Raw genomic sequence first — 72,089 nt, forward strand, 5'->3', positions numbered from 1 at the left:
ACTGCCCTGTGATCCTTGGACAAAGGCATGGTATAGAAATTTAATAAATAATAATACTTCTTCAGAAATGACTATATTGAATGGCAGCCAAGCATGACTCTCTCCAATATATCACCGTGGCCTTTAAAAAAAAAATGAAAGGTAAAACTCTCCCCCCCCCCCCGGGGATAATTATCCAACCAATATGCCAAATGCTTTAAAAAAATTTTTTTAAGGGAACTAAAATTCCATAGGAGGTAATTTGATTCTGGTAGCCATCTACATGCTAGTAACGTGTGAAAAGGATTGAAGGTAGCTATTTCTCCATTCTAAAAACACGTAGAAAAAGGTTACATCAAGGGAAGCCAACATTGTTGCCTCCAGATTGTTTGTTCATTCATAAAAATATGTATAGACCACCCTCTCATAAAATATCATGGCAGTGTACAACTATATAAAAACATGGCCATTAAAAGCAGTACAGATTTCTGGACTGCAAGTCCCATCAACCCTAGCCAGCATAACAAATAGTGAGGGATGATGGGAGTTGTAGTCCAACAAGGAGCACAATGTTGGCTACCCCTATGTTACATTTTTATTTTTATTTTATATTTTGCTATAGTGAACTGTTCGCAGCTTGGAACCAGAACTTGTGCATGCATGTGCATTCTGGCACCCATGCACACTCCCAGCTAGTATCCTTAACAAGAATCGGAGGGTGAAGGTGTGCAGCAAGGAAAAGGCTACCATTTTTGGTGCCTGCATGAGACTCTGAAGGCATCCACATGAGTTGCTCTATGAACATCTTTTCTACTGGCCTCTCTGAGACTGCCTGGTGTCAGTCAACATCACAGTTGCTGCACTGGGCAGAGATGATCGTCTCTATAATGATGCCATTAATGGCTAATTGTCCAGGATTGAAAATGAACTGTAGCTGCTGCGGCTTCAACCTCTGCCACATAGCAACGAGGGCAGAAAGTCAATTAATTACCTTATTTCTGGAATCCAGGGGCCCTTTCATCCTCCGCTCAGTCGAGTGTGTAATGGAAAAAGGGAGAGAAACAGACTGTACTTGGCCAATTGGGAATTGAATGACAAAGTGAAAGATGAGCATTGGGGAGAAAGAGGCGGGAGGAGCTGGGTGGGGGAACCTGGTTCTATGTCATGGGGGGAGGAATTGCTCCTGATAACATGATTCAAACTATTCTAGTGCCTGTTTGTAGCCATTCTCACTGTTTTCTATTGTTTGCTTTGAAATCCCAGATGATCCATCCTTGCAGGTTTTAATGATGGTACCATAGTGAAGATATTATCATGGTAGTCTTTACCCTGACCTTGAAGACCTTATGGTTTGAAGCTACTTGAACTTCCTGCTTACATCACCAGATTGTTGGACTTCTTCTGTGACTCTCAGTGAGCCCAATCTTCTGAAGAGTTGCTGTCACTTATCATCCAACACTTCTCTTTCGTCTTTAGGCCAATTTCTCCCCTTGCCCATATCGTTCCTTTTGCCATTTTATGAGACTTCTATGATGCAAAATCATGCACATAAATCATCTCATTGACTTTTGACTGGTCCCTGAAAGGCAAACAGAGGGAAATAAAGTATGTGTTCGGGATGCAATGTCCACTGCCTTGCAGGATATCTTCGGGAGAAGAAATGGCTAAGGAGTAAATCTGGAGTAGAGTCCCTAAGATGGTTGGATGGTGCCTTGTAAGCCTCCTTCCTGCAACTCATGCAGGCAGGCTGGTGCCAAACATGTTGCTCTGCTTTCCTTTGTACCACATCAGCCAGGCCAAGAGAGGGGTTGTGTTGTCTGGGCATCTCAGGGCCTGCATGCATCCAGCCAGTCCATGGCATTTATCTGTGAAGCCCTGTAGAACAATAGGTAGATAAACCCTGTGGAGAGATGTTCATGAAATGTAGAAATGTGCAGAAAAACAAAGTATTGAGAGTATGCTTCTTACATGTGACCTGGAGAAACCTTGCAAAACTATCTACCCTCCATGCATCCATTTCTACATTTCATGAATATTTGCCTATGGCTTACATCTCACCCTCATGAGTCACACCTGACATAGATGGTACTGTCATTTCTTCTTTCATCTTTGAGTGCAAGAACATATGCAACTCAAGGGGCAGAAGATGTTACAGAGAGCCCACTCCGGCAGATATAAAATGCAAGGTACAAATAGTAGTTTTACAAAATCATTTTAAGGGGCTCTTGTGATCAGTTATTGACAAGTGGCTTTGATGTAGATGAAAATCCCTGAAGCTCTAGGACAGGCTTCCTCAACCTCGCCCCTCCAGATGTTTCTGGCCTACAACTCCCATGATCCCTAGCTAGCAGGACCAGTGGTCAGGGATGCTGGGAATTGAAGTCTCAAAACATCTGGAGGGTCGAGGTTGAGGAAGCCTGCTCTTGGAGAAGCATCTCCCACATGGACAACTGACTTGCATGCAGGACTAATGATCCTGTGCAAACTAGCTTTTACACAGCAGAAAAAATGGGGGAAACATTACCTGCCTACTAAATCTGTCCAAACGTCTTACAGCTTCTAATGGCGACAGTGTGTGTGTGATTAGGAACTCTATTATTTCCCCCCAGGTAGAGGAATCATGAATAAAGTCAGCAATCGGTCTCAGAAAAACTTACCAGCTGCAAGCAGACTCCTGCTGCCTTAAGAAGATGATCAAAAGTGACTAAGAGCAAACACCCACGTCTATCTCCAGCCTCACAGCAAGTCTTGCCATTTTCTTAACCAAGCCACAGATATGAATACGTCTAAATCTTCAAAGCACTTTTCATTGACTGATTAATCCTAACTACATCCCTCAGTGATGGAAACTAGTATTACTGTCTCCATTTAGCTGATGGCTTAGATGGCTTTGCTTAAGACGGGATGGAGATAGAGATTTAGGGGGAAGAGGGGGGATTGAACTTGGCATTTTACAGAGTTCTTACTTTTCCTTAAATACAACTTTCAGAAGGTCCCAAATTGTAAGGATGTTTAACTCTCATTCCCCAAAATGCTCTTTAAATCAGGCTTCCTCAACCTTGGCCCTCCAGATGTTTTTGGCCTACAACTCCCATGATCCCTAGCTAGCAGGACCAGTGGTCAGGGATGATGGGAGCTGTAGTCTCAAAATATCTGGAGGGCCGAGTTTGAGGAAGCCTGCTTCAAATAATGAATGGCTATCTACTTTGCTTTTGTATGGAGACCCCCATATCCATAGCACCAAACTGGAAATTCCAAGATGTATCATAAAATGTAAAGTTCAGAAATACCAAAGCAAAATGCACACATTAATGTCACACTTTAATCATAAGCAACACATTAAAATGCCCATTGCAGACTCATCACAGCACCAGGGCAAATAAAACCACAAACAAAGCAGCCATCACTGACAGTTAACAAGTGTGGTTTAATGCCTGTGCAGATCACAGAATGGAGAGGCCTCAACATGGCACTTTAGGAAAGGCACTCCATACTTTCGGCACAGCAACTGAAAACTCCAACCTCTGTGTACACCAATCATATTTCCACTGGCAGCAGAACACCGAGTAGGGTCTCTGCAGTTTATCTTAACATACAGAAAGAACATAATTCAGGGCTGCAAAATCTTGGGGCTCCAGGCCAGTTCTGGCCTGCCAAGAGTTGTAATTTGGCCCTCCAATGCTATTATCCTGGGTAATGTCAGCAGACGGGTGGAGGGCAGAGCCCAGTCCTGCTTCCTGCAGGGGATGTGTTGATGAAACGCACACAGGTCAACTTTGACAGGTGGGTAGGACTAGCTACCTATCAATCACCTGACATCATTGTGATGTCAGATGGGTGACTGCCTCACCTGTCTAAGGTGGCCTATGGAGTGGGGGGAGATAAAGATCTGGCCTGATGGGTCAAAAAGGTTCTTCACCCCTGCCATAATGGAAAAGCTTGTTCATCAGATATCCAACTTTGAGATACATCCAGGGATTAACCCCGGAACTTTTAACTGAGCTCGGGAACAAATAGATACTATGTTTGTGTGGTCAACTTGTATATCACTTTATATTTCAAGAACTCTCTAGGTGGTTTACAAAACGCAGCCAAAAAATCAGTGTATATTATATAAAAATATAAATTCCACATTCAGAACTACTGCTACTACTAATGTGCACTATTTTAAGAAAAACAGTTAAAAATGAACATTGTACATAAAAAAACATAAATGAAAACAAAAGTGAATCATATACAAAAGAAAAAATAAGTCAGGACACAGCCACTTAATTACGATAGATAGATTAAAAACCTCACATTTTACAAGAGAGAGAGAATGAGAGAGAAAGAGAGAGAGACAGATTATTTAATACATAACATCATAAATTCAGAAATATGGGCAACATTGCTGGGAAAATGAGAGGCTTTTTTTGCCTTATGGTGAACGAGATGCTGAAAACAGTTGACATAAAAAGATGGAAGCCGTGTTTCCATTTCTCTCAATGCTGTAAGCTTTTTGTGGAAATTGCTGTACAATAACACTGTGGGACAGGCCCTGTGGGATGGTAATGAGTGGTTTGGCAAGTAGTGAGCATTTATTTACCTCTTGACCTAGGAGTTGCAACTACACACAAACTCCATCACTTTTGTAAATTGTTTCTGCCCTGCACAGAAATGATTTGCCTGAGGGAAGAGCTCAGTAGGACATTATTCTTGTTGAGGTTTCCCTCATACATTGCACATATAAGCACATTGCAGCTGTTCCACTGAATTCAGTCCCACTGAATTCTGAATAACCATACCTATAATTGGACTGAAATTGAACCTCAGAGTTTTATGACAAGACAGGACAAATGTAAAGAATATCAGTATGCATATAATGTTCTTTACCCTTGTTCTGAGGGAGGAACAGGGAGAAGGTTGCCCAAGAAATACCGGTATAGTGTTTTATATTGTGGATTCGCAAACTGTTATGCTCATTTTGCCTTCAGTAAATAATTACTGGATTAAACTGATTGTGTCTGGTCTATTATTATTATTTTTTGGAACCCTGCATCATGTTTACTCTGATAACTAACATTGAGGTTTGCTCTGGATCGTTATGGAGCAAAACAATGACATTTTATTTGTCTGTCTATCTGCTGAGGTATATTTAATTGGTTGTTTCATTTATCACTTGTTTTCCAAATAAAAAATTGCAGTATTTCCATTTATGGAAAAGAATAATTGAAAAAGTCTTTAAACATTTGAGGAACACCTGTTCTGCGGCTGGGAAGGAGGCAGATCTGACCTCCAAAAAGCATTCTGCAGCCGTCTCTGTCACTGTGGCAGCAGTGGGCAACACATTCCTTGGAGGCTGGATCTGCTGCCCCTCTGGCTTCTGCCACCTGAGGTTGCCGCCTCACCTTGCCTCGTGGGTGAGCTGGTCATGTACTGAGGTGAACCTATAACTTGTGTTGATTCATTCCAGTTTTTAAAATTGCTGTGAAACTTTTAATATGCTGTACAGCAGGAGTAGAGAACCGTTTTGGTCCAGTAGGCCAGATCATTACCTGTCCTCATCCCTAGGGCCAGCTGTAACAAGTGGGCAGAACAACCCACCTGCCAATCATCTGGTGCCAATATGACACCAAATGACTGACAGCTGACTTGTTCCGCCCACCTTGCACAGTGCTTTCCAATCAAGCGAGCCATTAAGAAACACAGTGCAAGAGGCTGTTGTAGACAAGGTTGTTGTAAGGATTATAACATGATAATGTATGTGAAGCAATTTAAACATTTTAAACTATTCTATAAATGCTTAGTGTTACTATAAGAAGGTATAAGAAACAGGAATAGATTGGTTAAAGAGAATGAAATCTGTCCCATCTTTGCATATGAATTCTAGGACAAGGTGCAATCAGAACAAATGAGGCATCAAAACAGCTTCAATATATACCCCTAAATCCTTTAATCTCACTCTGCTGGGATTCATTTAAATCACAAAGAAATCTTTTATCTTCCAAAATGCCCACTTTGAGTTTAGCAGGTGCAGAATGCAACTGTAAAGAAATAAGGTTTTCATGTGTGACATTAAAGTGATCCTGCTTTTATGTCTAATCCCATGAGATGTTGCATCTATGTTTTAAACCGCCAATGTGTCTGTGTAATCATGACACAATGCTCGTCATGTCACTGACCCAGCGCTATATGGGTAACTCTACTCCACTGCAAGCATCTGTTCATATCAGAAATGGTGGTGCTGTGATAATGGGGACTTCCAGGCAGCTGTCTATCATGGAATGAGTGCCCCCCATGAATGTCATTCTTGACACACACACCTCAAGCATCCACACAACTTAATTGGTATCAAAATACCAGCCCATGTTCCTTCTCTATATTATCCAAAGTTGTTGGACTTCCGGGTTGGCGCCATAGCCGAATGGCGGATTCCCTCCGACCTCCGGAGGGAATCTGCTCGACAGGGGTCGGGTCCTGCCGCGCCAGCGACGCGGGGACCCTCAAAAACCACGGGCGCGGAAGCCCGTGGACCTGGTGACTCGGCGGGCACCGTTTGCGCCCCCGACCTGCGAAGGAGCCTTTTTAAAGGCTGCAGAGCGGGGGACGGGGAGCGGCGTGGTGCTGTGAGTCTTCTGCTTCCCCTGCCGAGCGAAGCCGCATGCCATTCGACTGAGAGCGCTGACTTCTTCTTCTGAAAATTTGGACTAAAATCTAAACAACCCGTGAGTAATTTGGAAATTTGGATATTGAACTAAAAACTTTCTTGGATTTGGCACGAGCGGGGGAGGTGCAAAAAGGAAGTCCGTCTCCCCCCCATTGTATACAATTTAAAGCAAGGATTTGACAACTAAGGTCGAGAGAAGAGCCTTTTCTTTATTGGATAAAAGTTATTAATTGCACGGATTGATAGCATAAGTAATTGTGCTGGAGGATAAGAGCTAATTTTTTGAGTTAAAGTGCCACCCATCCCGGGACCGGGAGTGATCCGCGAGAGGAGCCTGCGGAGGAGACATAGAAGATTTTGACAGCTGTCAAATTAGCTGTCAAAGTCGGAAAAAACAAAGAACTTTGTTCCTGATGTTCTTGCCGGTTACATTAGATACAATATAGTTACAAGTGGTTGAAAATAAAGAAGAACTGAAACAAATTAACTTGACTTTTGTGTTGGAAGTGAAAGGAATATTGAACAACCAGAATCCCTTTAGAGGGGGTTCAGGGATATTACAAGAATGGAAATAGGTCGGAAAATACTAGCTGACCTGGACGAGGTTGCTTTTCTCTTGAGAAAGTTGTGTAAGTTGCAAGAGCAAGGTCATGTTTTGTCTACAAGTGCCATAACTTCGAAGCCAACAGCAAATGAATCTACTGAGTCGGAAAAGGACTTGTTGTACAAAACCCAGGCAGCTGAACAAGAAAAGAAATTTGAGAAAACTGAGGAAGTGGAGAAAGGGATATACGCTGAACAGGAGGAGCAGGAAGGAGGGGCTGCAATGCTGCAGAAGGCAAAGGAGAGCCGGAGGCCTGTCAAGATGGATATAAAAGAAAATAAGGACTGGACGAGGGAAATTTGGTTTGAACTTAAAAATGAGGAATGGAAAGATCTCCTTTTGTGGGGATCTGAAGATCTATGGACTATAAATTTGATCAAGGTGGGAGTTGGAGCCTTTGGGATACTTGGACTTAAAAGAAGTAAGAAACAAGATTTGAGCTCCACCTTCAACCATGGAGGTCTGGCTGGAAGGAACATGGACACTATAGGGATATTGCCTCTCCGAGACTTGGTGTTAAATATAAAGGCTTCCAAAGAAACCGGCAGAGAGAGACTGAGAGAGATTTAAGGGCCTCAGACGTGAGGTTGCCGGGCTGATAGCAGATGGACTAAATGGACAACGGCCTGGGGATCGAAACTGGGGAAGGGAGGGTGGGGGTTTGGAAATCCGAAGGGTGTCTGACTCTTTCTACTATTTTTTTTCTCTTTTCTATTCTTGTGTTGTCATTACTATAAAAATGGGGAATTCGTGGAAGGGAAACTGGGTCGACCTTAGAAAAAGTGTGTAAGCATATATGATTGATGTATATAAGTTAAAAGTTGATATATAAATTGAATTAAATATAACAACAAATTAAGGTTAAAAATTTAGGGATAAGAACTTGTTGAACAAATATTTGGACATGGAATACAAGAAGGGGAGGAGAGGGGAAGTTCTGGAAAAAAGTTATTGAAAATATGGACTGTAAAAGTTGAATTTTTTTTCTCTTTTTTCTTTTTTCTTTTTATTATTTTTTCTTTTTGTATTATTCGAAACTCTAATAAATATTAATAAGAATATATATATATATATTATCTAAAGTTGTCCTTGGAAAAGTTTTCAGCACTCTTAACAAACTACAGCTCCCATAATTCTTTGGGGAAAGCCAAATAATGTTTAAAGTGGCATCATAGCACTGTAGGGTGTGAGTGTGGCCTGAAACTATCTTATAGGCTCATTGTGACAATCGTGTTGAGATCACACATGTGGAGCATTTTGAATACCCTGAAATATTCTTGTTATTATTGCCGTTTTCATGCTGACACACAGTAACGTTGTGCGGTGCCATGTGGCTGCAGTTTTGAATGGCCTTTAGTGTTTGCTAGTTTGGATTGTTTGTGTGATGGCCTGGGATTCTGATTCAGAGGCTGAACCAGAGGAATCCCAGCCTGCACAGGAGTCCCCGCCTCCAGGGCCGGCTGAATTGGGGCAAGGCCTAGATTCTGAGGAGCCTGCACCTGTGTTAGATCCTCAAGAGCAGGCACCAGGTGAAACCCTTCTGGCCCCAGAGGTGCTTGAGGACTCAGTGGCTACAGGTGAGCCTCCTCCGGGGCCCAGTAACCCTTCGGCCTCTCCTGAACTACAGAGGCTTAGGGCAGAGAGGCGAAGGGAACTGGTTGCTCCCAGGAGGAGTGCTCGCCTTAAGGCCAGAGGAGGCGGGGCTCCTGGGGGCCGGGACCGCCCCTGGCCTTAGAAGAAGATAAAGGTCAGTCAGCCCCGTCCCAGGTTGCGGGAGCAACGTCGTTGTTGGCTTCAGACCTTCCAGTGTTCCTGTTCCCTGCTCGGCCTCCTGTTCCTGACCTTCCAGCGTTCCTGTTCCCTGCCCAGCCTCCTGCTTCTGATCTTCCAGCGCTCCTGTTCCCGCCCGGCTCCCAGCTTCTGACCTTCCAGCGTTCCTGTTCCCTGCCCAGCCTTCTGCTTCTGACCTCCCAGCGTTCCTGTTCCCCGCCCGGCTCCCTGTTTCGGACCTCGCCTCTCATCTCGTGAACTCTCACTACGATCACGGTACCTTTCCCCCGGGACCAGCACAGTTTGGCTTAAAAAGCAGACAGCCGCCCTCACACACACATGCAAATGAATTGAGAAAATAAACAGATGTCCTGGCATAGTAAAACAGCATGACCTAGAACCCCATAGATGCCTTCTCTCCACAGAACCATATGTGAAATATCTTTCAACATACATACATGACGCCACATAAATGTTTCTGCCATGTTGTGAACACCATACCACATGTGCACACACACCCCTCTCCACAAAAGTGCACTTTATTTCTTTTATATTCTCTTGAAATCCCCAGGTCCCTTCAGAGTTATTAACAAGGTCACAAGGCTGCTCCCAACCCAGCAGTTTACCTAATTGCCTTTTTATAGTGTTTCATGCAAGTCTTCATTATTCTGTCAGAATTCTGCTCCAAGGCTCAGTGAAAGGAGAAGGCGGGAGAGATTAGACGGAATGGATTCCCCACTAAGTACACACACATGCAGGATAAAGAAAAGGGATGGATGGGAGAAAGAGAGAAGCCTTAATCTGGGAATGTTCCCTTTCTTAACTACCAACAGGAGATGTCCTTTAGCTAATCAACCAGAGTAATCACCATCTACATTTTTTTTATTAAAAAAAGAAGAAGAGCTATATGTACTTGGAACACAAAGCTGTGGGTTGTAGATTTCTTTTTCTTCTTCTTTTTAGTTCAAAAGATTAAAGATATCTTTAATCCCTGGCTGTTGATCCTCCTAGGTGGGGCTGATGGGAGATGGAGCTCAAAATGGAGAGACACAGTGGTGCAGATATTAGAGTGTGGTACTAGGACCTGGAAGATCAGGGTTCAAATCCCAACTCAGCTCTGATGCTTACGGGGTGACCTTGGGCCACTCACAGTCTCTCAACCTAAGCCGCCTCGCAGGATTGTTGTGATGAAGGCAGCAGGGATAAACAATGGACACTGCTCTCAAGTCCTTGGGGAAAGAATAGGATAAAAGTGCAGGTGCTGGTAAGCCATGTGTACATTGCATGTACCCGTATTGCATCCCACAACTTATGAGAAGAATACATTCCAGTTTTTATTATGAATTAGTTCTCCTAACATGTACACAGAGTGAAAGTGGTATGTAATATTCATCTAAGACATTAAAGGGGATACTATGAATACTTATAGGGACATGGGCGGCGCTGTGGGTTAAACCACAGAGCCTAGGACTTGCCGATCAGAAGGTCGGCGGTTTGAACCCCCGCGACGGGGTGAGCTCCTGTTGCTTGATCCCTGCTCCTGCCAACCAAGCAGTTTGAAAGCACGTCAAAGTGCAAGTAGATAAATAGGTACCGCTCCAGCAGGAAGGTAAATGGCGTTTCTGTGTGCTGCTCTGGTTCGCCAGAAGCGGCTTAGTCATGCTCCCTTTAGCCAATAAAGCGAGATGAGCGCTGCAACCCCAGAGTCGGTCACGACTGGACCTAATGGTCAGGGGTCCCTTTACCTTTACCTTTATGAATACTTATACTAGATACACAATATACATTATAATTAATAATATATGTGATGATTTAGTTGTGAGGTGTCCTTGAACCTGAATCATCTATCTTGTTAGTTAGGTCAGCAACCCCAACAGTATGAGTGTAGCACAGTGGTTTTCAACCATTGTGCCATGGCACCCTTGGGTGCCTTGAATGATGTTCAGGAGTGCCATCGGCAACACTGGCCTCTGTCCATTTTTTCTTCCCTCCCTCCTTGGATGCCCTGTCACATCTCTGCCTCACAAAGGCTTGCACAGCTGTTTGTTGCAACCCTGGCTACAAGCTATGGTGCCTGGTGCTGGCCAGGGGGTGCTGGTTGCCAGAGCTGAGGTGGCATTGAAGCAAGCAAGCAAGCAAGCAAGCAAGCAAGCAAGCAAGCAAACAAACAAACAAACAAACAAATGGGTGGGGGAAGCCACCAGCCAGTCCACCAGCCCTTGCTGCTGGGAATGGACAGAGAAGTGGGAGGCCAGGAAGACAGGCAGGCATTGCACTGGCCTTTCTTGTGCTTGCTGAGTGTAATGCCTGCCTGGGTGCCCAGTGCTGAAGGGGAGCCTTTCCCCCATGCAGATCTGGCAGCACCCGCTGCTGTCACTGCTGCCTCCCAAGGTAAGGTGCTGGCCTTACATTCACCTTTGGCCAGTCTCTGTTTGGCCACTAAGACTGGGAGCATCCTCTTCCCAGGCCCCTGTGGGGCAGTGTGAGGAAGCACCTCTCTTTGGGGTAGGGGGCGTGGCTCAGAGACCAGACGCTGCCTGGAAGACTCCCAAGGAGAGGAGTTTGAGGGAACACTCCACAAGGGAGGAAGTTCAAAAAAGGGTGAGAGGCTGCCAGTTCTGCAGGCAAAGGGTGACATAACTGGGCTCCTGAGCCCCACAGGGGTGCCACAGAAAGAATGTAGTTGGTCAAGGGAGGACTCAAAAAGGTTGAAAACTTCTGGTCTAGCATTTGAGGAAAGGTAAACTCAGGTAAGGTCAGAAAGACAGTCTCGGAAGCTTGGAGGCTCCCCTATCCCTCGACTTTCTCCACGTGCAAACCCAACGTCTTCAGTGCAGCATCTCCCAACACTTTGAATGTGTGCAGATTTCCTACTTTTAATTCATAAGTATAATAAATGCACTGTCATGATGATGCCAAAGCTGAACCTTTGCTGCACCTTCCTAGGACAGCACTCACTGAACATTTGTTAGCAATCATGAGAACTAGAAACTTGCCTTAAAAAGGAAATCTGATACTCTTGCTCAGTTGTAAAAAAGGGAGTTGTCGTTTTAAAGGAAAGCCTAAGAGGAAGCAGTGGACGTTCGGAGCGGCCTCAGGGGAGTTATCAAAACTGTCCTGGTCGAGTGTTGAAAGTCCAATATTTTGAGCTCAGGCTACCTCCTTATTCCCATCGCCTCTATCCATCCTTTCTCCGTGAGAATCTGAGTGCTTGGTGGCTTTATTCTGCGGGGGCTGTTATTAATGCAGGTTGTGCAAAACGCTGCCTGTTCCGAGGAGATAAGGGCAAAGCCGTTTAACCCTTTGGACGGCAGCTTATCGCCCTGCCCTTTGCAACACGACGGCTCTCTGGCGGGGCTCGGAGTGGGATTTACTGTTTCAAGAAGAAATCTCTGAGTCAGGGTGTTCCTCTCCGAACCCCTTGCAGGAATAAATACGCGAGCTCTGGATTTGTGAAAAACGTGACGTCCTCTTAAAGAGGGGGCGGGGGCGGGTGGGAAACGAAGGGAAACGGCACATCTTTTTCCTTGACCTGGTTTAGGCTCCACAAAAAAGCCTCCAGCTATCTTGTGTCTAGGTACTCACAGCCCCCACCGCCCTGCTCTCTGACATACGCGGGGGCGCGCGCGCCTCGCTGCTTGGGAAAGCGAAAGGGTTTGCCAGCGGGTCTTCGCCTGCCTCTCTCTCTCTCTAGCTCCAGTCTGAAATTATTTGGCCATCAGAAGCACACGCTCCAGACCTGCTAACCTTTGGACAAGATTCTCATCCATCACCCTCCGTGGGAATAATTATTACCGCGCGTCAGTGACGCGGTGATCCGTCCATCCGTCCATTCACTCGCTCGCTCGCTCCCTCGCCTCCCTCTCTCCGCTGTTTCAACCCCTCATTCCTTGTCCTCTTGCATATGGAACGATGGATCTGCAGGCAAAGATGAATCCTAGGTAACCGGCACGTTTCCCTCTCTGCTTCTCTAGTCCTGATCCATTTTCTCTCTCTCTCTCTCTTCCATCTCCATCTTTCTTCCACCCCTTTCTCCTTCTTTCCTTTTTAGTTCTCCAGCTCCCTCTCTCTCTTTCTCTCTTTCTCTCCTCCTGACCCGCTTTTCACGGGACATTTCCAGTGAAACGCTCTCGGTGAGATCAGGACCAAACGTGTGTGTGAGAGCTCGCGCGCGCGCGTGATTTGAGGATGACGGTGACCGCGTGTCACCGAAATCCAACGACAGAAGGGACCTCTTTTGCCGGCATCGGACTATTGGAAAGTTTTGTACTCTTGCGAGGGCTGGCAGGTATAGTATGAAAAGCGGCGGGGTGGCTAGGGGGCGTTTTTGCTAGCTGCAACCCTGTCAAGCAGGAGATCGTCTCCCTCCCGCTCTCCCTCCCTTTTGTCCATGTGTTTCTGTGTTCCTCCCCGCTCTCCTCTTTTTCCTCCCCGCTCCCCTCTTTTTCCTTCTCTTTTTCTCAAAAGTCTGAAATGCTCTGGCTGCAGTCCTGGGCACACTTTCCCAGAGACCCAGCCCCACCGATTCAGAGCGAACAGGAGCATCGGGCAATCGAACAAGGCGCTTTCCCGGCTTCTCTCCTGAAATGCAGCCGGCAGGGGTGGCACGCGAGGCGGAATCCGTTGGAAGAGCCGCGCCGCGCCGTGGTCTTCCAGTGGAAGCCTGGCGCGCGGACTGCAGGCGCGTTATAAAGCTCTCCTTGTGTCGCGTGTGTGTTTGGCTGTCTCTGTGTTGTGAGTGCGTGTGTATGTGCAGGAGGAGTCCTTGAGATATCTTGAATTTTAAAGAAGTCCTGGCTCTTCCTCTGGCCGTCGACAGGCTGAGGAACTGCTTCGCTGCCGAATTTGCTGAATTCCGAATCAAACCTTGCCCTCCCGGGAGGAGAGAATAATCTTCAGGGTTTTTTTTTTTTTTTGGGGGGGGGAGGCGTTTAAAAAGAAACCGATAAATGAAAAGCTGTTCCTATCTCTCCACCCGCCCTCTCCAAGTTGCTAAGGCTATAAAGTATGCACAGAGCGATATCTAGCTACACCTTACAAACTAACGCCCAGAAGAAGACAACTTTTTGAGCAATTCATCTTCGGAGGGAAATACGCATTTGGGGCGTCGAAATGGGGCGGGGCGTCTCGTCTCCTTCCCTGACTCCCTTCCCCGGCGCAGAGTTCAAAACGCGCGCGTTGAAAAGTGGGTTTCAGATCCCGTTGGATCCAAATCGAAGAAGAATCGTTTAGTGACTGGCACCATCCCATTTCAAACCCAGTTTGACTGGAAAGAACGCGTCATGATGTACCTCTCTCGTCGCTTGATTACTAGCTTCTAAACGTGTGAACTGCCTCCACTGGGGGCGGGGGACCCTTGTGCTTCACAACGGATATGAATGAAAACACTTGTCCGTGGGATCTGATTGGTGTGAAGTGTGTTTCACACAGGCATCTCTCTGATGATATTTATGTATTTATTTATTTGGCGCCATCAATGTGCGTGGCGTTTTGCAGATTCACAAACAAACAAAAAGGCAGTTCTCTGCCCCAGGGAGTTTACAGTATGAAAGAATGTGCAATCGGTTGTGGGATACTGCGTGTGTGGATTTGCTTTTGCTGTATTTTCGTTTAGGACGGACTAAGGACATGATAATCTTGATGTATACTCAAGATGTATACTCAAGAGATGATAATGCGAAATCCTCTTGAATCCTTTTAAAGGCTATTAGGAGTGAGCAGTACTTCCGGATAAATTAATTCGGGAGAAACAGATTTATTAGTAAATTTGACATGTAGCTTTTCCCTTTCCCTTGTCAGTGTGGTGGTTTGCCCCCAAGCAACTTTTCTGGGTGATTGCAGCCAGTTAATCTCAGAAAGCGAATCAGGTTAAATCCAAATAAACATTTCGTGTGTGTTTCGCGTGTGGATGGGGCCGGAGCAAAACCAGCAGAGGAAGACAACGATGCATCGATCCAAGCGTGCCTTTGAATGAATGAACTAATGAATAATGATTTCACGGGGACTAGGTGTTTGCATCCAGGAAAGATCCTGAAATGTCTGCAATCCACTGAAACAACTGGGTGTTAAAAAGAGAGACTTTAGGGGATTGTTTTTAGGATGAAATGTGGTAGATTAAATACAAGATGTAATCCTGAAACCCATTCCAGGCTATATTGTGTCTTTTCATACCGAGACGCTGTTCTGGTTAGTATAGTCGTTTTAAAGGATAACTATATAACTCTATTTAATTAGTGTAGTAGGCTGTACAAAATTCCGGAGGCTATGAAAGAGCTGTTGGAACGAAAAAAACAGCCAGGAACCGGTTTGGTTGGACCTTGGTCTTGGGAATAGCATTGCGATGATGATATTGTGGGAGGTGGGATATCAGTGCACGCGAGAGCCGGGGCTCTTTAGGAGGAGGGAGGAGGTTGGGGGACACCCACGTCATCAAAAACAAGAAAAGTTTAATGAAGACAATGGGGCTTCCCTCGTTTAGAATGTACAAATAGACGTCTCCGACGAGGAAGCCGGCCGACCATGACCTTTTCCAGACCAGACAAACAACAAAAAGGCTGCTCGTTGTTTGATCTGACTTTTTTTCGTCTCATTGAAAAAATCTCTGTTACGCCTTCGGGCGCCCATGTTTTAAGAAGGTCTATTTAAAACGGCTCACATAAAATATTGCCTTTATAATGAAAATCACAATAATGTGCAGATCTTGCTAATTCTTTCCAGATTTTGTGTGCAGAGGGTCAGAATTTTGTTTCCTTTGCTGAGATGCAAAGCAAGCGAGCAAGATATGTATATATTCCAAAAGGGAGTTAAAATGGCATTCATTCTGGTCTGTTTAGTAGCCTAAAAAGCAGGGGATGTTCAGTTGTCTAGTCGGTGCTCATGATATTGCTCTGGTTCTGCCCGTTAGGGTTTATCCCACACATCCCTGTTGAGGTTCATCCGGGCTCTTCAGTGTTACTTCGTATGAGAATCAGTTGTAAAACACACGACAGCGACAAACCAAACCTCCGGGGATTTTGCTTCAAAGAGATCGGCTGCATAGATATCGACAAATGGTAGGGAAAGGGTACGGAAGGTAGCAGTGTAGTGTAGTGTAGTGGTTAGAGTGCTGTACTAGGACCTGGGAGAACAGGGTTCAAATCCTCACGGTTAGAGAGCTGGCTTGGTGACTTTGAGCCATTCACTGCCTCTCACAAGGTTGTTATGAAGGTTAATTCAGGAGGAGGAGGACCATTTTCGCCACCTTGAGCTCCTTCGAAAAGAAGTTAGGGTTTAAATGCAGCTACAACAGCAACGTCTCAAGCGCTTTAAGGATCTTTTTTTGGGTTCCAAGTAAACTTGAGTCCCAGGCAGGTGTGTGGATGTGCGCGCGCGCTGTGAGCTGGGTGACATTACCTTCCGTGTGTGTTTTCTGCAATATAAATTAAAACCTGGCTGCGATTTGATCCTTCCTTTTTGCCAGACGCATGTTGTATGTTTCTAAATATGGAGCGAGGGGGGCGGGCAACTCCAGGGCTTGTCTTTCTCGACCTACTTGTGCAACGATATGTGATAATTCCTTCTCCAAAGCCAGGATGAAGCCTGATTTTGCTAAACGGCGGGACTCGGCTTCGAAATTGGGGTGTATGTTTGTGTAAGTATGTGTAATTTTGGCAAGAAAGGGTTCATTTTGACCTCACTCACAACATGGGCGACAGAGGCCACTTCCTTTAGCGCAAAATAAACCCACCGATTTAAGATTTGTAGTTAGAAGCGCCATCTTTACTTGGAAGTCTTTTCTCTTTCTTTCTTTTTTCAAGCCACCGCCGGGATTTGTGTCTGCGCAAAAGCTCTCCGAATCCTGCTAGGAATGCCGGCACTTTTGAACCCCAGACAAGGTAACATAGTTGGGCTACGATTTCCTGCGACTATAATAAACCTCTTTCGAGAAACGTCACAGCCTTGTTCGTCCTCCTTTCCTCCAGCTTCCTTCTGGTTTTACAATGCGATTTCGATCCGCTGTAAAATAAAATTCGGGAACGATTCGGATCACGCAAAGGAAACAGCAAATAAAATTCAGAAAGAGCATTACGTCAGTACTACAGGCGAGATGCTATTTTAGGAACATTTAACAGCCATATTAAATGAAGAGTGAGTGGTGGGACAGCGGGGTAGGGGAGTCGGACCAATCAGACGAGAAACTAGAGTTTGCTGAACAACTCGACTTTGTAAAAGTGCTTGGCTGGGATCGACATTTCCCTTTTCCTCCCCTGTAAGCTAGCAGATCGGCGAAGCTTGTTCCCTTATTTTAAAGGTGCTAAGGGCTCTCTAAACATCGGGCAAAAAGAAATGGCGTCTCAGTTTTTCATCCTATGGTATCAGATTACCAGGTAATAAAATTATGAGACCATCATTTGGGGTTCCCAAAGAGGAACATATTTGTAGATCTAACAGACATACCGAAAAGAAATGAATTAGGTATATGAACGCGAAGGCTTCCCTTGTATCTATTCTGTAATAGCAACAGGCTTTTTGAAAAACAAACAAATCTATTCCATTTTGGGGTTTACACTCTCTTTACACGTCATAGAAGCAAAAGGATGAGCAGGTGCCATCCTACGCTTGTCGTCTACGAATGAAGTCCTATGGAATTCAATGGGCCTTGCTACCAGTTTTAGGACTGCAGCGAAAATCTCCCTGTCTCTCCTTCTCTGTGCGTAATAAATTCTCCATCTTTTTAGGCCTGACTTTCTGTCCTTACTCCCCGTACCTCTTGCCTCACGTTTTGGCACTGTTAATCTGCGGGGGGTGGGGATGTGTGTGTGTGTGTGTGTGTGTGCGCAAGGGGGGGAGGCGGCGGAGCGAGAGAGATGATCCACAAATATTATTGGGCGGAGGGAGAGATAAATCTGTCCAGCGAGCTGGGAAGATCCTTTCCCTAGCATTATCCATCATGGATATGATTGCCTTTTGTTGGTGGGTGAAGGTGGGCGGCGGCGGGGGGGGGGAGAGAAGAGGGGCTTCCTAGGCTGGGTTTTGTGGCATTCTGAGAACCAGGCTTGGAACGGAACAGAAACACCATGTAGAATTTAAATCGTGTCCCCCCCCCCTTTCCATCCGCAGTGTTTCTGAGGCGTGGGTGTTGCTGTTGGAGTAGGAACAGGGGTGGGGGGAGTAGATTTTGGTGGGGACTTGCAGTACCTCCCCCAGAAATGCAGCAAACCTTTACTCGTCCCGCTGCCCCCTCCCCTTCCTCCTGATAGATGAACGCGTGGGGATGGATACGTGTTGTGCACAGCAAAAGGCTTGCGTTGGCAATCTGGTGATCATCGCACGTCCCTCTTCTTCTCTCTCTTTCCCTTTCTCTCTCTCTCCCTTCGTCCCTCCCTCCCCCCACCCCCAGGCTTCTCTGCATTGCATTGGCACCGCTAAGGCTGGAGAGACAACCCACCCGCCTCTCTCCTGCTTAGGAGGAAGAAGAAGAAGAAGAAGAAGAGGGAGGAGGAGGCTGGGGGAGAGAGGAAGACGAGGAGATTTCTTGGGAGAGGCGAGCCGGGCATCCAAGCAGCAGACATCCCCACGACCACCCCGCAGCCCTGCCTGCCCTGCCCTCCCCTCCCCTCATGCACCAGGTAGAAGGCGACAGACTCATATGGAGGCGCCAAGGTGGACCCTCTGAGTGGTGTCATGGTCCAAGGGACACTGCGGAGGAGGAGAAGGTCCAATTCCATCCGGGAGTGGAGATAGCGCCCTGCTAAAACGCATCGCCACCGTCGACAAGAGCGCACGAACGGAGCCTGGATCGTGCTTGGCGCAGAATTCCACCGACCTTTTTTAAAAATTTAAACTTAAAATTTTCAACTCCCCCTACTTTTTAGGAGCGTGTTAATTCTCTCCCCGCTCCCAACACACACTCACTCTCTCTCTCACACACACCCGATTGAGGCGCAGCCAGAGCCAGCATCATGGCGACGCTAATCCGCAGCAAGATCTCCAATGTGGCCACCTCGGTTTCGAACAAGTCTCAGGCGAAAGTCAGCGGGGTGTTCGCCCGCTTGGGCTTCCAGGCGGCGACGGACGAGGAGGCGGTGGGCTTCGTGCACTGCGATGACCTGGACTACGAGCACCGGCAAGGGCTGCAGATGGACATCTTGAAATCCGAGGGCAGCGAGGAAGGAGGGGAGCCGCCCTTGGAAGGGGACATCCACTACCAGCGGGACGGCACCGGGCCCCTGCCTCCGTCCGCCTCCAAGGACGAAGGCGTCTGCTCCGAGCTGTCCGGCCAAGGGAAGCCCAGGATCACTGCCTGGGAAGCCGGCTGGAATGTCACCAACGCCATCCAGGTAACGCAACTCCCCCCTCCCCCAATTCCATTGCTCTTCATTCGGTGGGGCGGGGTCCTGGCTCCCTTGGAACCGGCGGCAGAGCCTTGCCACTGCCTTGCAGAGTCAGGACGCCCTCCTCCCCCCCCACCTCCTTCCTAGGGGCCCGTGCGCATCATGGTTCGCCCTGGAGCGAATTCCGTCGCAGATGCGGCTCAGCTGCGCCCTGCCCTCACGCTCCCTGCCCTCATAGGACCTTAGAGGCGGTGGAGGAACCTCCAACGGACCACCTAGTGCAAACCACTTCTCCTAGGAACGTGTGGATTCCCGAGACCACGTCGCACATGGGTGATTGCACATAACATAACTGGGGCCAGGACATTCAAGGATTAGGGGTTAGGTCGCGATTCGGGAGCACATACTTAAGATCGCATCAACAGCCAACAACTTCTCTTTTTAGGTCAGTTAAAAGAATGGCCAAAGAATTCTCTCCCCACTTCAGTCTCTCTTTCTGTCCTTCTCTTTTTTCTCTCTCTTCCCTCCTCCCTCTCCCCACCTCAATTCGGTCCATCTTATTCCTGCAGTGATGATGTTAATCCATGTTTCTCATGTTGAGAAATCAAAACGCAGACATTGTTACGGAACACAAAAGACTGTGGTGTCGGGTATGCACCTCGAAATCCGAATGGCCCTTCTGCCTCTTCTTTCTTTCCTCCTCAATTCGGTGTTTTTTTGTTTTGTTTTGGTGCATAGCACCGCTTCTGGCTCGACTCTGCACCTCGACATAACCAAGGCAACAGATGGTCCAAACAGGAGAGCCTGTTCCCTCCTCCCCTAGGCGTTTCAGAGTCTGTATTAATTTTCCTCTGCCCATTCAGCTAATAAAAAGAGAAAGCCGCGCATTTGGAATGTGACTCGCCTAAGGAGTAAATGGAAAAACACACAGAGACACTATACATTAACGTCTTTTTGCATCGTAGTACTTAAACTGACGGTTCCTGGTTTTAATCTCTCAAACCAAACTGCACAATCTCACTGAGTCCCCCCCCCGCCCCCACTTTCCTTTAAAGAGTTAATTTTGTGTGTTCAAAAGTGCAGGTGCATAAAGTCAAGAACTCCTATTACAGACAATTAAAAAATGCGATGTAACGAAATGACATGCCGGTGTTATTCGGTTTCAATCGAATATGCTTCAGATCCGAAAGGAGGAAAGTACTAATTGATCAGGAAATGCTTCTTAGGAAGATAAAGTTGCATTTCCATACTTGTGATCGATTTTCGTTGGGTATTAAAAGGCTGGAAACGGAATGCGAGACTCCCCAAGACTGTCTATTGATATTTTAAAATATTTCCCTGTCCAATTTATTGCCAGGTCTGATAAAATTCAATTTAATTTACAGCCAAATCGAATTTTTGTAAAAAAATGTTTTCTTATTTGAAAATGTGGCGGAGTTTTTTTTGATACCTAGAGGAATCTTCGATTATCAAGACTGCTTCTAAAAATGCCCTCTGTAACGATTCACCAATATGGCTTATAAACCAGTCCAGCCATAGGACTAGATTCATTTGGCTGAACTGGTTTTCAGTTTGCATAAGGAACCTAATGGGAATGTCTTCTAGCTAACCAGGGCATTTTACATTTGCAGTAATGAATTAACGAATGTTTCATTGCAGAATCGCATATTTGGGAGGGGGGAGGAGAGGAAAGGAATTGTTCTGATCCTCAGATTATAACTCCAAGCAGTTTGAAACACCAAAACTTTATTATTCTGTCTGATATTGCACCAGGTACTAGGTACAAATTATTTATTTATTTATTTATTTATTTATTTATTTATTTATTTAGAGCAGCAAATTGAGCCAGCTGCTTACAGTCTTAACAAGATAAGATACAAAGGGGAAGGGGAAGAGTTACGAATATTTGTGTTCGCTACTGATTCAAAACATATCCTTTCAATTTTCAAAGAAGGGAATGAATTTGAGAGCTGCCAGCCACTTCTTTGTGTGAGATATTTTCAAGATTGCTTCAATGCTTTGGATCTTAAAAAACAAAAACCCAGTCAAAGGAAAAAGGGTCAAAAGCCATTTAAAGAAATGCAGTGAATCCAATGCATTCTCACCTAGAGATAAATCCTATGGTGTTCAATGGGGCTTACTGCCTTGCAAGTGTGTTAGGGATTGCAGTCTTAATGTGAGTTTAAAAAAACAAAAAGCCTCTGCAAGCAAGGACGATGATTTATTGAAATTTATTCCACGACATTTTGGATTACTTAACTGGTTTTTTACAAAGCTTTTAAATATTTAACTATTTATGCTCCCCCCTCTCCAAAGCATACAACTTTTTCTTTTTAAAAAAGAAAGAAACCACAGAATTTAAATGACAGAATCCTCACCACCGCCACCTTAAATAAAGGTTCTGGGATTACATTCAAACATTTAAGAGTTATTACATGCAGAAAAGTGAAGTACTGTATGCTATTTCTTTCTGTCCTGATTTTTATTTCATTCTATGGAAGATTGGAGAGGTGGGGGTAGGTAACAGGCCCTTGCATTTTGTTTCTGTCCCTTCCACCTCCACCCCACCCCCCCGAGTTGTCACATGCTAAGTAAAACTGAGCAACACAGTCTCCATTTTGTCTCTTTTTAGGGGATGTTTGTCCTTGGCCTGCCCTATGCTATACTCCATGGTGGATACCTAGGACTCTTTTTAATTATTTTTGCAGCAGTGGTTTGCTGCTACACTGGGAAAATCCTCATTGCCTGTCTCTATGAAGAGAACGAAGACGGGGAGATAGTCAGGGTGAGAGACTCCTATGTGGACATTGCGAATGCTTGCTGTGCTCCCAGGTTCCCCTCGCTTGGGGGCAGGATTGTGAATGTGGCTCAGATCATAGAGTTGGTCATGACCTGCATCCTCTATGTGGTGGTCAGTGGCAACCTGATGTACAACAGCTTCCCAACCTTGCCGGTCTCTCAGAAATCATGGTCCATCATTGCCACAGCTGTGCTCCTTCCTTGTGCTTTCTTGAAGAACCTCAAGGCTGTCTCCAAGTTCAGCTTGCTCTGCACCTTGGCCCATTTTGTGATCAACATTTTAGTCATCGCCTACTGCCTCTCCAGAGCCCGCGACTGGGCATGGGACAAAGTCAAGTTTTACATTGACGTGAAGAAGTTCCCCATCTCCATCGGCATCATTGTCTTCAGCTACACCTCTCAGATCTTTCTGCCTTCCTTAGAAGGGAACATGCAGAACCCTAAGGAGTTCCACTGCATGATGAACTGGACTCACATAGCTGCTTGCATCTTGAAGGGACTCTTTGCCTTGGTTGCCTACCTGACTTGGGCCGACGAGACAAAGGAAGTCATCACAGATAACTTGCCATCCACCATTAGGGCCGTCGTCAACCTTTTCTTGGTGGCCAAAGCTTTGCTGTCCTACCCATTGCCGTTCTTTGCAGCTGTGGAGGTCCTGGAGAGATCCCTCTTCCAAGATGGAGCCAGGGCCTTCTTCCCTAATTGCTATGGAGGTGATGGCAGAATCAAATCCTGGGGACTCACCCTCAGGTGTGCCCTTGTAGTTTTTACCTTGTTGATGGCCATTTATGTCCCTCATTTTGCCCTCCTGATGGGCCTGACCGGGAGCCTCACAGGTGCAGGCCTCTGTTTCCTCCTCCCCAGCCTCTTCCACCTCAAGCTCTTGTGGAGGAAGCTCTTGTGGCACCATGTCTTCTTTGATGTGGCCATTTTTGTAATAGGGGGTATATGCAGTGTGTCTGGGTTCATTCACTCTTTAGAAGGCCTCATCGAGGCTTATAGAACCAATACAGAAGACTAAAGGATGAGTTGAGCTGGTTGCACTTAAAGGGAGGGATTGCGAGAGAATCACACAGAACATCCACATAGTCAAATGATTATGCATCCTCATCAAAGGAGAAATGTTGTTCTTTCTTTTTTTGTTTTAGTTAAGTACACCCAAGAAATTCTATCACAGAACGTTAAGCAAAGTTTCCAGATCAAACGCTTAGCCCAGCAGACTTTTTAAATAAACTTAAGAAGACTCATATATATAAATATATATATATTTAGATATTATCAGAGAGAAAATATTTGAAATATTTCCTTGTCCTGTTCATTCACTAGTCTAAAAACTCTTATCTTTATAAGGAAGATGAAATTCTGTATTTGGAAATAATGAGAGGTTTGCTGGTAATATTTCTGCAAGTATTATGCAATTCAGTCTTTTTTTTTTTTAAAAAAAAGAAAAGGCACCCAAGTCTCTTGGGATCCTTGTGCTGGGAAACTGAGCAACATAATGACCTGATGAAACTTAATGCAAGATTTTGATTGTATGAGCAACTAGTTGAAATGGTTTCAGTGACCAATGATGAGCCACAAAAGCTGTAGTGTTTACATTGTATATTAAAACAACTAGTAAGGACTGCTTAATACTTCCATACAAACTCATGTCCAATACCAGCGCTTCCCATTTTGACCTTCCTTGACCTCCATCTGAGATCAGAGACTTGGGAGTTCAGTTCTGGATTGGGTCATTTTTATTTCTAAATTGCAAAATAAAATAAAATCAAGTTGTTTGATTTGAAAAAAAAGTATTCTGGATATGAAACAAAACACACACAAAAAAACCATTCTGTGCAACTACCAGATCTGTGGAGCTGTTTCCAATGTATGTGTGGTGTAATTGTGGTAAAAAAGATGAAAAATGTATATCAGAAAATCTATCTTTAACATATAATGTGGTACATAAATATATCAAACAATAAAGAGAAACCATAAGAACTTCGGCTGGCATGGTTTGTTCTAGGGACTGTAATCTGGGAGCACACTGGGCTGCATCCAGACTGAGACTGCAGTCTTAACCATGGCTACTCAGAAGTAAGCTCCATTGAATTCAATGGGGCTTATTCCCAGGTAATTGAGGTTAGTATTGTAGCCAAGGCTGGGAATAAGTCTCATTGCATACAATAGGTCTTCCAAATAGACATGGTTAGGATTGCTCTGTTGTGTATCTGAACTTAAGTTCCATTGAAATCAGTGGGACAAGCTGGTCATATGAATGGTATGAATGATATGAATGACTTGGTATGAATGATAGCACCCTACTGTGCTAAAACCTAGCATTTCACAAACATTATCTCATGGCAACAAGCCATTAAGGTAGGTCAGTATCAGTACATTATTACAGATCTGGGGAAGAGGCTGTGAGACAAGGACTTGTCTAAGATTGCAATCCTTCAATAGGACCTACTTCTGAGTAGGATTGTGCTATTAAGTATGTAGTGGGGTCATGGCAGGTACAAGGTTTGACTTGGCAGCTCCTTGACTCATGTGGCACATAATGTGATTTCTATGGGACCAACTCCTTGTGCACAGAATTATGGTCCAAGTTTCTTTGCTGCTATGTTACATTAGCTGTCCTCTAACCAATACAAAGCCTATCATTTGTGATCGAGCCAATGCACAATGAGGATTATCTTTTAGGATACAGTTGCCTTGGCCCTTCCCATCTCAGTTTATTTGAGTGTGGCTCAGGAAGGGAGACTATAATAAGGTTTGGGTGTGTGCCTCTGAATTTTGCTGATTGTGTCTCTGCGTTTTCAGTTCCTCAACCCATTAATAATTTTTGCTGTTATTTAATTCATACACCATTTTTAATGTACAAAGTATTTCTTTCCATAGCATATCTGCGCAACTGCAGCATGCCAAAAGTGACCAGTATTATCATTTTACAGATGGGAAGTTGAGGCTGAGCTCAGCTTTTACTGAGATGGGAAGTAAACCCTAGAGTCTGACAAGTCTAAAAAGCTAAATACACATTCAGAACTATCCTATGATACAACTCTTTCTGGACTATACCTTTTCGGATTATGGGTAGGGGGAAATCACATGAATGAGTTTTTCTCCCATATAAAATAATCCTTCCTGTCTGTAGTAAGATAGCATGTAAGGGTAAAGACTGCAAAATATAGTCTTTTTTCTGATATTCTAGGTTATTTTTCTTCAGTTTTTTTAACAGAGTAATTAAAACACACTTTTCGAAGTGAGACAGTCCTGACAGGGCCATGCCACATTATAGCTGAATGTATAGCTGGACTTGTATAGTGCAGAACTGAAATGAAACAGTGAGGAAATTTCTCATTTATATGTTTTCATTCCCCTACCCTCCCTGCCTTGTTATTTAAATCCTCAAATATCAAATTTGCATATCAATATTTGAAAAGTCTGAATAGCTCATCTTGATATCTGAATTTTCAACTTCTTATCTGGGATTTGGGTTATTTGTGGCTTTTCAGTGTAATTATAGCTTTGGTGGCAAAAACTGATGTTCAGCAAAGAAGAGATATTTATATGATATTTCTTTGCTCTTAAATGTATTCTGAAGAATTAGATTCGTGTAGTATTTTAAACTATTTTATGTATCTGATGAGGAAGAAAATTATGCCAGTGATTTCTTAAATGTGATTTACCAAATATTCCAAAATTTGAATTAGTGGCAGTTTTGAAATTTGTCAGATTTAAGCAAATTTGTCATTCAATTATAGTCATCCATGCAGCCCTTGATAGTTCCTGGATATTGAAATTCATGCCAGATTCCATCCACTGCAGTAGGAAAGAAAGTATTTTATTCAAGCCTACAGAGGACAAGATGTTGGTGCTCACGTTTCCTTTAAAAAATGTATCATCCTAGTTCTAAACTGTTATTGTGCTGGAGGCAGCATAAAACGTCAGAAGTGAACAGTCCTTTTTTAAAAGCAATCTTCTTACCCACCCATCTATTTCCTCTTATCTTAACTGGCTGCGTTTCATTGTATTAATTTTGGAATTAGGAAATTTCAAATAGCGCCTCCTTGTGGGCAGATAAGGTTTATTTTTCGCAGTACTCCAAGCGAATAGCATTGTTGAAGCTTCTAGAATATCGAATGCTTTGAGATCTTGTATAACAGAGCAATCGTCGAAGTAGTAAGCTGCTTCGCAAAGCGTTCTACATAGAAATAGCCTAGGAATATGTGTAACGGGTGGGAAATGTTTCAACATTTTCTCTTCCGTTTTTCGTAAATAATCCGTTCAAAGAGAGCACGATGTCTATATCTAATATTAACTCCTGCAATTTTCCAGCAGAGAAGAAGCAAGGCAGAATTTTCTCCTTGAAAGGGAAAAGGGCAGAAATATAATGTATGTCGTCGTTTGCATTGCTCATCTGTCTATCTGAAATACGCGAAGGGCCAAACTGAAATAGCTTTACTGTATATATCTAATGTATGCCGCAACAACAAGTATGCAATCCTATGCATACTTTCCTTGGAGTAAGACCCAGTGGATACAGTGGGACTTACTTCCGAGTAAATATGCATAGGCTAGTGTTGTTTATTTATTAGTGTCGCATATATTTTAGATTCCATTATGTTACACGTTTTTGTTTTTAAAAATACTGTATTATAATTCATTCACATGGCTTTTAAGTCAGAGGAAGGAAAATGAGCTATAATCTTCCCCCGCACAACGTCACACTGTGACGCAAAATTGCATCATCACTTCTTTCCCAAGCCTGCAGCTGATGAATTTATTTTTTATTTTCTTCTGGAGGCGACATCTCTAGTTGGAGGCGTAATAATCATAATCTGCACCATCGAATAATCGTAATTGATGCTGAAATATAATTCGGATAAACAGTAACATGATTTGATTCGCTTGTGTTACTTCGTAAAACAGGGAAACCGTTCTCTACTGAAAGGTAGACACCTTCCAAATTAATAAAGCCTATGAAAAATTTAAGGGCGAGGATACCGGCAAGTCGTTTTTTTAGACAGGTAAGTAAAATGTTATGAAAAATGCGTCCTGAACTACCCTCGACCCCGGAGATGCGGGTTTGCCTTTTATTCTAACTACCCAGAGCCAAGAACTGGGCACTCCATCAGCGCAATTAACACAGAATTCTCGGGCCATTGATTCTTCTCGTAGATTTAATTCTCAAATCCACTTACATTAACACCACGATCTTAGCCACGCGGTCTTATTCATGGGAAGGAAAGCCGCGCGGTGATGCAGCCAGAAATGAATGCGCTCTTCGGCACTCGCGCGCAATTCAAGCCTTTTCGTGGCAACTGATGATGATTAATTTTTTAAGGAAACCATTGATGTTGAGAACATCCTGTACACGCCTACGCGGAAAGTCCCATTGAGTCCAGTGGTCCTACTCCTAGATCAGTGGGGATAGGGTTAAACTAAGTCAGGCCAGTCAATTAGACACAGGTCTCCGGAAAGGAAATCTGGATGAGAATCGAATGGCCCTTTCCTGAGCATTTATGCGCGCACTTGTTCGGGTTAGGAAAGCATGTTCTTCTTGCGGAGTTTTCTGTTTGCCAATAGGTCTGCAATGCAGGAAAGAGAGAGGGAGAGGGAGAGGGCGAGGAAGGGGAAGAACTGGGTTACGAAAAAAGGAGGCAACGGGAAAGAACCAAGAGGCAGAGAGAGGGTGAATCACCGCAGCGCAGACTCCTTCCTGAAGTAACCCTGAAAGGGCCTCAAGATCACCCCGCAGGTTATTAAGTCGGCTAAGCCCTCAATTCGAGATCGTGGGGACGTTTAGCCGCAGAAGTCCACGATAGGGCAGTGGCTCCGCGGTAGGGCGTCTGCTTTACGCGTAGGTTAGTCCTCAGCATCTCCGGGTAGGCCTGGGGAGAAGGTGCCCTTTCTGAAACCCTGGCGACCAGCTGCCAGCCAGCGGAGACAGCCCTCAGCTTATCAGGACGGTCTGGACCCATGATGGTCTGACCTGGTGTATGAGGCCCCTTCCACCTCCAGACTCCCAATGCACCGCTCATGTGGCCAGCTTGGTTGCCTGCAGGGAAGTGCCCGCTTATAAAGCGTTAATAATATAGTAAGCTTCATTTAGGAAACACGAGCCCTCAAGCGAACGAAGCCTCCCCAACCTAAGAGCTGGCGATCGCGCGCGTGCGTCAAACTGAGCGATTTAGAAGCCCTTCCTTCCAAATCTCAAGACAGCCAGACGGCTCCTTTTGCTCGTCGTTGTGCTTTTTTTGTTTGTGCGTTTGAGGGGATGTTAAGGCGTTTGTAGAGACCTATTGGATGACTTGACTGACAGCCCCTTTTTCCTCCTGCCCTCCCTAATATTTTTTATTTTTATTTTACATCTAGCCCTATAGAGAATTCTTTTTTTTTGTATATAAATTTTATTAAGTTTTCTGTTTTACAGTTTAAGATACTCATTTTCCATCCTGAAGATATCAATGACTTCCCTTCTTTTCCATGGTTCATTTTACATTTCATAAATTTTACATATTTTACAAAAAACTATACCATTCAGTATTCCATCACTGCTTCCACCAAAACTTGTTTACACTGTTGAATTTATCTTAATGTTGCCAGCATTTTCAGCTGTACACAATTATTTCCCATATATTCAATAAACGTTTTCCAGTCTTCTTTAAATGTATGTTCTACTTGTTCTCTTATTCTATATGTTAAGTCTGCAAGTTGTGCATATTCTGTCAACTTAAGTTGCATTCTTCTTTAGTCGGGACCTCGCTTGTTTTCCATTTTAGGGCTAACAAAACACAGGCAACAGTAGTAGCATACATAAATAACCTTTTTTGATTCCTAGGAATTTAGTCTGAATTATTCCCAACAGAACAGATTCTGCTTTTTTGGGGGAAAGTACTTTAAAACATTTTTTTTGGCAATTCGTATTGGATCATTTCCCAATTCTCTTTTACCCTTTTACAAGTCCACCATATTTGAAAGAATGTTCCCTCCACCGATCGAGAATTCTGAGGCACTTGAAAGGTTGCACATTATTCAGTGACATTTTGGGCTGTCTAAGAAAGACGTTGCCCAAATAGAGACTTTGGGATTTTTTTCTTATGGGCCAAGAAGCTACCTTTGTTCTCAAGATGCACCACCCTCTCATTCTCCTTAGCCTCTCTGCCTCCTAGTTTTCTTGCACATGGATTTTCACTTTGTATGTGATGTATCCTTTTCTGAAAGTTGTCCGAAACCATCACGTTGAGAACATCTAAGCATGTAAGTGGTGATTTGGAGGAGTGTGGGGTATGTTCATGGGCAGAAACATTTGATACATAAGTAAATTTTAAAAAATAATAATAAATATTAGGCAATCACCACCAAATATTTTATCATCTGACCTAAAAATTGCTGTTCTGGATAATACTAATGATGTACTGTCCATGGAAAGGATCAATCAGATACTCAGTTTGTTGCAGCTCTTTCCTCCCCATCCACATTCCTGTGGAATGTATCATCACTGAAGCAGTCAAGTACAAAATTTTCCTGTTGCCTAGAGTGGACACACAGGGGATTGTGACTCCAGACAGGGAGGACTTCCTGTCATACCTGTTCTGGAGCCTCCTCCCCTTGTGTGTGACCAGGTAGATGGGCATGACCCTAGCAGACCCTGTAAAAGGGCTAGCCCAGGGGTTGGGAATTTTTTTTTAGCCACGGGCTGGTCCACTGTCCCTTAGACCTTGTGGTGGGCTGGAGAAGCGGCACTTGGGGGGGGAGTAGTCCTCCTCCCCCCCCAGCCCCAGCAGCTGTGCTTACCTTCCCTGGGGCTGCTGCTGCCACCACCACCACTGCTGCTGCTGCTTCTCATGGGTAGGCAGAGTGAGCTCATCCGCTCCACTCTCTGGCCCATAGGAGCACCAGGGTGGCGATGGAGGGAAGAGTGGCGCAAAAGGGCTGGCTCCAGAGAGGGGCTGCTTAAAATGGCACTCAGCCAGCTTAGCCCAGCTCCCTTCCTCCTCTAGGCAGCGAGGAGAAGCCAGGAGGAGGGAGGGAGGAGGTGCCGCCACGATGTGTGTGGGTAGAGGGGGGAATGGAATGGCGCAGAAAAAAATGGTGCAGCCCAAACGAACAGAATTCCCATGCCGATCCATAGTCTGCAGGCCTGATCCTGAAGGCAATTGGGCCTGATCTGGCCCGCGGACCTTAGTTTGCCGACCCCTGGGCTAGCCATACATCCATCTTCCCATTTTTCCATTTTCTCCTTTTGGACTTCTCTCTTGGACCTCCTCTTCTGGCTCTTAGCCAGCACATGACTCATCCTCACAGAGGATGGAAGCCACAAGGTAGAAAGTCTGAGGCCCAGTTCAGACTTCTTTTCTCTACAAATATAACTGTAACCACAAGAGAAAGCCTGCCTTCAGATTACTGCTGTGAACTGAATGTAAGTAAACTTTACTCTTACTTTTAAAGACTGTTGTGTTATTATTATTTTAAGAGGGTAATAAAAGGAGAAACTTCCAGGAACAATCCAGACTGGACAGGCCAGACTGAATTGCTGAATTTAAATGATTCTGACGAATCCGTCAACTTGCTTCCAGCAGTCTGCAAGGGAATGTCCTCTGCTGCTTGCCCACTAGCGTGAGTGAGGAGGGATAATATTGAATCAATATATCCTCTCCTACCTTTCTCAACATTCCCATAATTCCTTCAGTGATCTTCAAAGTATATTCCTTCCAGCTAGGTAGTTTCAGACTTATGGCTGAATGGTCTTATGGATTTCCCCTCGTAAAATATTATTATTATTACAGTGGAATCTCGCCTTTCCACTAAGAACCTCAAGGTAGCCTGCACAACTTTGCTCTTTCCCTCCCTCTCCATGTTATCCTCACAACAACCCTGTGAGGTAGGTTAGGTTGAGAGATAGTGATGGGTTCAAGGCCATGCAGTGAGCTTCATGGCTGAGTGGGTGTTTAAACCCTGGTCTCCCAGGTCCTAGTCCAACACTCAAACCGCTGTGCCATACTTGATGGCCATCAACTTCGATGGCTTTCAATGAGGATGAGATAAATTCATGATGGCTATGTTCTCCCTCCACTGTTGGAGACTGTCTGCCCCAGAGAATCAGTTGCTGGTGAGTGCAAGTGGAGAGGGTGCTGTTGAGCGCACGTCCTGCTTGTGGACTTCCTACAGACATCTGATTGACCCCTGTAAGAACAGGCTAGTGGACTAGATGGGTCTTGTCCTGCCCCAGCAGACTCTTCTCATGTTCTTCAAAATGTGGCTGCCAGTCCTATTGCGTTTGGAGGCCTTCCTGCTTATTCTGAAGACTGGGCCTTTGGACTTCTCTTCCAAGTTCCTAGCCTGACAGTACTCATTGTTCCCCTCTTCTTCACTTGGTTCTGTAGTTGAATGAAGGGCAGCCAAAGGATATTCTGAATCCATTTTCCTGATCCATAGTAGGAAGGTTGTAAACAGAAGCTCAGGAGTTGCACAACTGCATCACCACCAGACCTCTGGCAAAGACTTGCTTGATGTTGAACACATCTCACACTGTTTCCCTTTCTCACTTCCACTCAAGTTTCTTTGGGTCCTGCAGTGATCTCAGCATCCAAGCCTTGGTCATGGTTTTGAAGCGTCAGCTATAAAACTAGCTATCTTAAAGGTCCTCTGGATGTTGTCCTCAACAAACAAGATCTTGTTATAATCCTTACAACAACACAGCAAGGAAGGTCACTATATTTTTACCCCCATATTGCAGCGGTGGTGGGGGGGGGGTGAGAGAGAGGGTGGATCTAAACACAGGGGGGAAAACACTATAAATAAGCCAGAAATTAGACTGTTTAAACAAAAGGGGGGGAAAGCCCTTTGGGAATCATGTTTTTAAATTCCCTGCTCTCCGACACAATCTGGTGTTGCATGTTTATAGTGCATTCAAATTGCTGGTTCTTTACTAATGTAACTGAGTTCAGAGTTTTTTTAATATTTATATTTTATTAAGGTGATTTCAGTTAAAAGAAATACAGTTATACAGAAAAAAAGAAGGAAAAGTGAGGGAGAAAAACAACAACAAAGATACATATAAAATAAAAAATACGGCAAAAAAAAAAAAAAGCAGTACTGCCATACCTTGGTTCCTGAACGCCTTGTGACTAACATTTTGGCTCCTGAATGCAGCAAACCCAGAAGTAAATGTTTCAGTTTGCAAATGTTCTTTGGAACCCGAACGTCTGACATGGCTTCTGATTGAGTGCAGGAAGCTCCTGCAGCCAAACTGGACGCTGCGGCTTGGTTGTCGAACATTTTCGGAAGTTGAACGGACTTCCAGAATGGATTCCATTCGGCAACCAAGGTACGACTGTATACAATATTTATACATTATAGTATACATTATTGTATAAATTGGTATAGTGCTATTGTCCTGGTGCTTATGAAAATGCTAGTAGCCTACTACATTTTGTATAAACTCGTTCCAAATATTATCATATTTATCCATACAGAGTCTGCATCTGTAAGCAGTCCATTCATAAATTGCCAAGGATACCATACTGTCAGTTCATTGACTGAAGGGTAAAGGTAAAAGTAAAGGGACCCCTGACCAGTAGTGGACGACTCTGGGTTTGCAGCGCTCATCTTGCTTTACTGGCCGAGGGAGCCGGCATTTGTCTGCAGACAGCTTCCGGGCCATGTGGCCAGCATGACAAAGCCACTTCTGGCGAACCAAAGCACAGAAAGGCCGTTTACCTTCCCACCAGAGCGGTACCTACTTGCACTTGACGTGTTTTCGAACTGCTAGATTGGCAGGAGCAGGGACCGAGCAATTGGAGCTCACCCCGTTGCAGGGATTTGAACCACTGACCTTCTGATCGGCAAGCCCTAGGCTCTGTGGTTTAGACCACAGCGCCACCCGCTGTGGGTACAATATCTTTATTTTTCCAGTTTCTCAATATCAATCTATTGGCCACCAGGTCTGTTGTCCCGTTGATAATTTCCATAATGCAGTTATATAGTTTAATAAAATATTCTCCGGTGAAATATTTAACTTTTTCTGTGCAGTCATAGTTACACAGTCCATCACTTTCTCCTAAAACTTGTTAAGTAAAGAACATTGTGCAAACATGAGTTTCAGAGAGGCATTGTTCTTGCCACATCTCCAACACTATCTTAGCTAACCCTTATGACACCTTATGTATTGAAGCTAATACATTTTCCCACTCTCTGGGTAATAATAGAAGTTCCAATTCTTTATTCCAATCATATCTTACAGTCTGCATATTGAACTTGTGCATTGTGTATATCTATAAAAAGTAATTGCAGGCTTATTTTTTTGAATGAGTTGTCCAGTTGCTCCAATATCTCAGGTATCTCAAAAGCTTAAAGGCCTGACAGCCCAAACATACTTGTTAGGAGATGTTGTAATTGAAGATATTACCATTGGGCTGCATCTGATAGATGGTAGTTTTGTCTTAAAATAGCAAAAGTATAAAATTCATCTTCCCCATCCATCAGTTGGTCCAATTTCAATATACCGTATTTTTCGCTCTATAACACGCACCCGACCATAGCACGCAGGTAGTTTTTAGAGGAGGAAAATCCGTAGGCATGCTACCCGTAGGCATTCCCTCCATAACACGGACAGACATTTCCCCTTACTTTTTAGGAGGAAAAAAGTGAGTGTTATGGTGCAAAAAATACGGTATATGCTTCCATAATTTTTTTTTTTTTATCACCATCTTTTTTTCAATTCTTAGTGTGGGGTTTCCCCACAGAGTAAGTTTAGCATGTGAAAATGGATCAAATCTGTTTTAATTAGCCAATACATTCCACATTCTTCTAAGTGATGTAATTGTTTCCAGAGTAACCTGAGATTTCAAATATTTTGATCTTAGTATTGTTCAACCAACCAAAGGTGTTATGTACATATATTCTAGGGTTGCTCACATTGGAAAATTGGGGCCAACAGGGAGACATTAAAGTACCAATTTTTCCCTACCTTAATCAACTTATGAAATTCACATTTCAGGATAAATGCGTCATGATCAGATATATAACCGATGTCTATACTACAATCTTGAATTTGAAGATACAATGAGGATGACTGGGGAAACCCAGCCAGATGTACAGGGTAGAAATAAGAAATGATGATGATGATGATGTTAAGAAATAATCCAATCTAAAGAAATTATTGTGCAGATCTGACAGAAATGTGTAATCTCTTTTGGTTGGGTACATTAATTGCCATGGATCTATCAGATTAAATTCTTGCATATATTGTCTAAGCGATTGCCTGACTAAAGATGTTTTCTTCCTTAATGGTGTATTTCTCAGGATCCAATATTTCTTTAAAATCTCCACTGATTATCAGATAATCATAAGTACATTGATTTAACTATGCAAAGTATTCATGAAACATACCAGGGGAATGCGTGTTAGGTCCATATATATTAACCAAAGCTATTACATTTCCTGCGAATTTAGCACACAAAATTAAATAACACTGTAGGCTTTTCTCAATAACTTATTGGATCTCTCTGATCTGCAACGTGTGTAGCATATGGCTTTTCTAGATTAGTTAGTGATATAACAGGAAGCACATAACTTGGATAGAAAAATGCTCCTAGTTTTAATATCATTAACTAATCTAGAGAAGACAAAGGCAGCCACACTGGTTCTCAGAGGATGGATCCAACTCTCTTCTTGAGATCAGATACAGAAGTGTGAGGAGGAAGAGGAGCAGGAGGAAGTTGTAAACTGGATGCAACCCATCAGTCAAACTTTAAAGAGACAGGAACCTTAGCAAAGAGGTCAAATGTGCAGGGACACTCTGGGAATCTGGAGGTCCCTTAAGCTGTCTGTTTTAACACCGTCCAAACCCTCTGTTGCAAGCTGAGTTGCACCTATGTGTCCAACAGAAACCCACCAAACAAGGTAAGCAGAGAAAGAGGTAGGTTACATTAACATGACTGGCAAAGAGCTAAACTACCATTTTTCTTCTGACAAATGCCAAAGTCCCTTTAATATGTTCATCTGAAGTGTCACAAAACAGTGGGCAAGCTTTTGACTCCACAGAACTCTTTGTCAAGCTGGATGAAGCAAAGTATGAGGCGGATGAGAAGAAGAAGAAGAACCTTGCTCGATATTGAAGCCATGGTCAAAAATTCATTTCTGTTGTATAGATACATGTCTGAATTTACCACTACCCAACTGCTGACTAGCAGAGTTCTGTGTGACATAGAAGCTTTGATGTTCTACAGGACCTACAGAGCAACTGCAGGCTTCACAAGACCAGCAGCCTTCCAACAATTTGACTTCACCCCCAAAGGTACACTCCTCCACTGTCTCTCAAGACAGACTCAGCTCAACTCAAAGGTGGTGGTGATGGTTAAAAATGGGAAAATTCCTATTGCAAAGACCTTTCTGAACAATATCGTTCTCAAAAGGCACCTGAAACAAGAGAGAGAATGGTTCCTATCGAACCTTTACTGGCAGAGAGTTCCACAGGGCAAGGCTCGCCACACTAAAGGCTCAGTCCCTAGGGCTAATGAAACCTCTGCATGTGGGGAACTACTAGATGGGACCCATCAGAGGATCTTGGTGATCGAGGCAGAGCAAAAAGGATCAGGTGGTCCTTAAGGTACCTTGACCCAAGTTGTTTAGGGCTTTGTGAATTAACACAAGTACCTTGAACTCTCTCTGGCCCTCAAAATTCTCCCCAGGCCATGCCTCTCACACCCTCTTTGAGTATTTTTGCCTGGCTGCATGGGAGTAGCCAGGATATATTTTAGAAGAAGAAGAAGAAGAAGAAGAAGAAGAAGAAGAAGAAGAAGAAGAAGAAGAAGAAGAGTAGTAGTAGTAGTAGTAGTAGTAGTAGTAGTAGTAGTTTGGATTTGATATCCCACTTTATCCCTACCCTAAGGAGTCTCAAAGAAGCTAACATTCTCCTTTCCCTTCCTCTCCCACAACATACACTCTGTGAGGTGAGTGGGGCTGAGAGACTTCAAAGAAGGGTGACTACCCCAAGGACACCCAACAGCTGCATGTGGAGGAGAGGAGACGTGAACCCGGTTCACCAGATTATGAGTCCACCGCTCTTAACCACTACACCATGCTGGCTCTCTTTAGGGGGTATAGGCTTAATGTTGGGGGGCATTGTTAGAGAGAATGCTACTCAACCTCATCCCTTGTTTTCCCCAGGCCCCAGCCCTCAAAACATTGTGTTTGAAGGGTGAGTAGGTGACACATTCAGAGAAGAGGTTGTGGGGAAATGGCTGTTTTGCATGCAGAATGTCCCTGGTTTGGTTCCCAGCATCTCCAGGTAGAGCTGGGATGGTCCCCTGCCTGAAACCCTGGAGATCTTCTGCCAGTCAGTGCGGACAATACTGAGCTAGAGAGACCAATGGCCTGACTTAGTGTAAGGGAGTTCCCTATGTTCCTATGCAGTTCCATAAAATTGTCCCAAATTTAAAAAAGGGAGCTGGTGTTTGGAGGTGTATACTGAAGAGACCACACTGCCCCGGCTGAAAAAGCCATGCATGGTTCAAAGGAAATGCAGGAAAACCCAACATTCACTAAGATTGCCCCATGAAGTTCTTTTTTAAAAAAATAATATTTATTACTTTTAAAGCTTACAAAAAAGAAAGAAGAGAAAGAAAACAAAAAAGAGAAAAAACAATACAATACAATATGTAAACAATACAAAGCACAAGCTTAACACATTAAACTAAACACAATAAACAAAACAAAACAAAACAAAAACAATTTAAAAGCATACATCATACCTTTTCCATACTCTATCTTTCATTCCCTTGTTTCATCGACCTCCTCTCACCTCCCTCTTTGTATTCCACTTCCATTAATTGTTTCAGCAATTCCTTTCCATCTTTCTCTATTTTCTATCATATAAATGTCTTAACATATTTTTAATCTTATTTCCATTAAAACTAGTATACTTATTTAAGCTTAACTCCTTATAACATTTCTACTAAGGCCATAAAATTTCATTCCAACATTTTTCTATCACTCATTAATTTTACAATATTTCTATATATAGACTTTAAATTTTCCAATCTTCTTCCATCATCTCCTCTCCCCGGTCTCAGACTCTGCCAGTCACTTCCGTCAACTCCATACAGTCCATCAACCTGGAGATCTTATGTCCGAGGCTCTTAACTCTTTTCCAAGTCCCTTCTGCAGGTCTTCTTCAGATTGCCCCATGAAGTTCTGGTCAAAAGGAGCTCATCTTTGTTAGGCCTTAGGAGGGCAGCTTAAGAAGATGGCAGAAGAGATTTAAGTACAGTGGTACCTCGGGTTACATACGCTTCAGGTTACAGACTCCACTAACCCAGAAATATTACCTCGGGTTAAGAACTTTGCTTCAGGATGAGAACAGAAATCATGCTGCGGCGGGAGCAGGAGGCCCCATTAGCTAAAGTGGTGCTTCAGGTTAAGAACAGTTTCAGGTTAAGAACAGACCTCAAGAACGAATTAAGTTCTTAACCTGAGGTACCACTGTACATGATATTATCAGCTGTGACCAGATTTTTTTTGTTTCTGGGTGTGGCTACTGGATCCACCCAGTGAGAGCTAATAGATTAGTGAGGACCAGGGATGGAGCCTTCTCTGTACTGGTCCTTTTGGTAGTATGCCCTCTACAGTGGCCTTTCTCAACCTAGCTAGCAGGACCAATGGTCAGGGATGATGGGAGTTGTAGTCCAATGATATCTGGGGATGTAAGGTTCAGAAAGGCTGCTCTACAGGGAGGTAAGTATCGCTCCCTCTTTGTTGCATTCACAAATTTTCCACTCTGGAGAATGCCAGTATTAGGTCCCATGTTTCAGTTGTCTTTACAGTGGTACCTCAGGTTAAGTACTTAATTCATTCCAGAGGTCTGTTCTTAACCTGAAACTGTTCTTAACCTGAAGCACCACTTTAGCTAATGGGGCCTCCAGCTGCCACAGCGCCACCAGAGCATGATTTCTGTTCTTATCCTGAAGCAAAGTTCTTAACCCGAGGTAATATTTCTGGGTTAGCGGAGTCTGTAACCTGAAGCGTATGTAACCTGAAGCGAATGTAACCCGAGGTATCACTGTAGTTAATCAAAATACCTATTGTCAACAAATGGTCATTCAATTCTATTAGCAAATCATCATTCAGTTGTTAAGGGTGATTACCGCATCATATTTTCATAAGGAAATCATCTGATCGCAGCTTTTTAGAGTCACAGCTGATAATAAATGCTGAAATGTGCAAGGCAGCACAGCAGGGACAGCTGCTATTGAAATATATATTATGTGAGGGCCATTCATGGAAGGATGGATTTTGGAGGAGAGAATATTTCCCCCTAGTTTTCCTCAGGAATCTGGCAAAGGAAAAGCATGCTGCAAGGAAATGGATCGCTTTCACCTCCCCAGTTTTGGGAGCCCACCTCCTGCATACTACTTTCTGGTGAGAGTTCACATCACCTGGAATATGTCTGGATTGAGCTTCTCTGGGAGCACTGGTCAATCAACAGAGCTGCTATCTTCTCAGCAACAAAGAGTAACTGCTCTTCAGAGTATCTGTTTCCACATAACACCTGGTTTGTTGATGGAGCCCTCCTGTAAGCCAGTTAGCCACTCAGCATCATATTAAAGACAACCAGACCCAAACCTTAAGCATGTCTTTTTCTGTAGTGCCATCTTACGGCCATATAAAATACTACATGCTTTAAGAGTCAGAACAGAACTTCAGTGTTGCATAACATTACCTACTTTGACTAATGAGAGCTTAAATTTCCAAATTATATTTTATGTTAAGTAAAACATCTACTTTAGAATAGTTTGCTGCATTCCAGTATGCTGAAATATGTGGGGAACATCTGAAACAGATTCTTCTTTATCTTTTGTTGTTGTTGTTTAGTCGTTTAGTCGTATCCGACTCTTCGTGACCCCATGGACCAGAGCACGTCAGGCACTCCTGTCTTCTACTACCTCCCACAGTGTGGTCAAACTCATGCTGGTAGCTGCGAGAACACTGTCCAACCATCTCGTCCTCTGTCGTCCCCTCCTCCTTGTGCCCTCCATCTTTCCCAACATCAGGGTCTTTTCCAGGGAGTCTTCTCTTCTCATGAGGTGGCCAAAGTATTGGAGCCTCAGCTTCAGGATCTGTCCTTCCAGTGAGCACTCAGGGCTGATTTCCTTAAGAATGGATAGGTTTGTTCTTCTTGCAGTCCATGGGACTCTCAAGAGTCTCCTCCAGCACCATAATTCAAAAGCATCAATTCTTCGGCGATCAGCCTTCTTGAGGGTCCAGCTCTCACTTCCATACATCACTACTGGGAAAACCATAGCTTTACTGCTGGGCAAAGAATTTAGATAACGCCACTTTTTATAGGACTTTTTCAGCACCTTCATATGTACAAATATAAGAAGCACGAATGGGTCGCAATTCTTGCAATCACATATATAATTAACACTCACATACGACAGTGCATTTGAATGTTCTGCCTCCAGCATAGCATAGTGGTTAGTGTTGAACCTTGGAAACCATGGTTTGAATCCCTATTCAGCCATGAAGCTCACTGGGTGAACTTGGGCCAGTCACTGCCTCTCAGTCCTACCTCACAGGGTTGTTGTGGGGATTAAATGAGGAGGTAAGAACCATGTACACCACTTTGAGCTCCTTGGAGAAAAAGGTGAATATTAATGCAATAGACAAGCAAATGTGGGCATACCCGATTGCACAGCTCTTTCCGAAAGAATTGGCATTCTCGCAAATTAATCACACAATCAGTCCCTTATTGTTTCTGTTACTTCCTGGAAAAGGGTAGCTGTGACTGTGCAAAGCATACCAGCCATATGTACCAAGCATTTGTTCTAATTTACTCTCAATTAATGAGCTTAGCACCTGAGTGTATGAATAATTGGGGGGGGGGGAAGATGGGAGCCTAGATTAACAAATCCAAACTTTAGCTGTTAAAAAAAGAATAAGATGTATTATTATTATTATTATTATTATTATTATTATTATTATTATTTAATTAATTTATACCCCGTCCATCTGGCTGTGTTTCCCCAGCCACTCTGGAAAAGAAAAGAAAAAAAACAAAAGGGTAAACCTCAAGATGTGGTCTAATATAAGCTGATATCTTTACCCACGGCTTTTTTTCAGCCATAGCTCTCAGGAACTCAGTTCCAGCACCTCTCAGGTGGTCTCCATTGGTGAGTTCTGGCACCTCTTTTTTTTTTTTTAATAGAACTGTCTTTACTTACTTTTGTTTTGTGTGTGTGTTTTACTTCCGATGTAGTAATATATGAATCACAATCAGGTTTATTACATGGATGCCCTCTTGTGGAACAGTGTGTTTGTGCAAGAGAAAGAGAGAGAAAGTCTCAGTTTTATAAACACTTGTCATATTTCTGATATTCACAGAAATGTGAAAGCATATGTGGGTAGGATGGGAAAGAACAATGTCGAGTAGTTTTCTCAAATCATTTTTTTATATTTGTAGAAGTAATAAAAGATTAGAGGTGCAAGCTGACCCGCTCTGCTTCATCAGCTGAAGAACCTGAAGATGGCTCCTCATGCCACTGGAGGTGAAGAACCACCAACCCTGCTGAAATGGAGTTGTGGATGGACTATGGTTTGGCACTAAAGCATCTGTTTTCCACACAGAAGGTTCAATCCCTAAAATTTCCAGTTAGGGCAGAAGGACAAGATGGAGAGCTACTGCCAGTTAGTGTAGGACAATACTGAGAGAGATGAACCAGGGGTCTGACTCAGGACAAGACAGTTTCCTACTGATAGGGGGAAATCCTTGGGCTCACTTGGATTGCTAAACAAAGACACCAGCCAAGAATATAGGAGCAAAACAGCAGCCTGTAGGCCTGATCTTTAATGTTGCAACAAGGCTTCCAGCCACAACATGGAAGAAGCAGGAAGAAGCCCCCCACAAAGGATGGTTTCCCCTTTTACCCACAACACCCTTAATGAAGCATCATGCATACATCACGGATACATCACAGTTATGTCACAAACAGGGAGGGGTTTTCTGGCAGAAACTTGATCATCAGGTTTGCCCCCACCTCTCGCTTGCCCTCCACCTCACACCCATCAAGTGATACAAAAAAAATATTTACAAGTTCCTATTTTCCCAGTCAAGATAATCACACTCTTTTGTCCTGATTGAGAACCGGACGTCCAACTCCAAGAGACTGCAATCTACTCCCAGGAAAAAAACAAAACTGGCAGTGATCTACCCATTTTTTTGGAGGGAGGCAGACCAAAGTGTTAGAATTCCTGCTCCATGATTGCAGTCATGGGATTGTTGTCTATCACATGATGGTGTATGTTTTGACTCCACAGAGTGGGAAGTAACGGAGACAGGATGTTTGTGTTACTGTGTTCCGTGAAGTGGGACTATTGTCCTTTGTTCTTTTTCTCTTTGCTATCTGATGCTAGAGAGAGAGAGAGACATGTTGCAGTGTCCCGTGTGTGTTTATATGTAAATAAAGTAGATTAGCCAAAATGCTGAGTTGCTGAGGTCTGTTACACAAACTGCGAAGACTCTGCGGACCCCTAAGTGTGCTGGTGTTGGTCGCTGTGATGTTCGAGCTGAATGAAGCTTTTGAAGCTCCTGAATGAATGACCAGGAGGGAGAGAACATGCCAGTCAGGCATGTGTCTCTACTAGGTCCTACTCGAGTGTAGGATGAGCTCCTGATGCAAAGTTGTTGAGCTTTTTTGGAGAGCTTCCCATAGTTGTTTAGCTTTTTTTAAACAGCAAGTGTACAGAATTAATTTAAATCACTCACCAACAACACAGCCGCTAGCAGACAGACGCAGCGCTACAGCAGACAACAAAGGAACGCACACTGAACATAACACAGGGAAAGACCAAGGGGGGCGGAGACAGGATTCTAAACAACACAAACCATAAGGATTCCACGATCATGGTCGACCAGTTGGACACCCCTGGTCTATGGGATGTCCTCCTTTTTGGCACCCATCTGCCAGGATACCAGTGATTATCTCTTGTGCAAGAGGCAGCTGAGTACATGGTCTCAAGGTTCAGGAATTATGGCTGCCCCAGCCCACATCCCAGACTCCCCGCATGGTAGCTATTCCTTTCCTGAACAGAACAAAGGTAGAATGGCACAAAATCCGACACTGGAGTGATTTTATATGACTTTCTAAAGTTTCCCCATTCAGTCAGTACATAGATGCATTTATCAGTGAATTGTTACATTCGGTAATGTGCAGCAGAGACCCTTTGAATAGAGATAGGGGGGGGGAACCCTGTGTAATGAAGTGTTTTGTGTGGACATTTGCAGGAGTGATTGTAACCGGGCTCAGGGCAGCTAACAACAAATTTAAAACACTTAATTGATGCTACAAAAAACCCAAAAAAGCATAAAATACAGTATAAAGTGTAAATCATGATAAAATCAAGAACCAAAAATAAATTTAGGGGGAAAATCCATCCAATAAACATTAGATGATCACCAGGGCTAGCTGGCTAAATTAGCCCCATTTGGGCCAGTGAGGAGACCAGGGGAGAACCAGCTGTGGGATCCCAATTCAGATCTGAATGGTCCATTTGTGAACTAAAGCCAGCAGCAGGATGCTCTCTACAAAGAGGAGTGAGTTAGCTTCTTTGCTGTACAGGAGGCATACACAAGCACACCTTTCCAAAGAATGATTGGTCTGATGCTGGTTGCCTGCAGCTAGCCAAAGGCTGGTGTGGGAGGCTAGTTTAAAGGCTCAACTGGGCCCCATGGAGATTTCTCTCCCCCACCCCCCAGCAGGCCACACAGGGAAGGACAGATTGTGCCTCTCAGTTTCAAACAGGTCCTTCCAGAAAATTATTCTCCCATCTCTTACTGCAGCATGGAAGCTCTGCTCCTGAAACCTGCAAGAGAAATTGGTGCTGTTCTCGCCTTCCATTATGTAAAAGCCATTTCAAAAGGTCACAAGGTCTGAAAGAAGAAGAAGAAGAGGAGTTTGGATTTGATATCCTGCCTTTCACTCCCCTTCAGGAGTCTCAAAGCGGCTAACATTCTCCTTTCCCTTCCTCCCCCACAACAAACACTCTGTGAGGTGAGTGGGGCTGAGAGACTTCAGAGAAGTGTGACTGGCCCAAGGTCACCCAGCAGCTGCATGTGGAGGAGCGGAGACATGAACCCGGTTCCCCAGATTATGTGACTACCGCTCTTAACCACTACAGCACACTGGCTCTCCCTTCATAAGAAAGGGAAATGCTGATTCTCATTGCTCAAAAGAAACCTAACCTACATAAGTTCTGCGGACTGGATTTAAAAGAGCTGCGAGTGGTAATAAATCTGAAACCTTCCAATTCAATACTGGAGGAAAGTGTCTTTAATCAAGCCCCTGTGTAGAGGACTTTCATCCTCCTGGCCAGGGGGTCTAAGATTTCTCATGACACACTTTACCTTCATTGGCTCTCTCCAGCGCTGTGTTTTTAAAAGGACTCTCTTATTAAGATAGACGTTCCTAGGGTGCCTCCAGACTGTCAGGATTCTGAGGAAGAGATTGAAGCACACATCAGAATTTTAGGTTTGTGCATTTAAAGTGGATCCAAGAGCTCTGCTGCCCTAGTGCAACAAATGTACTTTAAACACAACAACAAGGTGGACATTCAATTAAGCTTAATGAAAGGGAAAGGCATTGAAAGGCATGGGATGAATGAAGGACTAACAGGAAGATGTGTCCCACAAGCAGACCAGGAATAAATTTCCATTGTCATATAGCGTATTTTTCGCTCCATAAGACGCACCTAGTTTTTAGAAGGGGAATGCAAGAATTTTTTTTTTTTTAAGGGAGCGCTGAGCAGAGCCTGTATGCATCCCAGGCTCTGCTCTGCGCTCCCTTTCACGAGCCGCGTGGAGCGTGTGTGCAGTGCTTGCAGGCTTTTCCCCAGGAAAAAGCCCCCAAGAGTCGCACACATGCTCCACGCAGCTCGTGAAAGGGAGTGCGGCTCTTGGGGGCTTTTCCGGGAGGTGGGGGAAGGGACTGAGGGGCTGCCCTCTGTCCCTTCCCTCACCTCCCACAAAAGCCAGCAAGAGCTGTGTGCTCTTTAAAAGGTGTGCGGCTCCTGCAGGCTTTTCCCCGAGGAAGGAGAAGGGACTGACGCGGCCAGTCAGTCCCTTCTCCCTCCTTGGGGAAAAGCCCGCAAGAGCCGCGAGGAGCGCGTGTGTGTCTCTTGGGGGCTTTTCCCACCTGCCTCCCACCTGCATTCGCTTCATAAGATGCACACACATTTCCCCTTACTTTTTAGGAGGGAAAAAGTGTGTCTTATGGAGCGAAAAATACGGTAACTGCACTGTACATAAATCTGAATGAATGCTCAGTGAGGACAAAATACAGGAGGGGTGGGGGGGAATCTTCCAGCCTAGGGACCACATTCTATCTTGGACATTATCACAGTTCAAGGATATATTCCAGCCAGGTAAAATCACTAGAGGACACAGAATTAATGCTCAATAAATCAATGTCATATAACACCCCTGCAAACTTTGTGCAGACAGATCACCATGAATGCTCAATAAACAGGTCATCTGGAAGCAACCTTAATATCATCAAAACTGCAGTTTGCTTTCTCCCTGTGTCTGAGGAATCAGGGTGATTCAGCTCTTCCTCCTCCCCCTCCTCCTCCTCCTCCTCTTCTTCTTCTTCTTCTTCTTCTTTTCTTTCAGTTTAAAATTACATTTATTGTACAAAATGGCACTACACATTACAAAGCATCAATCTTTTTCTGTTCCGGTTCTTTTAGATGGCGACGAATTATTAGTTCACCTGCACTGTTTTTCTTCAGATGGAATTCCGTGGGGCAGCTTTAATGCTTATTTAATTTATTCTTATTAGATGTTTAATCACTTTCAATTTTTCATTCACAGAAGGAATGGTTTTATGCACTCTTAGCTCATATCTTTTTTCCAATCAAAGAAATTTGATGATCACTTTTTCCCAATAAGGATGCCTTCTTCCACTTCTGACTCTGGTCACAAGGTGCAGTTCATGGGACTGCTGTGGATCACCCTTATATTTTTCATGATCACCAGGCCGTGGCTGAAATACCGATTCAGGAATTCTTGACCTTGTAAATTTCTGCCTAATCCACACCCTCCAGGTGATTGGTTCCACGTTGTATTTTGCAAGACTCTGCCAGGCAGCAAAAGGGCTCCCACTCACAACTCTGCCCAGCCACACCGCCATGTTCAAACCCCGTGAGTCAGCACTTCTGAGCATCACTTGGCCTTCTTACAGCAGCCCAGTCCTCATCATGTTTACTCTGAAGTAAGCCCTATTGAATTCAATGAGGTTTACTTCCAGGTAACCAGGGATGCGGGTGGCACTGTGGGTTAAATCACAGAGCCTAGGGCTTGCCGATCAGAAGGTCAGCAGTTCGAATCCCCTTGACGGGGTGAGCTCCCGTTGCTCGGTCCCTGCTCCTGCCAACCTAGCAGTTCAAAAGCACGTCAAAGTGCAAGTAGATAAATAGGTACCACTCCGGCAGGAAGGTAAACACCATTTCCGTGTGCTGCTCTGGTTCACCAGAAGTGGCTTAGTCATGCTGGCCACATGACCTGGAAGCTGTATGCCGGCTCCCTTGGCCAATAAAGCGAGATGAGCGCTGCAACCCCAGAGTCGGTCACAACTGGACCTAATGGTCAGGGGTTCCTTTAACTTTAACCAGGGTTAAGGACTGCAGTCTTCGATCTCTCAGAGACCCATTAGCAGGTCATCATGGGCTACCAATACACCTTAGTTAAGTCAGGGTATTGTCTCAGGATAATCTACAATGGTAAACCCACAATGTTATTAGCACAAAGACAGTCCTGGAATTTTGGAATGTTCAACACCCTTGGCAATTGCCATTTCTTGCCCCCATGGCAACAGGCAAAGAAAGCTTTGTTTTGCCAAGCTTGGTGGAGTTATACATTTTCAGTTGTTGCAGAATATATCTAAGGAACAAACTAGACATGATTCAGATTTGCAAATAGTTATCTCCCACTTTTAAAACACTTCTAGTAGCTGTGGATTAGGACAATGGAAGTGAGGGAGGAGCAATTAATCCTTCCTCCCAGAATGCTTTCCCAAGCTATTTGCCCAGAAGGAGGAAACCTACTGTTATGTACTGAGTGGAATAGGATCCAAAATGCAGCAGCCTGATTGGTCCTAGAACAATAGGATTCAGAATGCAGCAGTCTGATTCGCCCTAGAACAATGGGATTCAGAATGCAGCAGTCTGATTGGTCCTAGAACAATAGGATTCAGAATGCAGCAGTCTGATTCGCCCTAGAACAATGGGATTCAGAATGCAGCAGTCTGATTGGTCCTAGAACAATAGGACCCAGAATGCAGCAGTCTGATTGGTCCACAGGAGCCACCCAATCCAGCTCCAGGTGAAAGTGAATCCGCAACCTGACTGGCCTACAGGAGAATCCCGGAATTAGCCAATCACGTGGGGCCCATTGCGTAAATAATATATATAAAGCAGACATTCTGGGGGAACTTCCATTCCTCCTCACCACTATGAGCTGAATAAAGAGCATGAAATCCACTCTCGACTCTGAGTATATTTCACCTACAGAACCATGTTCCCAAACCAAATTTTGTACAACTACTTTATTACATGTAGCAAACATTTGTTTCTTGCTTGTTGCAACCTAGCCACAGATCCCTTCCTTTCTACTCCAGATCTAGTCTTCAGATATGATGATGTTGTGTTTGCAGAGCCCTCTTCATTGTTGTATGACAGATGCTTGTGTGAGTGTTATGGGCCCTCTCTTCAGTATTGTTTTGTGAAATGATGCAGGATGGATGATACAACTCTCTATATCCCAACGCCTATGCTATTTTCTGAACTTTTTGTTACTTTAAAGTGCCTAATTACCATTCATCTGGAGAAGCCTCTCAGTTGTAACACTTACCGGAGCCCTTACCATCTGCAGTGCCAACACTCAGCAGGGTTCAGGAGATTTATTTCTACATTTATTTGGAACTTTGCATTGGAAGCAGAAGCCAAGAAATGGCTTTCTTTTTCTTTTTTATAAATAAAAAAGAAGTATTTATGGCTGCGAGGTCATATCACAGCAGGATCAGGTCTTTACTGTTTTTATTTCTTCCTCTTTTGATTATAATTGCAAGCCTGGTATGCTGCAACACAAATTCCACTGTTGGGTGCTAGATTCCTGCCCAGAAACTGAGTTCACACATGCATATCTGTTCTACCAGTCCAATTTATGCAATCATATCCACACATATGAATACACAATCAAGGGAGTGGATCAACCCCCCCAACACACTGACCTTTAACAGGTCCAGGCCCAAGACCCACCCCTGACTCCCAGCTTGTAACCTGGTATGCATTTTCACAGAGATACCCCATATATGGATTTCCCTCTCTAATAATAATAATAATAATAATAATAATAATAATAATAATAATAATTTATTTGTACCCCACCCATCTGACTGGGTTTCCCCAGCCACTCTGGGCAGCTTCCAGCAAAATATTAAAATACTATAGTCCATCAAACATTAAAAGCTTCCCTAAATAGGGCTGCCTTTAGATGTTTTCTAAAAGTCTGGTAGTTGTTTTTCTCTTTGACATCTGGTGGGAGGGCGTTCCACAGGGCAGGTGCCGCTACCGAGAAGGCCCTCTGCCTGGTTCACTGTAACCTGGCTTCTCGCAGTGAGGGAACCACCAGAAGGCCCTCGGCACTGGACCTCAGTGTCCGGGCAGAACGATGGGGGTGGAGACGCTCCTTCAGGTATACTGGACCGAGGCCATTTAGGGCTTTAAAGGTCAGCACCAACACTTTGAATTGTGCTTGGAAACGTACTGGGAGCCAATGCAGGTCTTTCAAGACCGGTGTTATGTGGTCTCGGCGGCCGCTCCCAGTCACCAGTCTAGCTTCCACTTTCTGGATTAGTTGTAGTTTCCGGGTCACCTTCAAAGGTAGCCCCATTGTTGGGGCCTCATTGCTGCCATGATGGCTACCAAGCTACCCCAGCACAGCAGACACTTCTCCATGCTAGTTCCCAGCAAAATTCCATTGCATGAGAAGCCCAGAAAGCTAGAGGAATAGACTAGAAAGAGGACAGAATGCCCCTGTTCCATAGAGAGTTCTCATACTACAGGCATAGCTGTAGAAAAGCAGAAACATCTTACTGAAAAAGGCTGATTCCTTTCTCCTGCCACGTTGTTGCACTCATAGCAAATTGAAAAAAAAAATGAGTGTCTCACCGGCAGAATCCATCCTAGGTGAAACACAGCACATGGTGCTCCTTTAGCTAGGGACAAGGTGGAAAAGGCTTTAGAGGACCCACCTAGGATGGCATTGCAACCCACCTGTGTGTGGGTCTTCAACTCACTGGTTGAAGATCTATACCATGAGAAGAAAAGTTACACTGTTTGGTGCTTTTTAGTTGGGTGGGGGGCACTATGGGGTTGTTCTGCTCATGGGCAGTTCTTATTTTGGATTCAGAGGCAATAAGAGAAATGCACAGAGCTGTGCAGGTGTCAGCAATCGGTCGTAAACCTCTTTTTGTGACCCACTTGGTGTCTTTACCTGCCCCACACCTGATGGCAAATATGATATCAGGTCGAGACTAAGTGAGCAGCCTCAAGTGGTCTCAGCAGCCTCATGGGCTTGTTGTTGTTTAGTCGTTAAGTCATGTCCGACTCTTCGTGACCCCATGGACCAGAGCACGCCAGGCACTCCTGTCTTCCACTGCCTCCCGCAGTTTGGTCAAACTCATGCTGGTAGCTTCGAGAACACTATCCAACCATCTCGTCCTCTGTCACCCCTTCTCTTTGTGCCCTCCATCTTTCCCAACACCAGGGTCTTTTCCAGGGAGTCTTCTCTTCTCATGAGGTGGCCAAAGTATTGGAGCCTCAGCTTCACGATCTGTCCTTCCAGTGAGCACTCAGGGCTGATTTCCTTCAGAATGGATCGGTTTGATCTTCTTGCAGTCCATGGGACTCTCAAGAGTCTCCTCCAGCACCATAATTCAAAAGCATCAATTCTTCGGCGATCAGCCTTCTTGATGGTCCAGCTCTCACTTCCATACATCACTACTGGGAAACTCGTGGGCTTAGTTATGCCTATAGGTTGGCAGTTTACCAATGTGAAGGAAAACTCAAGGCTCCTTTCCCTTTATAACTTTTCCATGGCATCCCACCATCTCTGTAATTGAGATGACTGGTGATAACTTCTATTATGACGTTACTTATTGCTTGTAAAAAAAGAGAGAGCCTCCACTGCATTAAAAACAATCAATCAATAGTAATTAAAAAGAACACACACTACTTTTCAATGGAAGACTTTGACCGATTTGATTGTAAATAAATAAATAAACATCTTTAAAGCCAGGTGCATAAGAAGCTGCTTTATAATGGGTAAAATTATTATTGCATCTAGCTTAGTATCAGATACACTGACTGGCAATGGCTTGCTAAGGTTTCAGGCAGGGAGTCTTTTGCCTGGGCTCATCATGGAACTATCTGCATAGAAAGCATGTCCTGCCAGCCAATGAACCTCAGTCATCCTCCGTCTGTGTTAGGGCAATGTCTTTACTGGGACCAAAGAAATCTTTGTGACTTGGTTAAACCCGGGATGCTGATTAATCAAGTGCTGCTGGGATTTGCAATGTTAGGCGGGAATTTTGCACTGCCCCCCCCCCCCGAAACTATTGCAGTAACTTTTGGAACATCCCACAAGGTGGCGATGTTGCACTGGACTACTGCTCACTTCATTGCTATATAAATAAATAAGGAAAACTGAAGGTTTAGTCAGCTAACACTGGAAGAATACCTGCATACCTGATGTGGTCACTCAAAGCTCATCTGTTTCCCATGCTAGGGACTGGCATGAATAAAACGGCAAGGTTGCAAGGCTCCCCAAGGCATCTGGTTGCAGGGGTGGAGGAAGGGGGGCAGGTTGCCTCGGGTGTCACCACTGAGAGGGGTGACAAAATGCCAGGCAGCACCCATTGCAGGGCCTGCAGTGCACCTGAGCCACGCATCTCTCCTGGGAGTGACACAGTGGCTTGGGCACCCATAGGCTCTGCACTGCCCCAAATGGTCTGCCTGCTGCCTCCCCCTCAGCTGTAGGGCGGCTGAGTGGGAGGAGGCAGGCAGACTCCTCGGAGGTCTTGTGGAGTGTCGTGCCCTGGCTAGCCCCGCCCCATGGGCAGCTGGCCCCGCCCCTGAGCACAGGGCATGTGCGACGCCCCAGGCGCCCAATCGGCTTGCTCTGCTGTTGTCTGGTTGGTCACTGTGAGAAGTGGTTGCCAGACTAGATATGCTATCTTTATTGTCATTGTCCCATACAGAACAACAAAATTGAAATGAGCTGGTAGTCGGAGCCCACATGTTCTTAAAGCAACTGAGCATGTGCAGAGTGTCTCTCCTTCAGCAGTGAATCCAGCCAGCTCCAACATTTAGGCTGCAGTCTTGGGCATGCATACTATGGAGTAAACCTCATTGAGAAAGCATTCATAAACATATACTGTTGGAATTAGAAGCGCTGCCAGTAAATACAGGATGTGGTTTCTAAGCCAGTTTCCTTCTTAGAAACCGAGAAACAGGTGTGAATGTATAGGCATGTTGACCAACTTTGCTGTTAAATTAGGGATAATGCTGGCTCATTTTAAGATAGCTTTTCTCTGCACTCTACCTTGATTACAGCAGCGAGATATATCTTGAATGTTGTGCTGGATTTATTATATATAGCTATGTTTTTACCTACCTACACGAAAGCCTTGGTAATCAAAGCTGTCTTTCACTGTCAAGTGTAAATGTACATTTTGTACCAAACCTAACTCATTCTGATGGGAATGCTTTGGCAGATCCACTTCCTTGTATTCATTTGTATTTATTTATTTTAAAAATTATCTCACAGAGCCTGTCAATTTAATGTCGCGTGATGGGTTTCCAGATTTGGAAACATTCAAGCATTTATCCATACTGTAAACCTAGGCTGTAAATTTTCCTGCACGCTTAAATTTCGGAGGCAAATATGTGCATAGAAAACGGACATCTCAAGAGAGTAGCAAGTGCAGTTTTGTGTATTCAGGTGATAGTCTCTAGTTTATTCCTCTGTTTGCGCACCGTCGGTGTCTTCATCAGCATCGGCATTGGGGCTTAGCAGAATTCTGGAAGGGTTTTCATTTCTTGGTTAGCTCAAACAGAATTTATCCACAAGGATTAACCTACTTCAGAAACAGCTTTATTTTGCTTTTGATCAGAACCAAAATAAAGACCTAGCCTATGTACACAATACCGTTTACTCCAGCTCCAGCATGCTGCTACAGCTGGTGTTTGAAGCTGCATACACAGGACCATAAGCCAAAATCCACATGTGTCCTGTAGTTTCTTGAGAAATGGGACGTGGGTGGTGCTGTGGTCTAAAACACTGAGCCTCTTGGGCCTGCTGATCAAATTGGTCAGTGGTTCAAATCCGCGTGATGGGGTGAGCTCCTGTTGCTTCTGCCAGCCTAGCAGTTTGAAAGCACACCAGTGCAAGTAGATAAATAGGTACTGCTGTGGCAGGAAGGTAAACAGTGTTTCTGTGCGCTCTGACACTCACCACGGTGTCCTGTTACACCAGAAGCGGTTTAGTCATGCTGGCCACATAACCCAGAAAGCTATCCATGGACAAATGCTGGCTCTCTTGGCCTGAAAGCAGAGATGAGCATCGTACCCCATAGTCAAATTCGACTGGACTTAGCCATCCAGGGGTCCTTTACCTTTTACCTCTTGAGAAATATTGCTGTTTGATGTCTTTCCCCTCAAACTTGCTTCCAACTGTTTTGAAAACATGCAGTTAAGCTGAGGTGTGTTCATTTAAGGCAGCTGTTGCATATGCCCAGATGGCAGCTTTGTTGACTTGGAGTTCAGGGGGTTTGCAGGTGTGGGGAAACAAATTGAGTGATGCACATTGGGAGAATACATCCTTGCCCCCTTTCTGGTGTGTAGAGCGACATGAAAGCCCAGCTTGAAACACAGGGGGTGGTGGAATGACCTTGCTGTGTGTCAAACTGCTAATGTGCCCATAGCCCTATTCTGCTGTAGCATCCCCCCCGCCCCCCCGGAAATGCTTTCATGAAGATGCCAGCAGAGGAGGTAGTGGCAGAGGAGGGAAGGCAGAGCAGACCTGACCCTGATAGTTGCAGAGGAAGCCACTGGCGTAGCGTGGGGGGTGCAGGGGGGCCCGGCTGCACCGGGCGCAACATCTGGGGGTTAGGGTTAGGGGGCGCAAATCCACGGGTTAGGGGGCGCAAATCCATGGGTTAGGGGGCACAAATTACTTGCCTTGCCCCAGGTGCTGACAACCCATGCTACGCCACTGAGAGGAAGCCACTGGCGGAGCAAAAAACGCAATGAAAAACAAACTTTCTGAGTTTCTGGTCCATGGTCAGTTTCAGCTTCTGATACAGCTCTTTGCCAAGGGCGCAAAGGAGCCTAGGTACACCTCTGGGGCAGAGGGATGGAGCCTGCTAGATTCCATCTGTCGTGAAGCAGGCTCTGCACTGGTAGATGTAGTGAGTTGCACTGAACAAAATTAGAATGCACCTCTTTGTTTGTTATGTAAAAGCACAGCCAGTGCTCCCCTGCACCGGGTACTCAAGGGTACGCAGTACTGGCATCTTTTTTTTCTTTCTAGAAGAAAAGCACTGGTTAAAAGTGGGGCACACTGTAACAACTTCATAGTGAGTACTGGCACCTTTTTCTAGAAGAAAAGCACTGAGCACAGCCATGCTCAGGACCACAGGAGCCATTCACAGAATCATAGAAGTGTAGGTTTGAAAGGGACCACAAGGCTCATCTGGTCCAACCTCCTGCAATGCAGGAATCTTTTGCCCAATGTGGGACTCGAACCCACAACCCTGAGATTAAGAGTTTCATGCTCTACCAACTGAGCCATCTAGATTGCTTTCCCTCTCGGGTGTGAAACAGACTGCAATTTCTCAGCTGGGCAACACAGCCTAGGATAATTTTCAATGGTATATTCTTCCCCTTAATAAAAGTCTGGTCCTTTCATTTCCAGAGCAAGGATAAGGTGCTCTTGGACTACAACTCCCATAATACCTGATCAGCGGCCATGCTGGCTGAGGCGGATGAGAGATGATGTCCAATAGTACCTGGAGGACCACGGGTTCCTCATCCCTGAATAAAGCAGGGCAGAGCCATGCATTAAGGTTACTCCTGTGAAGAAAGCATGAAACTTGAGAAGTGCTCTGTTCTGAACATTCATTGTGGATCCTCTATTTGGGCTGGCTGAGACAATAACATCTCCACTAAGCCTTTTCTCTGCAGGAAAGATTACTATTGCATTTTACAGAATGAGCTATGTCTGGCGCATAATTAATTCCCCCCCTCCAAAGGTGAACAGACTGAAAAGGTCTTAAATAGTCATTTGGCCTCAGTCAATGCTGAGTAGAATCATAGGCTTTTTTCTTTATTATTTCAAAAAGCTGCAGCTAAAGTAATTTTTTCTTTTTTGAAAAAGAATTAAAAAGCATACGAGCAGAAAGATGTAGCTGCTTAATTCTTTAGTCCTTAGCTTCGGGTTGCATAGCATTAAATTTGGTTTGCATAATATATACCTGCAAATGACCCTGTGTGTGTGTGTGTGTGTGTGTGTGTGTGTGTGTGTGTTTGTGTGTGTGTGTGTGCCATCTTATCTTTGAAGCTCACATTAGCCCCAGGAAGAAAGATTCAAATGGTACCAAGAGGAACGGGGTTCAACAGAACCGCAGCACATGGGGGAAATTACCCATCCCTAAACCCCATGGTCCCAATTTTGCTGAGTCCCTCCAGTAGTGAGTGGCAAGCTGGGGCAGCACATTTCACCTGACCTCCTGTTACTGTCATCTCTGTAGCATACCAGGAGGGTGGGGAACAGTGAGGTTGGCATGGTGCAAACATTGCCAGAGTTCCTGAGACCCTCCAATTCACTCTTTCACACTCTTAGGACCTTACCCAGGGCACATCCTCATGGGTCCTGCTCCACACCTTCCTCCAGTTCCTTTGCCTGGCTGGCATATGTCCTTGAATTGCAATAACATCTCTCGTTGTACATGCAGAAACCTCTGATCTCTGTGTGGTTGAACTGTAGCAGGCTTCCTCAACCTTGGCCCTCCAGATGTTTTGAGACTACAGTTCCCATCATCACTTACCACTGGTTCTGCTAGCTGGAGATCATGGGAGTTGTAGGCCAAAAACATCTGGAGGGCCAAGATTGAGGAAGCCTGAATTGTAAACTACTGTACAAAGGTAAGAGTTGTCTCCTCCACCCACTGCTGTGGCATCTGGCTCCTGGGAGGTTAGCCTTGAGGGAAAGAGGCCCTCAGGCCAGAAGACCTTGTCTTAAAGTATGGCTTCCCAACCCATTTCACATGTGAATGGGGTAAATACACAGTTGACTGCCTCATCACATATAGTTTTGCAGCAAGTTGATCCATGCCTGTTTCTGTTTTTCCTATGTACAGGGTGTTAGAGGAGTAGTAGTAGCACTACTGGTGGGGGACATGTTATTCTCTTTCTGGGATTATTTTTCCACCTTTGGTTCCCACGCTACACTCAGCTCTCACCAGTGACTCATATAAGCTGCCACCATGCAACAGTGTCCACCCCCTAGGAATGGCTTTGACTGGCTGGCTACATGTGGTAAAGGTAGGCAATGGCTCTCAAACCCTCAGTGACTTAGGAACTTCTGCTGCATGGAGAAGGCTCTGGGGGATTAAGCAGATGGGACCAATAGTGGGTCCAACAGTCAAGAAGGTGGTTTCTGTGTGTGTTGTAGATGAAAGTGAGGGAGAAGGGGCTCATCAATCTGGGAAGGGACCTCATTTAGAAGAAGAAAAAATCTGATCCTGAACCTCCACTGGTCTGCAGGACATCTTTGGGAGAAGAAAAGACTAAGGACTAAACCCTAGACAAATCCTGAGTGGAGTCCCTAAGACAGTTGGATGGTGCCTTGTATGCCTTCTTCCAGCAACTCCTGCAGCCAAACTGGTGCCAAATGTATTGATCTGCTTTCCTTTGGACCACATCAGTGAGGCTGAGAGGGAGTTCTTGTCACCTGGGCACCCCAGGACCACCATGTACACTGCCCAGGCTTGCGCTCCAGGGAGGTTATTTTGGTGCTGCTAATGCAGCAGTTTGACTTCACCTCTGGGGGTGCATGCCATTGATGGATGCGAATAACAACTTCAGTGCAAATCCATTCCTAGACAAATCCCTTAGCTTCTAGTACATGGGTAATTAAAGTGTTGCCCTGCAGTTGTTGTTGGATTCTAACTCCTACCATCCTTTCCCATTAGGCATGTTAGTGGCAGCTGGCAATTAGCAACTTATGGAGGGCACCACATTAGCAACCCCTGTACTAGAAGGTTAGCAACTCCCATCATGTTCTGACTATCCCAGGGCTACTCCATGGGCTGCCTAACCACTTTGTTTCTTAGTGGTGGTGTTGGGCTGGTACACCCCTGTTTTGTTTTGCAAGGAGTATTTTTAGAATATGCAAAAATAATTAAAATGAAAAAGACAGGGAATTCTAGCTCTTGGAATAGAGCTAGTGATATTGGAACTGAAAGTCAATCCATGTGGAATGTTATATCAGCCCTTGCAGCTGATTAGATCATGTGTTCTGCTGGTTTATCACACACCTTAAAGATGTGACAAGGGAAGAAACACCAGGACTGGCAGAGGATGAAATGCAAACATTTGCTCATTTGATTTTGTCTAGAATGGACCCCTCACAGTTTTGATCAATGGCCGCTTGTTCTAAGGATCTCTCTTCTTGGCATAAACTATATGGTGAGAGCAACGTGGGAGTTACTCTCACTGACATTCACATTGAAAGGATTAATTTTTCTCTGTTTATCAAGCTTTAATCTCTCCTCCACCTAAAACACCTGACACTGAATGTCACCTTCACATTGACACAAAATGCAGTATTTGCAAAAACCTGCCAGGAAATAGAGTAGACAGGTGATAGCTCTATCAGGCTGAAGTTCTCCTGTGCAAGGACAAATATTCCTTTAGGAGAAAAGAAAATACTATTTAAGGTTAAAGCATTGCCTGCCTAATAACACACACAAAAGATTTACAAGGCTTTCAAGACACAAAATACAAGCATTTAGTAAAAACACACTCCACCCATCAACCAAGAATTATTATTAAATTCATAGCATTATACAGTTCCATTGCATTAGGAGGGCTTTCCTACCAGTTTCTGCGTTGGCACCCAACAGATTACATTATCTATTTCTATTTAATTAAAATAAGAATAATGACATCTTGAGCTGAGTATGCTCTTTCTTTCTTTCTTTCTTTCTTTCTTTCTTTCTTTCTTTCTTTCTTTCTTTCTTTAATATATTTATATGACACCTGTTATATGACACCTGTTATATGCCAGGGTGGCTTACAGAAAATATTAAGATATGACATGTTAAACAACAACTTAGAATATTAAAAACAAATTGCAGAAAAGTATAAAAACATGTTAATGTAAGTTTTGTATATCAGAAAATTCTGTTGAAAAAGACACCACAATAAGTATTTAAAAGGCACTGAAACACAATTAAGGTTGGCAAATGTTACTCTTAAGGGCAAGGGGATTCCAAAGGTTGAAGGTCACAACCAGTGGAAGCTGATCTATTAAGGCAAACAGGGCGCTGTCTTACCAACCTGTTCTTCCTCACCCTCACCTGCTTGTATCTTTACGTGCAACCAGTCAGAATGTGGCTCTCTCTGTCATTGGCTCTGGCTCCACCCCCTGTCTGTCTTCTTGCCTTCCACCCTACCAGACCCAGTGGGTACTAGCATCCACTGGCCACGACAAGATGTATATCTGCAGCTGATGGAATACTTAGGCGAACCTGAACTAGAGTTCTCAATGGACAAGCACATCAAGATTTGAGAAGGTGCTTTGCTCAGATAACTAGGTAAGATGACAAGTATTTAAGACCCCTGCTTGATCAGACCAAAGGTTTATCTAATTCAGGGGTCAGCAAACTTTTTCAGCAGGGGTCCGGTCCACTGTCCCTCAGACCTTGTGGGGGGCCAGACTATATTTTGAAAAAAAAAAAAAAATGAACGAATTCCTATGCTCCACAAATAACCCAGAGATGTGTTTTAAATAAAAACACACATTCTACTCATGTAAAAACACCAGGCAGGCCCCACAAATAACCCAGAGATGCATTTTAAATAAAAGGGACACATTCTACTCATGTAAAAACACGCTGATTCCCGGACCGTCCACGGGCCAGATTTAGAAGGGAGTTGGGCCGGATCCGGCCCCTGGGACTTAGTTTGTCTACCCATGATCTACCGGTAATTCATCATTCTGTTCACACTGTGGCCAACCGTATGGGAAGCCCCAAAGCAAAACATCTCTCAGAAGAGATTCTAAGGGTTAGATTATCAGTCAATTACCAGTTGATTATCAATCAATTCTCTCTCTCTCTCTCTCTCTCTCTCTCTCTCTCTCTCTCTCTGTGTGTGTGTGTGGGAGCTTTATTCTCTCTCCCTCTCTCTTTTCAATTCATTACATTGTAAACCCAGGGCAGTTTTCCACAACAGTCTAGAAACATAAAAAACAAGATACAATGCAACATGTTCCAATACAGGATAAAATTTAAAACAAAACCACTACAAACAAATAGCAGTAAAACACCAGATTGTGATCAAACAACTCGATTCCTCCAAAGGCCTGAGAGTTTTAATCAAACTTGAGAAGCTCATGAATGCTGTAGCAGGATGAGCCTCTGATAGTTCCTTCTGCAGCCTGGGAGTCATGTCCCTGCATAACAAGTCTTTCCCTCTGAACTATATCCAGCCACTCATGTCTCACAAATGTTAGGTTATACAGACATTTAATAGCATGAGTTGGATAAGGAAAAGCAGAATGCTTGGATGCTTGGGGTTAGAGTTCTGGAGTGTCTCCATCTTTGTTCCTGGCTGAATTGTCTGAATCTGCTCCAGGGTGTACACCTGAATGATATAGTTCCTAGGGTCAATGCACATATCTCCTTGTCTACTTTTTTATCTTGTTCTAGCCTCCCCCTCCTATCTGCCTTTCTAGTTAAGGGTATTGGGCATTTCTAACATGCCACAGAGTGTGTGCAGAGTAGACCACATAGATGGAATCACTGAAGAGATGCAAAGAGATCTTTGCAAGGTTTAATAACAAAAACTCTTCAAACATACATCTTACGTAGTGTCTATAATCATCACCCACCCACCCACCAGGGGGGTAAGGTACAGAATAAAGCACATTATTTAGCAAACATGATTGCTGACACAGCTAATCACAGTGGCCTATCTGCACCTGTTTCACCACCACACAGCTGCAAAACTAGGTCAGGATATGCACCCTGGCCCTTAAAGTGGTACACACCCTGTGGAACAATAATGAACCCTACCTTTAAACAAACTATTCAACAAAGGGATGGAGAAGCTGTGGCTCTCCAGATATTATTGGACTGACCATGCTGTCTGAGGTTGATAGGAGTCAAACAACATCTGTGCATACCACAGGCTCTCCTTCCCTCTTCAAATGCCCAGAAATTTCCTTGGTGGAGCCTTCCTAGATCTCATCCAGATGGATCTTACAGCAGACATCAGGAACATTGTTTTGCAGTTACTGATCCCTGCAGTCTGGGATGTGTGGGATGCTTTAGCCTTGCATAAGCTTTGGTTTCTATAAGGCTGTGAATTTGACAATAAATCTTGGTGGATAGAGTGCCACCAATCCACATGGCACAGTTGGCTGGCCATGCTGACCACAGCAGTTACCTGGAGAGAATGTCATTAGCTTAGATGGCTTTTTAGAAAAGGGTTAGACAAACTCATGGAGGATAGAAGATGCTAACAACAACACAGAGGACATATACTCTGCTTGTGATCTTCCAATGACTAGCCCAGATTCCAAATCAATTCCCCTCCCATTTTCTCCCACAAATGAATTCCTGTAATTAATTGTTCCCTCTGCTTCCCTGCAAACACATATGAAATCTGAGTTGATTGAAAATTTGTATGAACAGTCAGTAAAATCAGCATATCTTTGGTTACGTACACCATCTGAGAAGAAGCACCCTCTCCTTTTTCACACACAAATAAAGAAATGGCTATTGTAAGGTGATGCCCTCAATACAGGCATTTGGTATATGCATTTATATTTAAAACTTAATTGTTTTAGAAATGTTGCAGATTTAATCAGAGGCATGTTTTAAATAGATTTTTTTTTTAATTGAACACTCTAGTCAACCATCAGCTAAATGTTGCAGGCTTACTGGGGTCACTTTCATAACTCTTGTGGATTCTTATGAGACACCCTGATAGTTTTCTTTTGCTCTTTGGCTGTGTGATCCACGCTACTGTGTTTGCGTATCCAGTGAAAGCACATAAGAATGTTAACTGCAAAGCAGATAGAATTCTAGGAAGATTTTCAATCCAGATTTGTTCTATTGGAAGGAGCTAAATTTAATTAAAAGCAAAATGTCCTGTGGCACATCAGAGACTAAGATGCATATTGTGGCATATGCTTTTGTACGCAAGCACCTATTTCATCAGATGCCTGATGTTGACATGCTTCATTTTGAATATTCATTACAGTATTCCCCCCACCCTCCGCAAACTCCTCCCCTTCCAAATGGTACATCAGACATCTCAGGCACTTAAAGAACATTGATGTACAGTTTTTGAAGCTTAAATAATACAAGCCAGAAAACACCACCACAACTGGCTGCTGCTTCCTCCAGCCACTTCTTAGGCAGCCTTTTCTCTCATGCATTTTGAGCAGGGGTGGGGAATCTCCTTCCCAGAGACCAAATGCAGGCCTCCAGGCCTCTCTGGCCCTCAAAACTCTCCCAGGCTATGCCATAACACACAGGCCCTGCTCTGTGGTCTCTTTGAGTGCCTTTGGCTAGCTGGAATGTATTATTGGACCATTTTAATGCTTTCAGCTTGTCTGGATAGAGGGTGGAGTGGTGCTTCTAGCTTGCAGCCCCTGGAAATGCATTGAGCTGCTTCACAGGCTAAGCCAAACCTTGGCTTAGTGAGACCATGCAAACATGAAGGCTCCTGGCAAGGAGCTTGCAGTTGACTTGCTCCTCCTACCTGGTCCTTTTTTCGGGGTTTTTTTGCTGCAGTAAGTCACTGTTTGGCTTAGACTGTCATCCAAACTGGGAATCATGGTTAATCTTTCTCCCTGCTAAATAAATAATGCGGCTATTAATGGAATAATATTGGAAAACCTCTCTCTCTCTCTCTCTCCCCCCCCCCACTAACCATGAGCTGTAGCCAAGGGCAAACTGGGTCATTATGTGGTTTTAAGTCAAGGATGGGGAAACTTTGACCTTCCAGATGTTGGCCTTCAACTCCCATCAGCCCCAGCTAACATAGCCAGTGAGCAGGGATGATGGGAGTTGGACTCCAACAACATGGAAGGTCCCAGGTTCCCCAGCACTGTATTGTAAGCTGGCTCAAGTGTTGTGTGGAAAGACAGGATGCAAATATCTAAATTAATCAGTCATTATTGAATATGTTCATAAGATGAGGGAAGGGGTCACTGACCCTGATGCCATAGGAGCCAACTCCTAGGGGCTGTAGGGGCTTTGGCCCCACAATAAAATATTTGAGGGGACCACCCCTCCAATGGGTATTCCCATTCCAATGCTGTGTGTGCACTGTGTTATGTGATCAATTATGTGGGGTGGGGCTTACCTGGGCCCCCACAATATTTTATTCAAGTTGGCACCTCCGCCTGATGCCATTTCTCCTGCCCCCAGATGCAAGAAAGAAAGGAAAGAAGAAAGGAAGAAAGTCTCCTAATTTGGGTATGTTCTGGTTAGTTTTTTGTGAGAATATGGTAGCTGCATTACAAAAACCAACTGTTTGGCCCAATATTTTGAGAGCACAAGTTTTCAGCAGCACTGGTGCCATTTTGTATTAGGGAATGATCATCCACTATCTTCCAAGATAGTGAGTTGAAACATCTGCTTCCCACAACCTGTTCCATTTCTGAGAAGAGGGAGACTTTCCATTAAACCACATCTTTCTTTCATGTGTCCCACAAGCCCACAAAAACCTACTTCTGTACCAGCATAAAAAAGCCAATCTGAACTGAGTTCAATTCTCCCCCCCCCACCCCAAGGAGAGCTCGTCTTGCCTTAGGAAGCTGCATTATATTGTGTTAGACCATTGTTCCATCTATTCTAGACCAATATGGTAACTGGCTGTGGTTTCCCAGGTTTTCAGAAAGGGGTATATCTCAGCCATACCTGGAGATGACAGGGATTGAATCTGGGTCCTTCTGCATGCAAAATGGATACTGTACCACTGAGCTTCCATCGTTCCCCAAGCTGCCATGTGAGCCCTGTGCAATGGCAACTGCGGCCGGAAGTCAATGCAGTGATTCAAATTCATGGGTGTCATGTTCCGAGAGGGTTATGAGATCTGTCACTCATAATGTACAAAATATTTTGGAAACTGAGATGAGTGCATTCCCGTATGGTGTAAAAATGGTTAAGTTACAGAGAGAATTCTTTGGAAGAAAAGTTTAGGCTGCAGTTTGGTGGAATTGCATACTTTTTAGGAAATGAACCCAAAGTGCTAACCATTGTGAGAACTGAACATCACTGCTAGCAGAAAATGACTCTCCACTTTAAACAAAATACCAATAATGATGGGTTACAAGCTTCAAAGTCAATTTGGATTCAGTTAAAACATGACCCTTATAACATCTTAGAATTGCCGAGGACATGTAAGGTCCCTAAATCCATCTAGAGACACTGAATTCTTTCTTCATTGCAAACATTTCCCCTTCCTTCCTTTACAACCATTTTCTGCTTCTCTCTCTCTTTTTCTCCCTCACCCCCTCAGAAGAGGGCAAGATTCTTTAACAATGTTGAAATTGTCATGGAATGGAGTAATAAACGATATATTTGCTGAGCTTAAATGGAACATTTTGACAAGCTCTCCTACTGTTTTCTCTCTCTCTCCAGTTACTTATGTATTCAGTGACAACCGCTTATCCTTTTAGAATTGAAACACAGACACCTGCGGTTTGGGCTTATAGGGCTTTAGCAATCTACAAGGACTGTCTTGGAGGGGAAATTAGAAATTGTACTGTCACAGACCTATTGTGCCATTTTAGACCGCACCTTTTTTTTTTTAAAAAAAGGAAAAAGTGTATTGATCTTTCATTTCAAACTTTATGACACAGGCTATTAAAGCTTTTCTATTTGCCTTGGTTGGACAGAACAGCTTCAAATGATGAGAAGTTCCTCTTTTGTATGCCAAAAAGTAAGATCAAGGCAGCACCTGAAGGCCAAGCAACAGAGTATAATAGTCTGCAAAGGTCAGAGGGGATTTTGAGGGTTGCATTTGGAATATAACTCCAACTGAGACTGAATTCAGAATTGCATTTTTTAAAAAGAAAGAAGGAAAGAGGACTTATAGTCATTTTTCTTTAATTCTGCTGGGACTCAGCTTTATAATCAGAATTCTGAAGGAAGAAATATTGCAAAGAAGTAAGGAATGACTTTAAGTCCAGTGGAATTTTTAATGTGGCTAGAAATAGCTCTGTAATTACATATTTACCCAGACAGGAAAATCCTTGGTGTTTTCTTCCTGTGGGCTATTGCTGCATTTGTTATCTTTTCTGCTGTGTGAAATGCACATGACATAGGTATATATTTTTAGAGGGGATATTTAATCCTCAGGAGGTACGATGAAAGGTTTATATCAGCACTCCTGTGGCAAACAGACATCACTTTACTGACTGAGCATCATCTGCTATTTCTGGGATCTGTATAACACACTGCATCTAAAACCATGACACCTAGCATTTTGACACTAATATCTTCACACTTACAAGCCTGGCGGTAAGAAATATCAATACTATTAAAATCACATCACACAAAGTCTAAATGCTCAAACTCCCAAGAAGCAGCAGGGCCTTCATAGAGTGGGAGCAGCCACAGCTTGCTAACCAAGTGGAAACAGCTTAGCTTTGGAACAGAAGCTAAGTAGCCAATATTCAGACCATGGAGGCAAGAGCATATGGCGCCAGTAATAGCTGGTTTGGGGACCAACTCTACTGGAGTCAAATTGGAATGATGCTTCTCACACTCCCATGAACCATTCACATAACATAAATATTTCTTGAGGGTCTTGTCCATGTCTGAAACTAAGGACCAACATGCATAGGACAGGTTTTAACACATCTTAATGTCAGGGAAATTAAAAATGGCAGAGACACCATAAAGAAGGCTGATCGCCGAAGAACTGATGCTTTTGAATTATGATGCTGGAGGCGACTCTTGAGAGTCCCATGGACTGCAAGAAGATCAAACCTATCCATTCTGATACTACACTTGATCTTAGCCAAAAGGCCGAGAAGGTTGTGGACCACTGGGCTGAACTTCACTGCATGCAATGCTTTGAAGGAAAATGTAATGAAAATGATATATAGATGGTACATGACCCCAGTTAAACTTGCCAAAATATACCATTTGTCTGATAATAAATGTTGGAAATGTAAAGAACATGAAGGAACATTCTTTCACCTCTGGTGGACTTGCCCTAGAGTGAAGGCCTTCTGGGAAATGATTTATAATGAGTTGAAAAAGGTATTTAAGTATACCTTTACTAAGAAACCAGAGGCCTTCCTTCTGGGCATTGTCGGCCAGAAGGTGTTAAAGAAGGACCGAACATTTTTTATGTATGCAACAACGGCAGCAAGGATACTCATTGCCAAGAGCTGGAAAACTCAAGATCTACCCACACTGGAAGAATGGCAGATGCAGCTGATGGACTATATGCAACTGGCCGAGATGACTGGCAGAATCCGAGACCTGGGAGAAGAGAGGGTTGAAGAAGACTGGAAGAAATTCAAGATTTATCTACAAAAGTATTGTAATTTGGTTGAATGCTAAGAAGGATGCTAGATCATAAATAATTGCCTACCACTGAATTAGATTGAACTTGACGATAAGTGAGATTGAGGGAAACATAAATTTGTGGAGAATAGATTAAATTAACTGAATAAAATTTAAGAATATAAACAAGATGATAAATTGCTGGAAAAAATTTACAACGATGTAAGTGGGAGTGGGAGACGCGAGGGAGTCCAAAGAAGTTCTGAAAAATGTGTTATGATCCATGTTATATTGTTTATTATTTTTGCATTTTGTATTTTAAAAAATCTCAATAAATACTTATAAAAAAAAAAAAAAACAAACCTATCCATTCTGAGGAAATCAGCCCTGAGTGCTCACTGGAAGGACAGATCCTGAAGCTGAGGCTCCAATACAATAATGTCAGGGACTGGACTGAGGAGGATGGAGGAGACCACCACCCCTCCTGAAACTTCCAGAGAAGAGGAAGACAGTATAGATTTACAACAGTGGTTTGTAGAAGGTCACGACTCAGAGATAGAAGAGGGGCAAAGGTGGGAGATAATGGGAGAAGAGGAGGGGGGAGAAGCAGAGCTGGAGCATCTGGCTGACACGTTATGAATAGAAAGCATTCCAGACCCCCCTTCTCCCAGAACCCGGTGAGCAGTAAAAGTAGAAGAGCAAAGAGCTAAGAGGCAATTGGCCTTAAGCAGCCACTTAAGGGTTGTGGTGCTGTTGACCACTGAGAAGGGAAGAGGTGGAGCTTACTCGGAGCAACACCATTACTCAAAGAGGTAATATTTCGAAGCCTCTCTCTGAATATTGGATAAAAGACTTGGTAAGAGCATCTTGTCTATCTATTAATGGCAGCCTGCCATGGGGAGAGGATCAGATTCGCTGAAATCTGACAATTTAACATTTAAATGGTGAATGTGACAAACGTGTGTTTGCAAACCTCAAACAATAAAGGCATGCTAATAAATGAGCCTAGATTGGATGCAGCTCCCTGTTGCTGGTACACTCAGCAGCAAATCCAGGAATGCCTATGTCTAATGTATGAATGATAGAATCATAGAACTTTAGAGTTGGAAGGGACCCTGAGGATCATCTAGTCCAACCCCCTGCAATGCAGGAATATGCAGCTGTCCCACATTGGGATCAAACCAGCAACCTTGGCGTCATCAGCACCACACTCTAACCAACTGAGCTGTCAGTATTGAGTTGATATGAATAATTTATCCTTAAGGTAAAAACGTTACGTGAAAACGACATGCTGTAAGAAAAGACTCATGTACTGGTAAAAACTGATGGAACAACCCAATGGTCACTCATAGCATCACCCACTGACTCTGGCAAAAAGCCCAGAATTACACTTCCACCTTTAGCAAAATAAGGCATTGACTTGTTTTCTGGAGACAATGACCCACTGACCCCTTGAGTTGGGTGAGGAACTCCTGAAGGGCTAGTATACCCGTGAAGCTGTCTTGCAGGAAAATATTGACCCTGACCACTTGCCTCACCTTCCTTGCTGCTTTCTTCACCAGTGAGAGTTGCCTGCAATGGTAAGCTCCTGAGATCTTCCTGAAAACAGTACTGAGGAAAAATGCCCCGTCCAAAACAAGCCCAACCTTGAGGTCTAACTGCTGTTGATAAGACACTGACTTGCTTTGGTAACATTTCAATACATGTGTTTGTGTGCCCATGTGAGAGGGGGAAATAGGAAAGTGGATGGAACAGGGGGAGATGTTAGTGTGTGTGTGTGTGTGTGTGTGTGTGTGTGAGAGAGAGAGAGAGAGAGAGAGAGAGAGAGAGATGATTTCATCAGCTTATTTAATGGCCTAGTTACATCCTGCTTATTTTCAACCTTGCTTTGGAGGCTGCTAACTGAAGATTTAAAAGGAGAGGATATTCTTCTGCCAGTCCTTTGGAGTCTGTAATCCTGAGCTGTGAAGAGGTCTGGTTTTATGAGGCAGGGAACAAATCCTCATCAGAGTCAACTGCTCGTCTTATGCTTGTCATTTTTGGGGAGGTGTGTGGGTGAAAATTGTTAACTTTGCATGGGATTGGAAAATCAATGTTACAGTTGCAGATATAATTGCCGGCAGAGAACTCTTATTTCCCGTCAAAGTGCCTTGCATGTGAAAATGAGTTCATGCTGTGATACAGCCGCCCTCAAATGGGGTCCTATTCACATGGATTTCACTTGCTGAACCATACTGTGTTAAAATGCATGGGAGTTCCTCAAGAGATCAAACTTATTTTTAGAACCTTCTTTCTTTACAAAGTAGATGTAATATAGCAAACTATGATAAAACTAATACATACATATATAAATTCATTTCAAATGGGATTTGTGCAATAAATCTACTTACACAGTTCTTCATATCTGTGGGTAGGCCCCACCTGTAAAGAGCTTACCAAAGGAACCTCAGAGGCTCTTCAGAGAGTGATGCAATCTTATATTGATTTAGGAAAGTGTCTTATACCAAATCAGACCATTGGTCCTTCCAGCTGTATTGACTGGCAGTGACTCTCTAGGGTTTCAGGCAGGGTTCTCTCCCAGCTCTACCTGGAGATGCCAGGAATTAAACTTGGGGCCTTCTGCATGCAAAGCAGATGGCTCCACCATTGAGCTACAACCCTTCCTCAAAGTATTTGAAGAAGCCAGGCAAATCACTAGCCACAGGTGTGCAGTTCTGCATCATTACTGCACATGTTCCAGGACCGTACATGGCACTCAAAAAATTTCCCAGGACAAAGACCTGGGAAAGAGTCTTTCTTAGGTCAAATTAAGCCTGGACCACTAGTAGCTGAACTGGTAGCTGTTTCAAAGTGGTTTTCAAAGGTAATCTCCTGCTGAAATCATTACAGTAATCTATGCTGGATACGACAAGGATGTGGGACATTATAAATCTGCTTTCCTACAATGTGCCAGAAAATAGCTACTCTTCTTCTTCTTCTTCTTCTTCTTCTTCTTCTTCTTCTTCTTCTTGTTTAGTTGTGTAGTCATGTCTGACTATTTGTGACCCCATGGACCAGAGCATGCCAGGCACTCCTGTCTTCCACTGCCTCCCACAATTTGGCCAAACTCATGTTAGTAGCTTTGAGAACTCTGTCCAACCATCTCGTCCTCTGTCGTCCCCTTCTCCTTGTGCCCTCCATCTTTCCCAGCATCAGGGTCTTTTCCAGGGAGTCTTCCCTTCTCATGAGGTGACCAAAGTATTGGAGCCTCAGCTTCAGGATCTGTCCTTCCAGTGAGCACTCAGGCCTGATTTTCCTCAGAATGGATAGGTTTGATCTTCTTGCAGTCCATGGGACTCTCAAGAGTCTCCTCCAGCACCATAATTAAAAAGCATCAATTCTTTGGCAATCAGCCTTCTTTATGGTCCAGCTCTCACTTCCATACATCACTACTGGGAAAACCATAGCTTGAACTATACAGACCTTTGTTGGCAAGGTGATGTCTCTGCTTTTTAAGATGCTGTCTAGGTTTGTCATTGCTTTTCTCCTGAGAAGCAGGCGTCTTTTAATTTCGTGACTGCTGTCACCATCTTCAGTGATCATGGAACCCAAGAAAGTAAAAACTAAAGCTACTACTTTAGATCCCAACAATGAAGAATACAAAAGATAAAGATGTGGGGATGCTTTGCACATTCTGCAGTAATCCTTTTCAACACTCTATTGAAGCATGGTGCTCTTTCCCACCCTGAAATAGCATCCACTCACTTACCATCGTTACACTGCATTTTGACTTTTGCTTTCACATGCCTGTGGAATTACATGTATTTTAGCAACTGCCAAGAATGCATCAGGACTGTTGCTTTTGTATGCACCATCTTTCAATAGAAAGGTCAACAATATATCTTCACTGTCTTCCCCATTATTTCCTTCTTCAGCATCTGCCACCTAATCAAAATTGCTTTTGGATTATTGTCTATAAATAAGACCACTCCAAATAGAATAAAAAAGTACCATGACTCAATATTCCCAAATGAAGAGACTGGAATTTTAATGAGCATTACTGCTTCCTTGAAAAATGAGCAGTTGTGTCCATTGTTGTATATCTGCTTAAAAAAAGAGGGGGAGAAAACCAAAAGATGAAAAATAGTATTCTGGTTGTCCATGGTGTTTAAACAAATGACAGCATATCATTTTAATTATCATTTTTACTGAATGATTTCTTTTTATTCTGTAAAACCTCAAATACAGATTCTCTGCACTGTGATTTTGCAACCCAGCTGCTTGGGTCTGAAACTGTCCAACCCCACTATGATATCAGACGAACTTGGGTATTGACAGCAAGGAACGGTGACACCCTTTCCAACTGGGGCTGCAGGCCAGTTAAATTGATTAAATGTATGAACTGTAATAATCAATCAGTTGATTGCTCTGTTGATTAAGCTTGCATATGGGAGAAACCAATACTTCTTAAACATTAAACATCCTTTCTTTGGTTTTTGAGAATGCACACATGTGTACACGGCATCATCTTATAAGAGGTTTTCCCTCCTGTGTGTGAGAAAAGGAGGAATATCTCTTTAATTCCAGTTTGTGCAGGTGTCTGGTAAGAGCTCTGAAATGGATGTGGATGAGCAAACTGAAGCAAGACAATGCACTCTGGTTGTGGTAATTGCCTATTCCAGTTGATTCTGGATGGGGTTGTGCTCCTTCTGAAAAACCAAACTCACAGCTTAGGAATTCTCCTGGACTCAGCAATGATATTTGGTGGCAACACTTGACAAGGGGTGTCTTTTATTAATTTAGGGTGATTTGCAGGCTGTGACTCTATTTGGGCACAGCCAATCCCATTACACTGATCCACACCCTAATTACATTTCCTGGCTCTATATGGGGCTGTCTTTGAAGATGTTTCAGAAACCTCAACTGGTGCAGAACACAGCCATCTGGGTCTTGACTAGGGCTAAACCCTCAGCCCATATTGCATTTATTTTGCACCATCTGGTTACCTATATGGGTCCCTTTTCATGTCCAACTCTCCTCTGTACATAATAATGCAAGGACCAATGTTCTCAGGTTGACCCAAGGCAAGAAGATTGTAACTTTGGCCCATTCTTAACTCAGCTTTCCCCAACCTGGCATCTTCCAGATCTTGTTGGGCTTAAATTCTCACCAGCCTCAACTAGCATAGCAAAAGGTCAGGGAGGATGGGAATGATAGTCTTGCAATATCTGGAGAGCATCAGGCTTGGTAAGCCAACTCATAGGGGCTGAGGTCCCTTGGCTCTACCAATAAAATATTTTAAGGGGCCAGACCCCCCCCCCCCAAGCTGATGGGCATTGCAATTCAAATGTCTTCTGATCAATTATGTGTGGTCGGGCTTACCTGCCTCTCCCCCATATTTTATTCCAGTTGACGCTCCTGCTAATGCTACCATAATTCAACTTAGGCTGGCTGGACATCATAAAGAATTAAAAGTCCCATTCAGCGGCAAAGGAGCCACTTGCAGTTTCATTGATCCTCTTTCAGCTAACAGCCCTGTTTTCTAAAAAAAAATTACAGTAGCTGAGACTAATTATTGTAGTCAGGGGCGAAGGAAGGCTAACCAGGTGCGGAATGTCGGGGGGCAGGGCAAACTGCCCAGTGGAGCATGCGCTATACGTATGGCACATGTGCACTGCTACTATGTGCCACACATGCACCAATGGGCGGTTTGCCGACACAGCGCCGTACGGACGGCGGTGGGATCCTCTGCTTGCGGCAGCAGTTCTGAGAGATCTGGAGCTGCAAAGCCGCGCGCAGCTGAAGGCTAGCGGGTCGGATTGCCTTGCAGCAGCTCCTTTGCAGCTTTGCTGGGGGGTGGCAGCCCCACTGTAGGCTTGGAAGTCGTGGGCCGGGGGGGAGCAGAATGTCACCCCCATAAGGATGGTACCCAGAGCGCACTGCACCCACCACACCCGCCTTGCTCTGCCTTGCTGTGCCTCTGATTGTAGTCCATGCTAACCTCCCATGAGCCATATGCCAGTTAATAATTGATGGATTATAGCATCTTGTTGCCATGCCCCATCTTATCCCCCAAACAAATTTGGCTTCAGTGCTGGAAAAGATAGCTGGAAATATTTCTTTCATAAGACTATTAACACCGCTAGAAAACAGAGGAGGAGGTATTCTGGGAGATAGCCACTCTTATTTCGAGGCCTGTAACTAGTTATTGTAAGCAATTACGACACATTTATATTTATGTAGCCTTCAGCCCCAGCTTAACTCTTCTCGATCAATGCCTAGTTGCTAGCTATGTATTAAAAATTCTATCAAGGATAATGCTCATTCAGTGTGAAATCTCACTCAGAAATAGATCCTCGGGTGATACATCTGCGATGAGCTGTTTTAAAGAGGGAACGATATGTCTCTCAAAGACCGGGAGAGGAGGGGAAGGTAGAAATGCTTTGAGATAATACCCTGCTAAATCAATAGCCAGATATCATAACCATAATCTCATATAACAGTTTTTGCTATGCAAGCGGAACACTCGGGATAAAGATTTTATAAATGCAAACATTTTGGGAGATATAACAAAAAGGTCTCATTGAAAGGAGTTCTATGGCAGAGCTGATATGAGAAGGCGAACTTTTCGTAGGTAATCAGAAATGAACTTCTTTTGACCTTGCAGGAGCATTGTCTTCCTTTGTAACTTTTTGGGTGGTTGCATGTACCTGTGCTAGTGGGGGCACCTATCTATGTTTCTAAATATGATGTTTATTACTGGTATATACCAGTATATACCACACAGTCAACCTGCCCACAGCTTCAGCTTATTGCCACTAGTGGTGCTGTCAAGTTCTGGAATTGAGTGCATACATACAGCTCAGTTCAGTAATAACAAACTTCTAAAACTATTTTGAACTGGGGCTAGGCATGGACCATTCGTAGCTTCCCCGGTCCTATTCCCTTTCCTCAACTTCCCTTCCAGCAGCATGATGGTGTTGGAGAAAGCTTCTTTTCAGACCTCATTATCCACCCTCTTTCCCTTGCATGAGAAGATGGACTCTGGTGGATTGAGTGGACAAGACCAATAGTGGGTCCAATGGTCATGAAGGCAGTTACTGCATTGTGCTGGAGAGGAAAATGAGGGGCAGATGGGGCTTGGCAACTTGGGAAGGTAACCCATCTAGGAGAAGGAAATCTCTGATATGCCTTGTAGCTATACTCATTCACGAGAAAGGCTTTGGGAGTAAACCCTGAGGAATGAGCCATGCCTGCTGCCTTGAGAGGCATCTGTGGGAAAAGAAAAGGCTAAGGAGGAAGCCCTACACAAATCTGGAGTGGAGTCCCTAATACAGTTGGATGGTATGTTGTATGCCTCCTTCCTGCAACTCCTGCAGCCAAGCTGGTGCCAAACATATTGCTCTGCTTTCCTTTGGACCATATCATCAAGGCCAAGAGGGGTGTGTGTGTTGTCCTCTGAGCAGCCCAGGACCTCCATACAAACTGCCCAGGCTTGTGCCCCAGAGAGGTTGCTTCGGTGATGAAAATGCAGTAGCCATCCTCTGTTTGAAAGACCTGAATACCATTCACAAGAGTAGGCAACCCACTGACCGACAGGACTTGCATCCCATCTGGATTGAGTCTCAGTTACCCTCATCCATAAGAACATAAGAAGAGCTCTGCTGGATCACACCAAAGTCCCACCTGCTCTAACATCCTGTTCTCCCAGTGGCCAATCTATGGAACACTTTCAAGCAGGACCTGAGCATAGTTAATTACCATGCTCAAGTACCAGGCCAGGACAGTTATAGTCTCACTTGCATCAGACAGGGGGAAAAAACCTTGTGTCATCTGCATACTGGTGACACCTCAGAATAAATGTCTGAATGATTTCTTACATAAGTTTCAGGCAGAAGAGTAACAGCATGGGAGAAATAATTGAACCCTGAGAAACCTCAAAGCACAACTGCAAAGGTGTTGAGCAGTAATCTCCTCAGCATCATCTTCTGGAAATGACCATGCAAGGAAGAGTAGAACTTCTGTCAACTGCTAGTGGTACCTTTCACACCTGATCCAGACAGGGTACCATGGTCACAGCTGTTGAAAACCATTGAGAGGTAGACTTGAAGGGAATCGTCACGCCTGTCTTTCTC

General features: G+C 44.1%; 1 protein-coding gene and 1 pseudogene across 6 annotated transcripts; one reads left to right on the forward strand and one right to left on the reverse strand.

Moving 5' to 3' along the window:
- The first annotated feature begins 12,577 nt into the window (after positions 1–12,577).
- On the forward strand, positions 12,578–24,094 carry SLC32A1 (solute carrier family 32 member 1). Of its 5 annotated transcripts, XM_079979478.1 has the most exons (4): positions 12,578–12,940; positions 16,796–16,873; positions 18,379–19,318; positions 21,945–24,094. In XM_079979478.1, the coding sequence occupies exons 3-4, from the start codon at positions 18,941–18,943 to the stop codon at positions 23,130–23,132; spliced, it is 1,566 nt and encodes a 521-aa protein (XP_079835604.1). In that variant the 5' UTR covers positions 12,578–12,940; positions 16,796–16,873; positions 18,379–18,940; the 3' UTR covers positions 23,133–24,094. The 5 variants fall into 5 exon arrangements, with proteins under 5 accessions (XP_079835604.1, XP_079835605.1, XP_079835603.1 ...); XM_079979479.1 differs by lacking the exon at positions 16,796–16,873; XM_079979477.1 differs by lacking the exon at positions 12,578–12,940 and having other exon boundaries at positions 16,413–16,873.
- Positions 24,095–44,765: 20,671 nt separating this feature from the next.
- LOC307218456 (large ribosomal subunit protein uL30m pseudogene) lies at positions 44,766–45,291 on the reverse strand (annotated as a pseudogene). Its single transcript has one exon. The product of its transcript is annotated as a large ribosomal subunit protein uL30m pseudogene (transcript).
- Positions 45,292–72,089: the final 26,798 nt, after the last annotated feature.

Source organism: Podarcis cretensis (genome assembly GCF_951804945.1).
Source record: "Podarcis cretensis genome assembly, chromosome: 6".
NCBI lineage: Eukaryota > Metazoa > Chordata > Lepidosauria > Squamata > Lacertidae > Podarcis > Podarcis cretensis.

What these genes read in the sequence shown, in the direction of transcription:
- SLC32A1 (XM_079979478.1), top strand. Translation starts at nt 18,941, where the DNA reads ATGGCGACGCTAATCCGCAGCAAGATCTCCAATGTGGCCACCTCGGTT. An exon ending in ATGTCACCAACGCCATCCAG is followed by an intron (nt 19,319 to 21,944) that starts GTAACGCAACTC and finishes GTCTCTTTTTAG; the next exon opens with GGGATGTTTGTCCTTGGCCT.